At 39.9% G+C, this 72,089-nt stretch overlaps 1 protein-coding gene across 2 annotated transcripts; it reads right to left on the bottom strand.

The window, feature by feature from the left end:
- Positions 1-14,570: 14,570 nt before the first annotated feature.
- On the bottom strand, positions 14,571-62,667 carry RMDN2 (regulator of microtubule dynamics 2). Of its 2 annotated transcripts, XM_074579886.1 has the most exons (11): positions 62,535-62,667; positions 61,503-61,969; positions 53,793-53,988; positions 53,393-53,495; positions 51,290-51,350; positions 38,003-38,078; positions 36,231-36,308; positions 27,212-27,310; positions 25,434-25,487; positions 25,265-25,345; positions 14,571-14,774 (listed from the first exon to the last, which is right to left on the bottom strand). In XM_074579886.1, the coding sequence occupies exons 2-11, from the start codon at positions 61,955-61,957 to the stop codon at positions 14,721-14,723; spliced, it is 1,257 nt and encodes a 418-aa protein (XP_074435987.1). In that variant the 5' UTR covers positions 61,958-61,969; positions 62,535-62,667; the 3' UTR covers positions 14,571-14,720. The 2 variants fall into 2 exon arrangements, with proteins under 2 accessions (XP_074435987.1, XP_074435988.1); XM_074579887.1 differs by lacking the exon at positions 62,535-62,667 and having other exon boundaries at positions 61,503-62,097.
- Between the last annotated feature and the right edge of the window lie 9,422 nt (positions 62,668-72,089).

Raw genomic sequence — 72,089 nt, 5'->3', positions numbered from 1 at the left:
CAGACAAGCAAAAGGCCTTCCAGGAGGCAAAGAGAGTTTGATCTCTGTCTCCATGCCCCCGAGAATTATTATTGTTTTTAATGAAACACACTGAGGGTCCACATTGCAGTCAGCTGTCTGCAACTTGGTTTATTTTTAGCTTGTAATATAGTTAATAAAAAACAGGTACAACCCTCATCCTGCTTTAGAGGCACATCTTGGAAATTGAACAGCTCTGCTAAAGTCATCATAGAACAAGATTTTAAGATGCATCTAAAGAGCCACAAACCAAACTGTTCATAATGTGCCATAAAAGCATTGTTTATCCATGTGCACACATTGAAATATCTGATGTTGCACTTTCCCATTTATAGGGAAAGCTAAGCCTCTTCAGGGAGACCACACACTGTGTCACATTTAGCACCTGTTTCGGAAAGTTTCAGCATGATTTTAATTATTTCCAAGCTCAGTAAATCCCCTTCTGCCTCCTTGCTGGAAGGGTTTACACCAATTAAAATGCTGTATCATGTAAACTGCTTAAGGCCCTAGAAAGCTTCAATTTGCATCCTAGTTAACAAATGCCTCTCCTTTTCACTCCCCAGCTACAGCCTTGGTCATGACAGAATACAAAATATAGCTTCAGAGTAGCATAGTACCGAGAATTTAGTTCAAAATTCCCTATATTGCTGTCAATACCTATGATGAATTGCTTGCGCTACCTATAGAGCTATCCTGCACTGCCAGGGAAACCAAGTGCAGAACGGACAGGCCACTTGGCTTCAGTGACACCAGACTCCAGGCTCCTTTAGCCTTTGCATCTAAAGAGTAAGTGCCTGGAAAAGCTTGGAACGTGAACTTGGTATCTACATGTAAGGTTGCAAATCTGCTGGGAAACTTGCACATCCAGAACCAAAGAGCTTCATTCATCTCAGGTGCCATCTTCAGGAGCCAACATTATGTGGGATCTTGCCCACCTGAACGCCCAGGGAAGAGCGCAAACAAGGAGAGATGGGCGCAGAGACTACACGAGAGGGAGCACCGTTTTCTTTGGAAGCGATATGGGTATATCAGTGGCAAGAGAGGCCTCGCACCTCTGTCTTTGGCTCCGAATCCGCTCCACTTTGAGACACTGACACATCATACACTTGTTAATCAAGGACCAAGGCACAGCTGAAATATTTGGACTCATGTTGGACTACCCACAACATTAGAGCCTACGGGCTCTTTATTTCAGAGCAGAAATATGCAGCCAGGTGGAAAGGAATAACCCTGGAGTCATGCTTGGGCTTTCAGGGGTAAGAAGCCCAGCATTAGAGGTTTCCACACGCAGGCACCCCTGCAGAGGGAAAAATGGAGTCACAAACAGCAGAAGTAATTCTCCTGTTAAAAGCAAAGGTTGGAGTCCACCAATCTGCCCCTGGCACCTTGCTCAGCTATGCACAGGGGGCAGCAAAAGGCAGTTACAGTAATATATAAGAAATAGACCCTCTTGGTCCCCTTCAAAAGAGATCTCAGCATCTCCTGACAAAGGGCATTCTTCACCTGCAGCCAGGCTGTTCAATATGGTCAACAAGATGAAAGCTGAGAGCTTAACCCATGGTAAATTGAAGCACCAGTATGTGTTTTAGTTATTAATAAAAGCTTTCCAAGGAGCGGCAGAGTTTGTCCATATAAGCTGACTAGGAGAAAAACCTTAAAGAACATTCCTGCATGCCATCCTTAAACAACATTCCTGCATGCCATCCTTAAAGAACACTCCCGCATGTGGGCTAGGATGCCCACCTTTTACGACAGAGCTTGTTCTGCTGGCACAAGCTTTTTTCTAATTTATCAATGGAAAAACAATAAGAATAATAATGCCACTACTATTCTTTTTCTATATTTTTTCTTTTTCCTCAGCAGAAAAAAAAGACCAGATTTATGTTTTCTTTTATACTTCACTCCCATTTGGAAAAAGACGCACACGTCTTATTAAGCAGCCTGCTGCTGCAGGGGAACTGAACAGTGCTCTCCCAGAACAAGCCACTACACAAGTGGGTCACCTGAAGTTTCCTTAGTTCTGAATATTTGCAAATAAGCTTTCTGGGAGTAGAGAAAGGATATTTGTTAGCAAGGAAGTTCTACTGGTCCTTATATTAACTGAAGATGGATTACATTAGCAGGACAAAACCCCAGGATTATGCCCCAGCACAACAAATATCAGATGCTTCCAATATGTTTCTGCTCCAACTCGGGGTGGAGTTCTCAAGTTTTCAAGACCATATCCCCTGGAAGTCATTTAGGCACCTAACTCTCATGTAGTCAAAAATCTGGATGTAAGTAACTTCGCACTTCTTCATCACTTTTTAAGAAAAACATTAAACAACAAAGCCCAACAACCTGCCTATAATCTTTCTGTGAAAGTTTTCACGTAAAAAGATACAAGTACTTTAGCTGAATTTCATACTTTCACAGGAGGAGGAGGAAAGAATTTGGACATAGCCCTGGCAATAATCATTCAACAATGAGGAGTTATCCCAGAAAAACATTATATTGCCAAACATGTTCCACACAGATGCATGTTTGCATTGTTCCTCCCTTGCCTTTCAGACAACAGTAAATAATGCTGTGGCCAATTCCCAGACACAAGGTGATTTTAGTAGAAGAACTCGTTTGGGACCATCCCAGAGTCACTGACAGTTAAATACAATCCCTTAAAATATACATTACTGGTCATGTCCAACAAAACACAAACACATAAAACAAGTCAGGGTGGCACTCGTACACCTAAGCCAAGGGCAACGATGGGACTTTAGGGCAGACAAGTCTCTTCTTTCCCTAATGGTGGATATATCAGTTTCTCCCAGTAAATGGGCTGATTGCCAGGGTTAGTGCATGGACTGAGAAAACATCACAGGACGCAGACATACATGCTACCTTAGGCATTTTAACAGGGAAGGCTGAGGCCCCCTAAGAAAACGACACCTCACTGCTCCACTGTGAGGTATCTTAATTCTCCCTGCTCATTGCAGGGGCTGGGATCCCGAGCAGGCTCACGAATTTCACTCCCCAACCTAGAAACATCACCGCGGTCAAGCCCCTTGCCAAAGCTCTTGCTGGGGATTCCTGTTACCATGAAACCGATGTGCACATTTCGGGCCACAGCCCTCACAGCGAGCCCACCCCTTCCCTAGGAAAAGAGCCAGGTGTTAAGGAGGAGATCCTAGGAAAGTGCTTTGCTAATCCAACTTTCAGCTCCAGGAAAGTGCTCGTGTCCCGGGGCAATCTTTTCATCAAAACTGGGTCTGAATGCCAAAAATGAAGGAAATGAGAAATGAGTAAATAGCAAATTAAAATCCCATAGCACTTAATTGTGGAATCAACAAAACGTGGAGTTCCTGGAACGAACACTGTGCCCCAGGCACCTCAGCAACTGCTGCCCGGCACCGCTCAGACTCCTCTGCCTCCCTCTTCCCAGTCAAATGGCAGCTGGGAACTGCCAAGAGTCAAAGGAGGAATCATGGCACATGTCAGGGTTGCTTGTTTCTTTCTTTTTTAATGCTTGCGTGGCTGTCTCCAATATGACCAACGAGAACTCCAACAACTGGAACAACAGATGGGGCTTCCACAAAGCAGGACGTTGTCAGAGAGGGAACTGCAGCAGCAGCCCAGCATCACTGTTTCCCCCACATGTCCTCACAGGGTTATCTGCTAATTAGGAAAGACCTACAGGCTGCCACGTGGTCTCTGTTTATGGGAAGAATAGTGATGATGCATTTTTATATTTTTTTTTTTTTTTTTAAATTTAATTGATGGACTTGCCTCTTTGCATATTAATACTGGGGAAATGCTAAAGCTACTTTCATGAGAAAAAATAAAATTGAATTAATTAATAAGAAAAATACAGTTCGAAGTCAACATATTCAATCTGCTCTTAATATGATTTTTTAAAGTTCTTTACTGACTTGTCGCACTGATAACCTTGCAGTGGAAAGGTACTGTTTTCCTTCCTATACCACAAAACCTGTTGATTCCCCCCATCCCCTAAGTTTACAGTCAGTTTAGAAACTATGGCTTTTGTAACATGCAAACAGTGTTCTCTGAACACTTTCGCTGGCTAGCTTTAGCCTAGGGCATTAATCTGTTGTCACCTCACATCCTTTCAGGCATCGACAGAAACCCGGAAGATAATTACAGTTAATTTTATGGCACCCTACTCACTACCACACCTGGGAACACTCCACTTGAGAGCAGCAGGAAAATCCCTACTGAACTCCAGGGCACTTGGATGCCTCTGCAGATCAGAGTTAGAGACGGGGTTGAGGGCTTACGTTGTTTGGTTTTAAACCTAGAAGAATACGAAGGATGAGGAAAGCAGAGCAATTTGCAAGTGGCGAGTGTCAACTATAGGAGAAATGTCTTAAAATGCTTATGCAGTATTTCTCAAAATAAAACAGGTAAATACTGTGTGTAAACAGATGGTTTCAAAGGCGCACAGCACACAAACATTGCTGTAAAGTGCTTTACACAAGGCAATTCTCAGAGGGGTATCCTTTCACACCAGAATTTTTCTAAACTGTTCTGCAAAATTTAACAGAGAATTCCATCTGTGCTGAAAGACCACGCATCCCTCTGAGGCTGCTGTGATGCCTGCAATATCAAGAATTACTCAACCTGTCTCTGAATATGAGATAGATCCTTATGAAATCTGTCGATAACAACCAGAAAATCTATTATGTCACTGGAAAAAAGAAAATGTGGATTTGGGCAACTGGGCTGCTTCATACCCAAGTTTCCACATCAGCTGTATTTTATCATAATTATATTGAGTGAAATACTACCTGACTGGGAAGTTTCACAGGTTTCTAGTGCAACAAATATTTTTTTGTAACTTTTAGGAGACTTTCAAAAAAAAAAAAAAAAAAGGGTGCTCCACTTAGTTGCAAAAGCTTATGTTAGAGATGAGAAGAGACCCCATCTGGCAGAATAGGTAAGTAATTAGAAGTAGTTTGGTAGGATGATGATCGAGTAACTCAGTAAATATCGTGTTACCTCCCCTCAGTTGTACATACTGTATGCAATAAGCATTAAATATATTGGAGGCTGAACCTAGTAATGAAGACGCCAATGCAGAAAGCAAACGTTGAACTGAGGATCCAAACTTGTCTGTTTCTGACTGCCATGTGTCAGAAGAATCGGAATAAAAATCAAAGCCAACTCCAGAGAGAAGGACTCATACAAGAGTGACACTGAAAAACAGAGTTTGCCAAAACTTCAGTTTCTTGGAAACTGAAGTCCTGGAGACGTACACAGCTCTGCTGAGGACTTAATTTTTATGGACACCTTCCCTTCTGGCCATGGGGCCCTGATTGTCTCAGGTCAAACTTACTGACAGGCCCGTGGTTCCTGCTGACTGCCCCACCTGTCTGCTTGGTGGAAAAAGCACTTCACAGCCCCTGCAGTTCTGCCTCTAAAGCTCACTGGTTTAAGGTTACGTTTTGACTTCGCCTTACTTGGAGTACGACTGAAAATACCACTTGTTTTGGCAAGAAAACTGGAAGAGATTCAGTCTAACAGGGGTAAGCAGACCAGCTTTTAGCGTCTCAGCAGGAGCCGTTCAGGGATGTGCTTCAGTCTCCTCTTACTTAATACCTAAGAGCGCTTCAATCTTGCCTGAAATTTCTCTCCCCTTCCCACTCCCACAGGAGTTACTTTAATTTTCGGTAACCGAGTATTGTGTGCAGGAATCCAAAGTCAAACACACCACAGATGAGTGTTGAGCAAGCCTCCTTGGGCATGTCTCTGCAAACCATAATTCTTACTTACGAAAAAGCACCTTCAAAAGACAAACCCCCGTCTCCAGACACATAAAGCTCTCCCCCCTCATCTCTTCCCTTCAGCCACAAATTCCCTAGAAGCAGATATGATGGTTTGGGGATACCAATTACAGCCATCTCTCTTAGAAGAGACAGGGTTGATGGACTACGAGTTGATTCCTACTGACTCAGTAAACCTTTGGGAGTTCACAAGCTCACTGATAAGCCAAGGCAAAGAAAGCTAATACGTTAATTTACAGCATCTTTTACCTTTTTCTTTACCATCTGTCTGCCCCAAGTTGAAGATTTAAGGGGCTTCCAATAGGAATTGACAGCTCTATGTCAGGATGAGCCCGCACTCTCGAGCGGGGTTATCATCTAGCATTTCCTCTCCAGCATACAAGGTATCCAGCAATACCTTGTATTCAGCAGACATTTTTCCTATCTTTCCTCTCAGAGGGAGGCCCAATTAAATGCTGAGCTGTGGCAATTCCCTTTCACGAAGCAGTTTTAACTCTGCGCTTAGAAGTTAGGATATAAAAGGATGTGAAGGCAGAGTCTATCTCAGGTTTTCACTTCACACGTCGATAGGAATTTCAATAGGTTCACGAAGTAATTAAGTTGCTCATTGTAGCTACAAAATACAGCAATTCGTATCTATTTTAATTCTTCTATTAAACTTATGGATATATACACACCCATATATATTTCCACACAAATACTTTTGTATGTATATACACACGCAAACACAGAAACTGTGGTCCTCATACAATTTCTGCATGTGCAATTACAATTTGACATTCAAAATAAGACCAGATACACAGCATTCCTACCAGAGTAACTCCAGCACAAGGCAGAAATCAGGATGCTGCAGTGCAGGTGAAGCCAATCAGCCTGCTTGCCTTTACCTCATACCATTGTAGACATACTAAACATTTGCTTCTGTTCACCCTTTGATGTAAGAAAAGCTCCATCATTCAGGTTCCTTCTCTAGCCTAAATTTAAGGATTAAACCCCCCGCCCCGCCCAACAATTTAAGAAAAACACAACACGCCTTCGCTTTCCTTTAAGGCTACCCATTAACGAAGCAGATCTCAGCTGCTGGGACTCAGGGTTAAGCCCCCTTGCTGCTGATGGAGCCGAGCTCATTTGAGGCAGCTGCTGACTGCCCCACGCCCGCCACCCAGGGCCGACAGCGAGGATTTTAACTAAAAGCGCTGTAAGCAGTTATGGAGGAAACTGAATAAAATATTGGCAGTTAAAGCACATCCCACAAATCCAAGCTACAGCAATGTTTTCACACTAGTGTTCTGGCTTGGTTTTAGTGCTCATCTGCTTAACAGTAACAAGCTCTTCCCACAGGAAAATAGCAGTTCGTAGGTAATGCACGTGAAATGTCTTTTCTACCTTGTATTTTTCCATATAAATTTAAGTTAGTGAGGATGAACAAAAGTATTTTTTGAAGTAAGGGAAGAACAAAAAAAACACAACCTTTTAATTTCACTGTCACCAGCGACCTGCGCTGGTGCCCCAGAGGAGGATGTGGTGGTGACAGCGGATGGCTCTGGACTGTCCCTCCCAGGTGTCCTGTAGGCCCCGAGGGGAGTCAAAGCCCTGCCCTGAGGAGAGTCTTGCATGCAGGTAGTTACAGGCTCAAAACTTAATGCGTCTCCTCGTCAGGAGTTACCAATCCCAGTCTACCTTCGGTTAGATTTCCTAGGGACAGCTTCCAGATTTTCTCTAACTGTGAAACACCCACCAGTACCCATCACGTACGTCTCACGCTCTCTTTCCGATACAGCCACAGCAGCGAGAAGCTGGATACTCCGCAGAGCATGTACTCACCCCTCCTTCGACTCCAGGCCAGCAGCAGCCAGAGGCTCAGCCCGTCTTCCAGCAAACTCCTGCAGTAACACTGCTGCCGAGTGACCGGCACGTGTCCCCCAAAGATGGGAAGCAGCCAGATGTGTGAGCCCAACATCTTTTGTGAGCTGTCTGGGAAGCTTTAGTCCAACCATGTGCACCAAACCTCTCCACTACCAAGACCCTCCCGAACCCCAGCTCCAGGTGCCCTGGTCTGGTCTCCCCACTGCTCGGCCAGGTGTGCCCACCTCTCCCCCGGCCTCGCTAGGCCTGCTGGCCCTCAGCTGTGGGCAGACCGGCTCCAGCCCCCGCACTGCTCACCAGCTGGGGTGGCCACTCACAGCTGTGCTCGCAAACACGCTTCTGCAGCTGGCAGCACAGCCATTTAGCTATCGATGTATCTGCACAGGCTTTCCGCACCTTCCAAACCAGCATAAATGCTTCCCAAGGCTTCAGCTTCCCCAACAGGTCTTCAGGTGCTGATGGAAAGAGCAAAAGAGGCCAAAAAAGCGAAGCCGATTTTACTGCTTACTGCTGTGTGAATGCTTGGCCGAACCTTGGCTTGGCTCTACCAGTTCCAGAAAACCCACAGGACAGCCTTCCCATTTTGCAGTGCCAGCCTGGTAACGGTGGATTTGCTGCCAGCTTTGGTGGCAAAGCCGATGGTCCATTCAAACACTGCGATGGCCCCCACGATGGAGAACTGTGCCTCGCTGCCTGACATGCTTTTCTTCACATCATCCGCACGGGTGAAAGAAGCACTAACCGCCCCATTTTTTCAGATGGGGAAATAAGTCACGGGGGAAGGGTTGAGGTGGGGAATAAATATTATAATGTAAAGGCTAGAGAAAGATTCTGTGGTATGCAATGGGCTAGACTGATCATAAAACTCCACCTCTAGAGAATAAACTAATGCCCTTTACAGAATCATGTCTGGTGGACAACTAATTACAAGTATTGCTCAAATGACCATACAGATCCATGCCCCATTGTTTGGGGCTGGTTTTTTCCCCCAATCTATTCAGAATTTCTCCCATGACAGCTGAAAAGACCTGTCTTCTCATTTCCTGGATCAATGTTTGGTTACGTAGGAATAGCTGTAAAAGGGGCTGAAAGCAGCGTGCTGCTGGAATAAGCCAAACCAAGTACTAGGATGTACAGAAGCAAATGTGACGCAAGGTCAAGCAGGTACTGTTAAAAAATCTCATCCTGGCACAAAGCCTGGGTCTCACTGATGTCCAGAGGCTGTTTTGCCATGTTCTCAATGGCACCAAAATGTCATAGGTAGGTTTTATAGGGACAAATCAAGTGAAACTACTCTTCAGTAAGACAAACACTTCTAAAACAAAGACGATGTCAAATGACTATGAGGTCACACACTCAGTTATGGTCTTTTGTGCCAGCATGCACTGGTGATTCTTGCTCAGGGATTCATGATGAACGTGCCAAGAACACTGCTTTGTTTGAAACTGCCCATATCCATACACCGGTGGTATCAACACCAACACACGGTCCTGCATTGCTTTTGTATGAACCCTTTGCTGCACTTAAAAGTGTTGCTGTAGAAGCATTCTGCTCTTTTATTTTGAAAAATGTGAATTTTATTACTGCCTTAAGACTTCATATATGATTTTACAGGGCACTAGATAAGCTGGGCTGGCATTCCGAAAACCAGCAATCCTTAACCCAGAGCCACAGTCATGAGCTTTACAAATGACTTCATAAATTATCCTCTTCCAAGATTAGGAAAACACAAGTAAATCGCCGAATCCACTTTCCTGATTTGACACATTTCTCTGAACAACAAACAAGATCATTTCTCTCACCTGGGGGCTGAAATTTCATCAGCCATGTTGATTACCTTCATCCACAAATGAGAAACCTGAATGTGGTTTGGTAGGTTAAAAAGTACATCCCCATTCATGCCCGTATCCTAAAGACATGTCTAGGCCACAATATTCCCAGGCAATATTGTGTGGCTGGTTTTTTGGCTCATACAGGTAGGCAATTCAAACCAGCTCATAATTAATCTTAATAAACAAGACATATGAAGAGTGGATAGAAGGTGTTTGCCTGCGTGTAACAGGTACGTAGCTAAGTAGCTTACTCCACAGCCACATCTTGGGTCAGCAGCACCACCAAGCAGAGCTCAGATTGTTCATATTCAAGTTCACACTGGACATTGCTCGCACAGACACTTCTAGAATGACTGGTTGTTTATTTTAAAAAACACAAACGGAAGCATAGATGAAGCCAGAAAAGCTTATTTCTTTTTGTATTGTGAAGACGGCTTGATTTGTTTCTTCTCCAAGGAACTTTAGAGTCTGTACGAAGGAAAAGTGCTAGAAAGTAGGAATATAACCTTATGTACAGAAGAAAAAAAAAAAGGCAAACAACAACGTTGGCTTTTCAGTCAGAGTTACTCCTCCTTGAGTTTGCACTGGGTGAATGCTGCAATACAATTTTAATTGCCACATTACTGCAGGATTTTCTGATTTGGAGTAGGTGTGAGGCATCCATCATGACTATTGTGCCCACTGCAAGAAAACACCACAAGACTAACCTCCAGAATGCCGGGGAAAATTCCAGCAAACCCATGGACCACGCTATAGTTCTAGGATACTTCAGGTAGAAAGCGTTCAGGTAGTGATGGCTGAAGATAAGTAGATCCAGATAAGCTGGTATGTTTGGATTGAACATGGCTGGATCTCTGCTAGCCACTTCTTCATTGTTGGATATTTTTTGTTGTTGCTTTGTTTTTTTTTTTTTTTAGTTCAGGCTTTGACTACTATAATAGCAGGGTTTGTAGGCGTGGATTTCGGTTTTTGGTTTTGCTTTTTTTAATTATTTAACTGGACACTGGAATTGCCACTTTCCTTTATAAATTGTCAGCTACTCACCACTGTTGGACAGCTTCCTAATTCATTCCAGAAGTCGGTGTATTGATATTACTACATAAAAATGAGTAAATCACCCTAAGACTCTGCAAAAGGAAAGTCAGTAATTTAAACAAAGTAGTATGAGGGTGTATCACTGTAACCATTTCCACAATGTGGCAGTGGCCAATTGCTACAAAAAATATGTAACTTAGGTCGTGACTACCTGCTGTTGCAGGGGGACAATTGCAAAGGGATCAGGAACCCATGACAGAGTCCTCAGCTTCACTACAAAAAGCCCCCCAGAACGATCTCAATTATTCAGGAAGGCAGAACTAGTCATTTTAACTATAATGAAGCACAAGAATCCCACTACCAGGTCAAGGCCCCCTGAACTCACCTTTTGCAAACACGTAAAGAGACAAATTCCGATGGAAAATTTACATGAACAGAGACCAAACAAGAGATGGCGCAGTGGAAGAGCCGAGGGAGGTAGCGGGCAACATGGCCAAGGCACCATGGCTTCAGCCAGCCTGCAGCCCCATCTGCTTCATATGGCTTAAAGACCCGCAGGGGTTAATATGGTTAACTTCTAGCTCCTCCACAGAGACAAAACTACGGAAGTGAATGTCTGCTTGTGGATATTTTAAACAAAAAAGAAAACATATGGCTGTCTGGAACTATACTTGCTGTTTCTCCAGCTGATATGACACAGAGAACAGATAGCCTAGGCCTAGAACTAAATGCAAAAGCTTTATTCTAAGGACCAATTAGAGAACAATTCAGGGAACACGCTTCAATTTTAAAAGTTCTCAGATTAGCAAAGCAGAAAGTCAAAAAAAGTTGAGAATGTTCAAGTACACTAACTAGTAAAAAATTTTAAAAGCATGAAATATCTTAGCTGTAGAAAACAGCAATTTCTTACCCCAGTGAGGAATATTTCTGCGAACTAAGAAAGACAACTTAGACTGAATAATTAAAACCAGCCTTTTCTCTCCCAGATGTTATTTTGTGATTCTAACACATAGCCTAGTAATGACCAAAAACTAAACAGAAGAACAGGCTTAATTCAGAAGGCTGAAAAGAAAGATCAGTAATTTCATTTATAAAACCAGAAACTTCATTTAAAAATGTAATCATGTGGATTAAAACCACAGGTGTGATAAATAAATAGTCGAGGGCAGCCATGACGCGCATCTTTAAATTAGAGTCTTGAAGCACGCTGCTACGTGTTTCACAGTATAAATTCACTAGGTAGCCTGGGCCCAACGCAGAGCCAGTGTGTGCAGACACAATCCAGAAACCCAGCAGGAGCCTCCGTGGCTCGTAGGGGGCTGGAGTCGTGCACTCCCCAGGGACAGCAAGGCCAGGAAGGATCTTAAGAAGTCATCTAGTCCAACCTCTGCCAGAGGATGAACTGTGCCTTAAAACATTGCCAATGTTTAAAGTCTTGTTCAACTTTTATTTTAAAACTTGTGTAAATGATTTTATAATATTCTCAGGAAATGTATTGCAGGGCTTTGCAAAGTTACCATCAGGATTATTTTCTCCTAATGCCTAATCTAAAGGTAGGCGATTACTTCTTGTCCTGTGAACTGGGGATATGGAGAACAAGGGTTTGGGACGATTTTTTTTTTTTTTGCTGTCTTCTCGGCAATAGCTTTTTACAAATGTGAATAGTCCTTTAGTCATTGCTCCCGCAGACTAAACAAACCAAATTCTTTCAATTTTTACACACAAAATGATGTTGTCTAGCACGCTCATCTTTCTTGTCTCTCTCCACTGGACTTTTTCCAATTAGCCCCCAACCCCCACGAAGTGTGGTGCCTGAAACGGGATATAGTATTCCAGCTCAGACCTCATTAGATCTTACTGGGCCTAATTAGAGTAAAAAGGTTATTTCATGTGAATTTAATGGGGAATGTTTATTTATTCAGTCTAGTATGAAATTTGCTTTTTCACAAAACATGACATTATTGACCCATGATTAGCTTGCCACTCACTGGAATCTGCACGTCTGTTTCCACAGAATGACCACAGCTAAACAGGTCTCCTCCATCCTCTGTCTGTTACTTACTTCAATTCAATGCTTCCTATTTGCCATTAATGAAGGAAATCCTACTTAAGTCACCTCATTTCAACAATTAATTTAAATAACTTCTTGTTCTCATCTATTCCTCTGATACACTTTCAGCCTTTATTGGCAATAATTGCTTGTAAATGAAATATCTATTGCATAATCCAATCTACATTATAAAGTATATCAATTAGCATAAAATCGATCTAAGGAAAGGCTGCCTTATTACATCCTCCTAGGTGACAGTGAATTGCTAACAACAACTCTATGTACAAATCACTCTTGTATATCCATTTAAACTATGCTTCCTGCACTGGCTATGAAAATGTCAAAAGCAGTCTTTACCAAAAGCCTCTTAACAAAATCAAGATGTGTCACCCTTGCAGCTTCTCTGTTCACAAGTCAATTATTCTTTCACAGAAGCAGTTATTTGATAGGATTTATCTCATATGGTATTTCCCCTTTTCTCTGAAATTGTGTATGAAAAAAAAAAAGAGAACTCCAGAATTGAAAAAGGGAAATAGAAACTATTTTCCCCCAGAACAAACATTGAAAACAAAGAAAATGTATATTTCAATTTGTGAAGATCTTCAGAATAATGAAATCCATGAAGATAACAGTAAGAACTCAAATCAAATGCATATCTGACAACATATTTTTAAAGAAAGTGTTTGAAAAAATGGACAGCCCTACTTTATGAAAAGAAATCTCTGTACTTCATGAGAGTTGTGGAGTCAGGCTAAATTCAAATGTAACTCTACACATTGTCTTCTTTCAGTCTACTGCATCTATTGCCTTCTGTTGTTAGTAGTTAAAGCTCACTTCATATGTATTCACACTCCTTTGCATCTGCCCAATTTTTAAATCTTTGTTGTGGTGACTGTAGTTACTACTTGCTAATTTCACTGTTCCCCATCTGTCCAAAATTAAAGCCCCAAATGCTAGTTCAATATATTGGTGCCATATGAGTCCTCCTTGTGCATGTTACCTTACATATCAAATAGGTCAAGGGAATGTGCAGTTGTCCTTATCCAACCGCATTTCCTTTAACAGAAATGCTTACTTCTTCCAGTTACACTCCCCTGCATCTAGATTAAGATCCTGAATTAAAAGCCGATGAAAACCTGCCTTTATTTTTCTACAGTCTTTGGTGAATTCCGGATTGGTCCGTTGGTAAACAAAATTCCTTTCCTACCTGTTACATTTTATTGAAAACATTGCTGTCCTACACGCTCAGACAGAAGTAGTAGGTCTTTAATTAGTCTATTTTTATGTACACGTTAACCTTTTATATCATCTATATAACATAGTGATCGTCACATGCTAGACTAGGTTCTCCGAAGACACATTGATCCCACCATGCTAGGCAACTGTTCAAAGAGAAAGAGCCAGGATTCACAAACTTGATGGAGGTCCTGTAACAAATCCATTAAACATCACAGCTGTAATAGATTAATCTAAAACACTTACTTTCATTGGTCTGATTTTTAATATTGTACTTGATGTTACAAATAAAATATAACTTTAATATTTAATTTATAAAATTTTCACATTTCCATGTAAAACCAACAGTAGGTTTAAAGTAAAAAGAGCTTTGTGGAGGCAACAGCTTTTTCTTTAACTTCAACAAGATTCTAATTTTATAAGAGTAGAGAAATGCGTAAACATAAACATTCATGATTTTCTTTTGTACACATCTGTGTAAATTATTTGATATAAATATAATTTACTATAGAAATATTTTGTTTGTCTGTTTTTGCTACACACAGTGCTATGCTGGCATCACATACTAGTTGATTAATCTTTCAAAGAGTGAGATTTATACATTTTGCATTCTAACACTCAGTATGTCCATTGCCAGCAGTGGACTTCATGCTCAGAGAATCAGACTCACAGTGTCAGCAATCTAAAATTAAACCTCAGTACAAGATTATAAGTAGTCAAAAATGAATGCACCATTTTCATATCATAATTGCCAGATGCTTAAAGGCCATGATCCAAGCCAACCAAAATCAATGACAGTTTTCCCATTGACTTAGCTGGAATTTACCCGCAGTTCCCAGTCACTAGAGAGTCTCATTTAAGTTTTGAAATTCCATCACAGCGTGAAGAGTTAAAAAGTGCGTAGTATCACAGCCTCAGTGTGAGAAGTAAAGCCTCCAGCTCTTTCTGGGCCTCTTTGTCCTGAAAGAGAGAGACAATCATGCATCAACTTAGAGAGGATAAATCCCTTCGTTTGCCTAATACATGCCTATCCGCATTTCTTTACTAACAACAGACATAACACACAACTGCAACAGCCACAGAATGTACGAGACTGTGTAGTAAGTTAATTTATCAGTGATTGCAAAAATAAAGTTTGAAGTGAAAACAAGAGCCAGATGGCAGCCCTCCCTTTACAGCTCTGTTAAAGCACTTAACATGTTAGCCACAAATAGCCTTTCTCAGCAGACCAGTAAGCCTTTCAGCTTAGGCCACAACTTTTATTGGTGTACTCTGCATAAAGTACTGCCTTGCCTTACACTTTACATAAGCTTGCAATCCGACCGTGTGCAGTTTTTCTAAAGAGATTTCCATGATGTTTGCTAATGATTTATTACGCAATTAACAAGAAAACATGGGGAAATGTAATTAATGACATAGGTTAGATTGTGGTTTCAGTGCATACAGCCATACCTACCTGCAATAACCACCATGGACTGCCTACACCCTCAGGATCTTCCAGACTGGTGTTGATGGGCTCTGCCTACACTATTGGGCTCATAGCAGAGTGGAGCCAATGGGGGAGCAAGAGGCAAGTAATCTGCTATTCTCAGAGCCAACACTATATTCTACCTCCTAGGACAGAAGGGAAAGGCTCCTTTTAGACTGATATGTAAGTGCACAGTTTGCATGGGGCATTAAACCAAACCCAGCCCAGAGACTCTTTCACAGGTAAACAGTGACGTACCTTTTGGCCATTCCATGTATAATCTGTTTGTAAAGGGGTACATCCATACGAACATGTAACCACAGTACAAAAACTCCATTATTCTACTTATTTTTTAAATGTCTTCTAGATACAATCCACTTGCTTTACTTGCCATTGCAAAACGCGCCTTGATTTAAAACCACATTTCTAAAAAGTCAGCACCTCAAACCTGCACGCTGGTAAGGGCATAAACACCCAATACATGCAGCCACGTGTGCTTAGCAGTGCAAGCCAAAAGCACTTGCACATCACAAATTTTGCGCAAGTATTTCTAATGACAGAGGCCAGTATTTCTTTCCCACATAATGCCACAGGCAATCCTGAAAGAAAATACTGTAGACAGACAGTGAAGTAATCACTGAATTTCAGGATCACTTCATTATCCAATCAACCAAAGAGCTGGAACAAAATGCAGAACATTTTAAAATACATTTTATGGGTGAAGAAATTCCTGCTTCTCTTTATTTTGGTTAGTTGTCTATAATGTCACGGAGGAATAGAGAAGAATATTGAGATGATAGAAACCATATGCCAGACATGTCAAACTACGTTATATTATTGGTCTGGATTAAGGCATTAATACATTAGCTGGACAATTCTCTTGGAGTCACTGCCTTGCTCCCACTGGCAACAATAGGCTAAACTATCTGCCTAATCATTTATCAGAGGCCTTAAAAGGCACACACTGCAAAGCCAGGAAGCTCTTGCCAAAATACTCTAACAGAAGGAAATGTCAAACTGAATTCAGCACCCCTTAAACTCCATGTCACTACAGGCTGCCTGGAGCACTAGCCCATGGCTTGCAATAAAAATTGGAAAACTCAACATTTGTATCAAAATGTTGATTAGTTCAGGGAAAATACACTTTTCTGTACTGACTGTGGGCAACTTGTGAAAATGATTCTAAATCCCAGTAAACAAAACAGTAAAAAAACCAGATATTGTCCCGTGCTATGAAAATGAAAAAGGTTTCCTTCTATCCAGTCCTACTCTTTCCACACTTTTCTAGGCCAAAAATAACAAAGATGCAGGATTTCTCTTATCTGAATGGTGTTCACCTTTTCATGGGTTGATGAGATTCTTTACTCACTTTGCAGGGTATCACATTTTAAAAATATATCTCCAAACAACTTTGTGAAATTGTCTCTCTCCTTAGAAGCAAAGGATTATATTGGGTAATGAGCTTTAATGAGTTGAAAAGGTCCCAAAAATATTGGGCAACCTTTCCTGAATCTTCCTCTGGGCTGAGGAAAAAGAATGAAACAAACTCATGATTATTCTAAGAATTCACTGGAGAACAAACTGCAAACATGCAAAGCATCCTACCTTTGGGTTGCCAGTTCTAAACAAGACTACATCAGTAAAAGCAGGAATTATTACTGTTGCAAACTACTTAACCAGCTGCGTTCATTGAGCCAGCAGCTTCCAGTCAATAATAAGAACTCAGACGGCAAAAGCATTTAAAAAAATCCATAATGGCATTAAAAACAAAGCTGAGAATGGCCAGTGAAGGGAACTATTATGTCAACTTTGGATAGAGCTCTTCCAGAAAAAGAGGTGTGTCCCACTAAAAGGAGAGAGAAGCCACAACTCCGTTCAGTGTATCCGTCTCCAGATTTAAGGATGAAAACTTCATCGATGCCCAAAGTTTCACTGTTAATGGGAAGGGAAAGTCTTAAATCCTGTATTTGACCAATTCTCTTCCTCATCGATTTCTGGGTCTGTGGCTTTCTAAAAATGAACAATCAGGTTGGCTTTTTTTTTTTTTTTAAAGACATGCAGGCTCTGATCTCCCTTCAGAGTGTGGCAGGGAGAGGAAGAGGTGCAAGTCATAGAAGGAATGCAATAGATTTGCGTCAGTCCCATTTGTTCACCCTGAGGCTTATTTCAGTGCTGACTGAATGCACAGCCATTTTCAACCTTGACTTTCTACTGTCAAGGCTTACATTTATTAAACACTTCTCATATCATTTTCAGAGTTGAATATGAGTTCAAAATGTTCTGCAAACTGCTACACAAAAGGTATTAAAATTACAGGGTCAGTGACTGTATTTTCCCCTCTTCCGATTTAGTTGCTTTGCTTTTATGTTTCACCATCCACAGGGGATATGCACAGGAAAAAAAGACCTGGGGGGCTGGGGACTGAACAAGGGAAGAGAGAGAGTTGAAAACAAGAGCAAGAGCTGGTGGGAAAAAGGGAATGTTGGCTTAACTGGAGGCAGTCCCCATTTTGACAGTTAATTTCTGCTCAAAAAAATTTACTGATAAATATATGTCCACACAGACATACACATATAAATGGGCATGTAAAAATTAAATGGCAATTAAAGCAGAGACAGAAAGATAATGATTTTACCTTCCGTCTCTGCTAATTATTTCCTTATGCACTAAACACATTCGACCCAGGCACTGCACATGTGTGCACTTGACAAAGTCCCAACTGTCAACAGAAAATGATACAACCCCATGACCACAGCCAAAATGGTTACACCAGCCAACTATAACATAGTTGTGTGCAACCACTGCCAAATCCCAAGCTGACATGCATCCTGTAGGGTTTCATTGAAGTCAGCGGGGCTGCATGGCATAATAAATGAGCTGGGCTGCAAGGGTGGTCCGAAGCTGCACTCTGATACGCAGTAACAGCAATGAGGTGCTGAGAGCCACCCCGGCTTTCGGTTACAGCTGTATCGTTCCTTTGCAGCTCCGGGAGAAATCCTGGACTGTAACAGAAGAGACTCCCAAACATGCACAAGGATCGTTAATTAGACAGTAATAGCTCTTGTGCAAAACATAAATCACATCAAGCTATAATGCTGTCCGTTCTCAGTTTCATGATAGACTCTCACAGATGGTGTGACTGTAGTAGGCGTTAATTTCAATACAATTGTATAATACTGGTTTTCCCCTTAGATATTTCAATAAACCAATGCAATCATACGCTTGCAACCTTCTGTATGACTGCTGTATGTCACAAGTTAGGGCGTTTTATGTTCTTTCATGTTTTTAGTATCTTTCTCTGGGGATGAACCATGACTTCTCAAGGCTTTTAGGATCAAGGCAAGCACAGCTTTAAAAAATGTAGCTGACAATAATTCCATATTTTATGCTTATACTTCAAGTAGAGGGAAAAACACCCTTTCACACACAGAAGACTGTGAATGAGCAGTTCAGCCAGTTCGAGGACTGCTGTTGAAAAATTTCAAAATGGCAGAATTCAATTTAGAATAATTAATAGTTGTGCAAATCTGGTTTTCTTTTACTATTACACACAATGCAGAGCTTTTGGTGTTCAAATCTCTTCCTGTCCAGCTGCCGCCCCAGCACAGCGGGACCCACAGCCCTTCTTTCTGTGCAGTCATCACTGAAACAACTCAAACACGATCATGCCCAGTTACAGCCCCTTCAGAAAGATGCCTGTTGAGTTTCTCCTTCACCCTGTATATTGACTCTGAGACTATATATTTCAAACTACTGGAAGCCTGACTTCTCCCCAGTCACTCCACAAAAATAGGAAACCCGTTGTGAACCTCTTCATCCTGCAGTGCACCACCATCTCCGTGAATACTTCTCCCACTCACCTCCTCATCGTCAGCATGCCAGCAGAAGAGATACACTCCATCCATTGATCAGTCTTGCCACACTAAGCACTATGCTAAAACTGTGTTACCATTGACAGGATGTTGAAATGAATACTTTGTGATAGGCTAGTCAATTTAATCGTAAGTATAATAAGCTCAGTATTCATCAGGATAGACTTTATCCTTAAGTATGAAACTACTACACTATAAAAAATATCTTCATCATTTTTGGAATCCTTTTTGGAGGGGGAGAAAGAATAAGCAGACAATGCAAACAAACCTTTTGGCAAGAACTTCAAAAGCATGCAGACAGCAAATCAGTCTGATAACAAACATTGAGAAAAAAATAGACTGTATTCTCTGAAGTGCAAAATAATGTAAAATATAGGAGGTCTCAAATTCTTTTAGCAGCTCTTTTACAAATGTCTCATTTTTACAAGCATTTTACAGTTTGAAATCTGATCTCGTCATAATGAGTTTTTAAACAGCCCATTCCCTGAGCTTGAAGCACTCATATTCGATGTGAATAGAATCACTAATTAAGGAACAGATTTTTAAAGTATATTCAAAAGATACTTTAATTTTGGGTTTGTGGTAGCTATCAGGAAATTCTTGTTCAACTCCACAAACAGTATTAGCAGGAAAACATTAGCCTAGAATTCAAAATGAACACAAATCTGAATAATTCCATTATTTTGTAATTGAAACACCATGGACTTTTGCTTGGCATTTGGAGAACAAATGTACATAAGATCTAAAGGAAAGAATATCCTCTGAAAACAATGACATTTTTTATTAAGCTGATGATGTTGAGAAAACAAAGTATTCTGTTTGATGAGAAAACAAAAACATTTTTCATAAGGTTAATCCAAATTATTCACATAGTTTTGATGGGTAGTTTTTTCACAAACAAGTCATAATTTGTACCCTTCACTTTAAAAGCAAAAGTAAATTACTTTTTCTTCTTCAAAATCCTACTTAGGCCAAATTACCACAGCAGCTTCAAACGAGATCTCTTGGAAATATCACAGCAAGGTCTGCTACATATGACCAATCTATGGTGGCTGGAGGAGGCATTTAATGGAAAATCTGCTGAGGAAAATTCAAGATATACAAATGGTCTGTTGTAACAGAAACAACTGATGTGTGCTGAAGTTTATACTCTGTCCTCTCTTCCATCCCTCTGTAACTCCCACTCTTTTCCTTACAGACAATATTAAAAATGTAAATTAATGACCGGGGAGATCACTTACAGCGATGTAAAAAAAAATGTAAGAAAAATCTTACGGGTATGATTTCTCCTCAGCAGCTGCATTCTTGTGTAAACATTCAGCCATTGTTCCTGCCCATTATTACATTTACCTCCTCCTCCGCATGGGTTTTTCTAAAGTCTCAAGTGTCACTGAGGCCAAAGGCAGAGTCTTTAACAAGTCTCCGCTTCCTGCCATTCTACACCTGTAAGAAGTGAATGCCATAATAATCAATTTCTCTAATACCTAAGTCTCTCTCACTTGTTAATTTCAACTCCGAATTGCCTTCACTCGTAATTGCTGGGAAGGAAGGAATGTTTTGGAAATTAAATTAATTTTTAAAATAAGATTTTTTTTTTAAATACCAATAATTTTGTAAAATACATTCTCAGTTTCAGGGAAGTTTTTATCTGCATTTAAGTAAGACTTTCAGCAACTCTCAGTGCAAATAGGTTTGCTTTGCATTCTATGCGCTTTGCTATCTTTGGCTTTTCCAAGACTACATTTTTTGTAATACAACTGCTGCTTTTTAGATTCATTTTTAAAAAGCGAAATTTTAATCTCCTTCTCTCCTAGGCTGTTAAACCCTTTGCGATGAGCTTACTGGTCCTACAAGCACACAGTTCACTCTCACACCCATGCTCATCTCCAGATACAACAAAAAATAATTTCTTTCCTATTATACTTTATAATCCTAAATTGAGACTTCAATTTTCTACAAGTTCCAGCCTTGAAAATACCCAACAATCTTCATTATAAACAAGAAATCAGTCTTATTTCCCTTACACGCAAAGCGCTATGTGTTTAATTAAGCACACACCCTCACCCACTCATTTTGTCTTTCTATATGCAAAACAAATGCTCATGTTTTCACGTTTAAACTAGATTTTTCTCCCCAAATTAAAAAAAGTGATTTCTTTTTTTTCCTCCATCACAGTAGTCCACCACATCTGGTTTCAACAGCCCTTCATGTAGTCACACTCACCAAGGCTTTGAGCGCACTACAAAGTAATGAGTCTCAGTAAGGGTAATGCAACATCTCATAGATAAACAGAGCAGCTGTCACGCACTTTACAATAACTCACAGCAGCCCTGAACATCAGGATCTCTCTTTTACTGAAGGGGTGAATGTTTCCCAGGACCCTGAGGTTATCCACCTGGACAGCAACCAGAGAAAAGCAGGACAATTTAATGTCCCATGCACCTCCAGCAGTGAAGTACCACTCTACAGTATGACAGTATTTATGGCCAAGGAAGGACTGTGTGATTCATTGGAGGTTTTTGTTTAGAGTAGAGAGGATAAAGAGAAAAGTCTCTAAAGTAGTACTGTAACATCAGTTTCGTTTTCCAGATGTAACTTCCACCAAAACGCCTGTATTATTTTAAAATACAAAAATGCATAGACTGATAAGTTAAAAATGTGCCAAACCATTTTTAAAAACTGGTATTAGGACTTACAGGAGTCATTCAATCAGAACTTGTCTCTTCTTCTACTGTTCCTTTCATATCCTTTTTTAGGTTCGTAATAGGGTTGGAAACTGGCCATGTGTTCGGTTTTGGGTTTTTTTTGTTTGTTTGTTTGTTTTTGTTTTTTTGGTTTTTTGTTGATTTTTTTTTTCCTTAACAAGAATTACCTCTGTTTGCAAGCCCCTCTACCCCTTGAATTAAAAACATATTCTGTAAGTGGTAGAACAGATGCAGAGAAGGGATATTTGGATGTGATACAACGTTGAAGACAAAAATCATCTCACTTAACTTGAAATGTTACATGAAATTAATCCTAAACAAAGTGTAGAAGAAGTGCCCTGAGTTAGACCAGCTGAGAATTTGACCTAAGGATTAAAATGAGCTATGGGCTATTTTACTGACGCCGGGAACCTCTGGTTCCCACTGAAGTCACTGGAAACTATGGATGCTCAGAGGCAATAAAAAGTAAACCATTGTCTACTATTAGTTTTTATACTTATACTGCACAATGATTTGTATCATGAAATACTATACGTTTCCTCAATGTGGCACCTTTCCAGCAACTTTGTCTCTCAGTCTGCTCCCGATTTTATGCCTTTATACATATACATGTTTCTCAGTGGAAGCCAACGTTTAAAAACAATAAAGGAATTCCCTTGTCCGAAGAAACAGAAAAAACTCACATGAGAAACTATGATTACACTTGGGAATGATGAGTTTCACATGACTGTGACAACATACCATGCTGCTGTGACAACATACCATGCTGCTGACAACCTTGAGATCCTGTGCTGTGTGGCAAGCTGAAAGAAATCCTCCGACCGCTGCTGACCTGCGTTTTCTATTTCAGACCATGAACCCCGTCTTTTACAGTGCTAGAGTCAATTCAGGCACTTTATCAGCATTCGTTTATTACCGTCTCCCCAACGTCTCTTTAGTCTTATATTAAAGTCTCTTCCCTCCCCTAAACTAACCTGACTAAATGTTATTCCTATGTACAGCTCCAAGCCCTGAATCACTTCAGTTCCAACATGTTCCCCCCAAAAATCAGTAACAGTCTTTCTCTAACACAATAACCAAAACAACATGTAATATTCTAATTCAGATGGGACTTGAGGTAACAGCATCATCAGAGTTTGTGTTCCAGATCTCCATTTTATAGTAATTCTTTTCAGTGTGTACTTGGTTTTACCTTGTGCTGATTGCTTTTTTTTTTTAAATTGAATTACACATTAATGCCCCAATGCCATATTTTCCTGGACTTTTTTTCTAACCTTAACTCAAAACACATCACAAGTAAACAAGACAAAGCAGACAAATCTGTGATATCTATAGAATTAGTCAAACCAGAAGAGGACAAATCATCTTGTCCTTTTCAGATGGACAAAAGATTTTTGGGGCCCATTTGCCACTCTTCGTTCTGTTCACAAACCAGGATCATTCTTATCCTCATCACCACCCTTCTTGCCAGAATACACACACCCTACCTCACGGTCCCCCCTCCTTCTCAGGCCTGCCGGTACTTCAGAAATGTGGTGGGACATTCCTTTTACCAAGGACTAACCCCCTCCAGGTGGCCCAGGACATACTGAACTCCAGTTCACATTTAGACTCATGACACTGGACTTCAGAGGCAGGATTCACCTCTCATTAACGGCACAGTCTAGGAGCAAGGTGTCTCAGGTATACATCTTATGTGTATCTTCGCATCTAGTCTCTCTCTGCTATCAGGGGACAGAGAGAGGCAGGATGAGGCACCTGGATGCATCTATCTCTCTCCACCGAGTGTAGATGGAGCCTCAGAAACTACCTTTGGTCACCAAAATTTTGTCCAGCTATTATTATCAAACATGAATCCCAATCTATGCTATCTCTATACTTTTTCAAGGAGTCTTTACGAATATGTTGAATGACTTCCAGTTTACTAAACACCAATAGTCTTCTGCCCACCAGAAGTTTCTGTGATATATGTTTGTTTGCAATTTTACCACATAGCTTCAGAGTTCATTGCAAGATTACCTGGCCTGCAGTAAGTTGAAAACAGGAAAAACAAAAAATTCACCAGCATACTCAGTGCAGATATATAAAAAAACAGTCTGAGCTCAAGCAATTTCAGTTGTATGCTCTCTCCCTTACACCATTGGTCCTACCTTTTATGCAAAGATGTAAGGTACCAAATAACAGATCTTTTATAGCAGTCTTTCTTGTGTTCTGTAATAGGTAAGCTGAAGGTACATTTCAACAGTAAGTAAAGAATAAAGCAGCGTGAAGAGATTAATAATGTCATATCTATATCAATACATATTTAAAGAAACACTGAACTTAAGCAATGATTGCTTAATTTATGATTGGTACATACTATAGCTTGGGCCAAAAATAAAGGCCACCCAGGAGCAGCTGCTGGTGAGGCATGCAGTGGTCTTTCTTCCCAGCAGGAACACTTCACATAAACATGTTAGTGCTCCACACACAGCATTTATTGTCAATCAAGTTACAGAGTTATTTAATGGTCTTTTTCCTTAACTTCAAAGAATTAAATGGGATAGGGCCAATTCGTCTCTCGAATCACCTCTCTCTCTCACTACCACATCTGCTGTGCTCAAAGGGGGTCCCTTAGGCTGACAAAGCTCAGGTTTGAACTTGTCACGCTCTAGGATGGTAAGACATTTCCAGTCATAGGTCGGTAATTATGGAACTTGCTTCTACATGAGATCAGACAGAGTGAACCTTCTTGCCATGACTTGGTTTATATTTGAGAAATTAAATCACTTAAAATCTCTCAAATATCTGTAGAAATCTTGTGTCCACATACTAAAAATACTCTAAAGGGCCTAAAAAAGAATTTAATAATCTCTTAGAATAAACTATTCTCCAGCAGATGTAACCGGAAGAACTACGCCTCCTTAACTGCACTGTGGTTGAAGGCAAAGGCAATCTTGAATAACTCATCTACCTCTGCTATAGTTAACACACTGCCCTGGAAGCCTTGACGAGAGCACAAACCAGAGACATTCAAGAGCAGAGACAGAGACTGTGGGACAAAAATCCAGAATGCTTTCAACAGAGAAAAAGTAGGTCTGGGTCAAAATTTCAGCACAGCTAGAGCGACACACTGAACAGCTTATGCTTAAGATACTCTAATGAAATGGCTTGAATTACAAAGAGTGCAATTCAATTTCTGACAGCCTCTGACACAGACAAGTCCCTGACAGTTCCCCAAACAAAGATTTTTTTAAAGCTGTTCATACAGACAACTGTAATGAACCAATCTATAGCGGAGGAAAAAGGAAAGTTCTGTGTTCAGAGGAAAAAGTGATACATTATGTTATTAATGACAATGCAATAGCGGGTGCCAAAGACAAGACAGTGGTCACAAGAGAACAAATTATCACTTTCAATACCCACCTCATTAGTAACTGAGAGAACTGACAGTGCAGAATCACAGTACTTCAGTGCATTGTTTTTCTGGCCAAGATCTTTATAGCACTGAGAAGAAAAAACATTTTGTTTCCAATCAGACCAGTGTAAGGATACCAGAGTCTACAAATCATTATTTTTAGAAGACCTTGGTTACCTTTGCCAAATACACATAATTATATTTGGAATATCCTGGATGCATTTCTTCTGCCTAGATAAAAAACGGGAAAGAAAATAGACATAAAACTTGTGTGATGAGATTTACGTGGTCTGCATAACATTTTTAGTAATGCACTAAGCTTCCTCAAATATCAGACTGAATCATCCCTACTGTGTACACCACAATCTGTTTAGCACTTGAACAAAAACCCTCAAGAAAACAAGAAAACCCAAAACTGAAACACTAAACCAGGCACATGAGGTGCTGCTGATATTGAACACATAAAAGTGTTCTGTACTGCTTCCTCTCCTCTCTCCCTAAGTGCTTTGTAAAGGTATCAGATCATTCTATAAAATATCTATTGGATTCATTCACTTACATAATGCATTGGAAGACACTGCTCTCTTTAGATTATTAATATTTATTTCCTAATCCAAGAAATAAACAAGGAAACAACCATTCACACTTTGTGAAATGGGTAATGAACTGTATTCATCAACTTTATAATTACTTTTCTTTCATAGACCCATGTCTTCTAACTCTGAGTTCACCTTTCTTTTCTCATTACTATCTTCTGAAAAGTTCAGGTCATTAAAAAAGTTCAAGGTTGTCTTCCTTTTAAGAAAGCTTGAAAGATGAGTAAAAACCTTACCAATTATCTACTAACCAAAAAGCAGCTTTAAGCAACAAACAGCTTTTGGGAGAGAAAAACTACATTAGTGAGATTTATAGTAGCTGTATCCTTGGACCAAAACAATGCTGCTTTCACCACAACTATGTATTATCAAACAATTGAAAAAGAAACCCAAACAGTTGTCTTTTAGTCAGTAATTTAATTTTTGTTGCAGAAGATGACTTAAAACCACAGTTACGCTGCAGCACACCATGAAATGACCTGAAGCTAAAGTGAGCATTTAAAATTATTTCTACCACCTTTGGAGTTTGACCTTATAGATAAAATACCTTAAACTGGGAAGATGGTCATGTATTGTATTGTCCAAAACCCAGGATATCATTCCATCTTTAAATAGACTAAGAACACAGAAAACGAGCACTTTTGATAGTGAAAAAAATATGTTTGTCCAATTCCTTTGAGAAACTGTCTGAAAGTAATTGTAATGATGCACGTTTATGCTTTGAATTCAGTCAAGTGAAAAACTTGCATTTTTCAGCTCCAGAAGTAGAAACGATTCACAAAAGAGACACTGAAAGACAGGTTTATTTTATTCATGTGGTGTTTTCTCATAACTGTGCATTCAAGTAGAATGCCCAGGAACACAGACCTATATGACAGAGCTTTTTTCTACTTCACTACAAAGGTAATTTCATCTCCACAAACAAGAAAGGCTTCTACTGAAATTCAATGAAAAGACCTGCAGATTAGAAAAAGACAACTGCCACAGTGTCAGAGTTTTCCTTGCCTATGTTAACCATCTTGCAGAAACAGACAAATGATCAGTTATCGCTATGGCTAATTTGTTTCAATGGCATATATATCCATCTCACATTAAATCCAATAACCATTAACCATGGCAAGTCATTGAAGAATCCCCTAAAACTAAAGAAAAAGAAGGAAGATGCTAGCAACTCATCTCCAAACTCATTTTAAAATAGAAAAGAAAAAAATATTTTAGTAGAGAGCTCTGTGGAATTTAGGAAAGCCCTGGATTTGTAGCTACTGGACATAATCCGTTGAGCAGACACCTTGACAACAGTCACATATAGCAGCAGCACATATAAACAGTCACACAGAAAAATTCTTGGCTATGACTTACCTTAAGGAAATTCTGCAATGCTTCTTCTACTGTTGAAGTTGGTGGAGTCCCAAAGAGAGCAGCAGCTACTTTCTTTTCGATCCAAGACAACTGAGCTACCTATAATAATAAAATAAATAAATAAGTCTTCAGGGTTGCTTCTCAGTTTTGAAGTACATACTGTCCTGTGCCGCTGTACTACTTATACAACCTATTTTGCAAAAGAACAGGTAAAGGAATGTTTTATACTGTTGTTTTGCCAGCTCAAGTCTTTTGGATTTTAGATTCTGTTAACAGGAAGACATACACATTAAGAAATATATAATAGAACACCAACTTTACTGATATGAGATTATTCCAACGTACAAAGCTTAAAGTACATAAGACCTTGCCATTTTTCAAAAGCTAATGCTAAAAACAGTGCTTTAAACCTGATAAGGTTTTCATGAGACAGCTTAGCGTGATAGTTCATGTACTTGACTATTTTTCAGTATTATGAAAAGCTGTTGCTACAGTCAAAATGTGAGTGCTTTTGGTGCTTGTAAAACAAGTTCATTTATTACACACAAGCTGGTAACAGCCACTGTTAAGAAATAGGCTTAATTTTTTCCTCTTCAAATCTGACAAATAACACTTGCCAAAGACCTTCTCATTTCAGGAAGATGGCCTGCTACAAAGGACTTCAGGGAACTGTTATATTGCCAAACAATGTGCATAAATTCTTCCCTTATGTATACTGACACCTGACAGAAACTGCTGTGGTTACTGCCATAAGGTATGTGGCTCCATTACATAACCTGGCAAAATACACCTAACATCTCTAAAGAAGGATAGAGTCGCTAAGAAATGCAATGCGAGACTGGAGCCTGTTTAAATGGAGAAGTGAAGCCACCCTCCTTTGGAAATTTCTACTACATCTGTGAAGAAGGGACTTTATTCCTTCTCATCAGTATTTGAACTACAGCACTGATGGCTCCTGTCACAGAGTACAGCTGAGTTTAAAAATCATAAAAAACAAGGTTCTGTGTTTTCCTAGCAATTTCTGGCCTGATCTATGCAGAGGCAACACAGAGGAGAGATACACACAGGCAAAGAAAGACAGCCTCTCATTGGAGACCTGGAGGTGGCATATGAGTCACATAGGGACATCTCTTTTTCAGAGGGACCTGCAATTCAAATAAGAGTTGAGCCTTGAACTCAAGTCTGTCCTAATGCTGTAAAAATTGAAATGCTTTGGGTAGTTCTAGATTATTCCCACCTCATTCCCTGGTTTCCCAATCTCTTCAGGGCTATTGCTGCTCTCCCCACCTTCTCCAGCTAAATCCAGCAACTATCCAGCAGATGTCAGTTAACTACGGTAAAATATAATAATCCATCCACACATAACTATCCACAACCATCAACCACAATGCTTCTCTTTTGAACAGACATCAGGCTCCATGTATTTCTTACTGCAAACTGCCCTAAAAATATCATTGCAAAGAGTAAATACAGGCCTGCACGCAACAGGAAAACGCATAGGACCATGTTTTCCCATCTGGCCCCAATGACTCTCGCTACATAAGAGAAACATTGTTTGGAGACAGAAGGCATCCTGGTCAAGTCTTGCTGGTTGTTCATCAGCATCCAATGCCTTACTTGTTAAATGCCATCAGTAAGTCTTTCACTAAACCCAGTAAAAATTATATTCCAGAGAAAAAAAAAATAAGGAAATAAAGCTTTTTTTTCATTCTCTCTCTCTCTCTCACACACACATCCCCCCCCACTCTTGAAGACTCTTGTAAAGAAATAAAGTGGGTTTTTTTACAAAAGCTCTCCAGGAATCCCAGTTCTTACTCATTTAAGCAACAAGATGTTTTCTCTCTCTACACTGCAGTGCTTTCATACTGTGTCACAAACTGCAGCATGCTGGTTAAAACTTCAAATTGTAGGTATGTATATAATTCCTTCACACGCTTCATTTCTCTATCTGCTCTCTAGTTTCTGAGATATATAAAGAGGGATATTAAAAGGATTTTTGCAAAAGTATTGTTTTCTTCACACCAGTCTACTGCTGCAGTGTTCCATATTCTTTTGGAAGGGGAGGTGTCAGTGTGTCTATATTTCTAGGTCCATCACATCAAGATAGAGGTAGCTCACAGCGGAAGAAGAGAGGGGAAAAAAAATAAAGGGAATGTATACACTGACACTGTTCTCCGCAAGACCACAACACACCTTGGAGATATACATACACTGCACGGATACAATTACCACACACAGGTGCCTGCTGTTATGCAACACTGAGGAAACAAAATAGCAGTTTTTCCATGTGGAGTTATAATTACCTTTTGAAAACACAAGTTCTTCCTGGCAGTTGTTTTATTTTCTTAAAAGATTTAATCAGAACTGATTCACTGAGGTTTTAGTCCTTATTTTGTCTGGCTTGGGTGCTGCTCTGCACTATTCCAAGTTAAAAAAGCACAAACATATACACACTTGGCCATTTTTATATTACAAATCCCACTAACCCCACTAATCCCACAATGTTTAAAAGTTAAATGTGTTTATGCACAATAGTGAGTTTTCTTTAATGTGCACTGGATGCAGCATTGTACTTTGTGACTATTACACAGATAGTCTGAGAGTTCTGTAGCATTTTGAGCAGTCAGACTTACATACAACTGGCTTGACAAATTCATTGCAGCTAACTCTAGCCATCCATAACTTAAATGCCTGGTTTATGCGAGTTGCCCAGGTTCCTTGCATAGTCAATAGAGGGAGGCATTTCCATTAGGCAATTCCTCTTCACCTACGTTAGCCTGGGACAAACACTCCTCTCTTTCTCACCTTTCCTTCCTTCAACTGAAAAAGGAGCACAGACAATTATACCTTGTGGATGGCTAAAGGCAGGTGAGGTGAATCCCATCACAACAGCTTAACCATGCCTCACCTCAGCCAGCCTGCACCCCCCCTATGACTGAGGTGGGACAAATGGAAAAGATCTCTTTTATGCAAGACACAAAATTGTGTGCTGGAGCAATAGTGATGAACAGGAAATTATACCCTTCCCATAAACGGGCACAAGCACAGTCTTTAATTTGAAATAACTGTATTAGAGTAAATCTTATGCCATGTTCAGTGAAAAGGAAACATCATTCCTACTATACCAACTTACTTTATTAAACATTCTCTGTGTGTGAGCAAGCACAGGCAACAGAAATCCTGAGGTAGCATGATCTGGTGTAGTGCAAATTTGACATCTACAGTCAAGATTATTCTAAATAGTGCAAAGCATATATGGAGGTCCATAAAAAATCAAGTACAAAGAGACTGTAACTGTCATCAGCTTCAGCGGAACCATGATTTCACTTAATACATGTTCCAAGAAAGGTATAGGAAGGCAGAAAGTAATAAGAAAAACAGCTCTGCAGCAAGTAATAGCAACAACAACAACAAAGTCAGAAAAACAACAAAAAAATTGAAGAATTAATATTGCCCTTGCCCTACAGATGATTTCCAAACCTTAAATAAGTTTTGGTTTTTTAGGTCTCCCAAGCCCTGATGTCAGTCCCCCCAGCAACCTGAAAATTCACAAGCGCAGTGCAAGGAACACTGTGTTTACACAGAATATCAGTTTTTAATGTATTAGGTCACTCAAGGAACACCACTCCCCAGCTGCCATACATGAGCAGAGCTAGTTCCATTCGCTCAGGAGCAAAAACCAAGGGCCTGAGGGACCATCAGCCAGCTCCTGAACTTTCCTAGGGCTGGAGGGGAGTGGGTCACCATGACTGCCTGGCCTCTGCCACAGAGAGGAAGCCACTCTTCAGTATCCCAAAGCAAACAGAGATGCTCATCTCAAACAATCTCTCCTACAGATTTGTCAAACAGCAAGCTCTCATCCATTTATTCTACCCAAATCTCTACCAACACCAGAGATGGAAGAATGCCACCCTAGAGTTAAACTGCAGCTGACTGTAAAGTTCGTACCCAGCATGCTCCTATCAGGCCTCCTGTTCCTCTAAAGACCAAGGCAGAAAATGTGGTTCTCCCCAAAATACTGGGGAAAGGGATTTCCTCACATCCCTTTCTCTTCCTTAGCCTAGGATAAGCAAAAATCACACGTGAACTAACACACTGGCTGGAGTTTGGTTTTTTGTTTTTGTTTTTGTCTTCTGTTTGTTTTTGATGAGATGCAAACCCTGCCCATTGACAGCTCTTTTCAAATTCCAGAATGTTGGTACCAAGGAAACTAACCCACTTGGATTGAAAATTCAGCCAGGATTGACTGGCAGCCCTGAGGGATTTCCTCCTCCAATGTTTCCTTGCTAATAGCTCCCTGAAGACAGATCACACAATTGTCTTCCATAAAGGAAAATCATTCCATTGATCCACCTTCAGTAAAATATTAATGGCACCTACATAAATATCCCCAGAGAGTTTCTTTTTCTTTTTTATTACAATATATTAATGTAAAATTGTATTAAAAATTTTTTGCAATGTTTTGACTTCTGGAAAAGATTAAGTAACTGGACAGCAGTTTTAAAATACTGGCTTCCAGCACAAATATTCTCTTTCTTGCCAGCTGAGGAACCAGGACACTCTGCACAGGCATTTAGGCATTTATCCAACTTGAATTCCCTGGGCTTTTCACTTTCCAGTAAGGGAAGCAGACTTAAAGAGCACACAGACAAAGGAACTGGGTCAATTTGTTCCCTGATGTAACCCAAACAGATATTGGGGTACACCAGAGATGAATCCAACACATGGCATGTAACCTGCAAAAAGAAAATCCCGAGAGATCTAATTTTTAACACCCCACTGGTATTTACCAGAGGCTTTGATCCAGTTTCACAAGTATATGTTAACTGTTCTGTGTCAGTCCTGTAGTGGCAAGTAGCCATATGTCTTAACTAGATATTTTAAAAGCTATATTTTTAAAAGCTATTCATTTTAAAAGCTATTATATACACTAAAGCAACCCACAAACACAACAATTCCCTGCTCATTGCATGGGTGTTGGACGAGATGACCTTTAAAGATCCCTTCCAACACAAACCATTGTATGATTGTATGATTACAAAGGATTATCAGATAATGCGTCCAAAACTGTAAGAAAGGAAAACTATTTCCTATACACCATGCACCACAGATCAATTCACTTCCAATAAATATTCCTTGCTGAGCAAAGTAGTTTTCACTTTCCCTTAACAAAAACAAAGCTGAAACTTGAAAGGCTCTGAACACTGTACTTATTTTAAATCATATGAACCAACCCAAGCACATATTTACAACATTAAACCTTCCCTAAAAGATACCTACTTAACAAAGCCTGCTTTTGTCACAGAAGGCTGAGGAGAAGAAGTTTCATCTACCACCAAAGAAATCTGAAATGAAAGTTATTTCACTGCGGCTGTTTTTCTTTGGAATAGTAACATCTCTTTTACATACTAAACACTGGTTTACTTTGCTTACTAGATATTTTAAAGTATCTTCATTACAATTATATGGTAATCATATTTTCCTAACATTATCACTAAAGCTACCCTGGAAAAAATTACCACTACGTAGAAGTTCATATCAGCTCTCGAAAAAGGAATATTAAAATAACATTTGGTAGGGTTCTGCAGTTATCCATTACTAATGGTGTTCAACTATGTTTGCTCAATGCATAAATAAATCGTTTGGGTTTTTTTTCCCCTCATCACCTCTACAAAACAAAACAAAAAGCATTAGAGCTATACATGACTTCTTGTATATACAGCAGGTCTCACAGGGAAAATTTTGACCATCATGACATCTATGAAATGATTATTGAAAATCTTGCCTAACTGATTGTGATACCAGAAGTAATTTTCTAACAAAGCTGAGATGATACACACATCAGAACAGAATCTACCTCTTTTGTATAGCTCTACTGGCTTTATAATGGTAAGAGAAATAAGAAACAGCAAAAATTGATTTTTAAACAGGGTGGCACACAATCGTCACTGGCTCTGCATCAGAAACAAACCCCCACTGCTGTGAGGCAGTGAAAATCCAGCTCATCCTTCCTGCTGGAAGGTGCTGCGACACTTTGCATCAGCATCAGATCTGGCCCAGCAAGAATAACTGCTGAATAAGAAACTTGGCACTGCCGTACCATTGCTCTTTGCAAAGGACTGTGTTACGCTGAGGAAGGTGAGAAATGGCAGTTTGAGCCAAGTTCTGGCAAAACTCCACAAATCAAATAGCTTTACCACTACAGCATGCAGTCTCTGGATATAGATTTCAGCCTTCAATAAATCTTCACCATTTGCCTCCACTACACTTTTTATCTAAAAGTCTGTTCAACTGACTTGCCATTTGTGAAAATGAACTGGAGACCAGATTTACAACACTCGAAGCACCCCCTTTTACAGTCTCTTATTTTTCCAGTTTGTCAGCTCAAAAAACAGCGCTAGAAGATAGTAATAAGATCCCCCAACATTAAATAGGGAGTTAATAGGAAATGTTTGACTATACTAGGAAGACTTAAGTACATCAGGTTTCCCAAAACTGTTACTAGTGTCTAGAAAGTATCAACACTAGTTAGATTTTTTAAACTAGTAAAAGACTACGTGACTAAAACCAGACAATAAAACCCCTGGAAGCAACACTTATGGACAAATATTGTGGCCAATCCTAACTTGACACCAAAGTCAGCTAGGCTAAATGTGAAAACTAACCTTCTTTCCTCTGTCATCCCTTTTCTTCTTTAATTTCCTCACATTGGATAACACAGCCTTCCCAGCCTCAACCGCAGCTAGACTAAACAGAAAAAACAGAGGGTCTAAGAGGGGCGTTATCACTCCATCTACAGGTAGCAGCACAGAGGAAGAGTGACAAATGTGGTTTTTGAGCACCGTATCACAACCTCTACCCTGAAGAAGTATTTGGAACCAATGCCAGAGCCAACAGTCCACTTTTGGGGTAATTAGCAGAGCATGAAACACCACAGTCTGCAGAATAGGACCAAGTAATTTGCCCCATCTTCCACAAGCTCCTGTGACTATCTACACCACATGCATGGCCAAAACCTGTGTTAGTGCATCAGCACAGAAACCTACTCATACAGTCTGCTAAAACTAATGAGGATATCACCAATTTCACTGGGCTACGATTAAGACCTTGCTTCCATAGGACAGACTCAAAACTAATGTTCCCAAATGATAGCCTCATCCTGCTACTGAAAGTGTGCAAATGCCAGAAAGTTTTCAAGAGCTGACAGCCCCAGCAGTTAACACAAAATGTTATTCAACCCTATACTTGCATTTACTTGTACTACGAAAATAGCCTACCATAGGATATTTGTACTACAAAAACTAAGTGTTTCATGTTATTATTTTGTCGTGGCAGTTACCGAAGACAAGAATTATTTAAAAAAAAATAAAAAAGAGAAATCAATCCTTAAGTATTTCAGTGGCTACATCTGTTTAGGTGGATTGTTTCATTTAATAAAATGCAGATCAGGTCATACTAATGCTAATTTGTGGCTTTAATGTTCAATAAGGAAGTTCTTCATAGATGCTGCAAGTGTGGAACATGAGTTTGTAATGACATAATGCAACACACCATATGTATTACTCAGTCAGAAAGTGGTGATTGTCACTAAAATGAAACGAGTAAGAAAAACAGTGCAATAGGAACAAAGTGAGGTATACTGAGATTACGTGTAAAGTTTCCAAAAGCGATAGCTCAAGTAAGAAATAAGCCATGAAAAACATCTCTGAGTGTTTGACATAAATGGAAGCTGCAGTGAGCTGTTGGACACAGCACAGTGTAAAAGTGCTTAAGGAATCACTGGTCAGAGAGATGCTCTTCAAAGGCAGGACAGCAAGCATACTATAAGACAATCTTCAACAACTCAGTTTTGCATAGCTAATGCTGATATTCAAGAATACAGTGTGATGAAAAGCAAAATTAAAAGCTCTTTGAAAAAGTTGGTGTCATTCCTTATTCAAATCAACTGAGAAAAGGAGTTGCTGAAAGCTCTTTGAAAGTTACATATATGATCTGAAAAAACTACTGAAAGATTGCTTTGCATTAAATCTTATTGCAGATAAAGACAAAAGTCAAAGGCTGCAGCGTATCACAGCGACTTCTCCTTTCCAGTTTGCAGGCACTTTGTAGTGACTGGCATTGGTAGTAGCTGGAGGAAAAAGGCAGGGCTGGAATTCACTGCACATTAGCAGTTATTATTCTGAGAAATGTCCCAGTGATCTTTTATAGCATAGGCTATGCAAGAACATTTTCTTCTGCTGAAAGATTCCACACAGCACTGAAGATGAAGTGATAAGGGTAGCCACCTGAGCCATCAAAGATGAGAGCTTAAGAATAAGACAACTCTCATATTACAAACACAAGCACCATATTTCTAAAAATAAAATAAACTTAATCAACAGCTAAACTTGTAAACCAATTATTTTAATTTTCATATATGAGTATTTATCACTATGTCATTAACACAATATTTAAAAGCACCTCTTGTGTTGGCATAACACAAACTGTATCTCTTGCAAAACTTTTTGGTGAATTATAGACCTTTATGCCTGCATCTTTGTTGTAACATTCTCCTGGAATTTACCAAAACGGTATGGTAGCCTTGCTGCCACAGACATAATCCCATAGCATGTTAAGCGCCTTTAACCTTGGTTACGGATGGAGAATAAAATTAACAAAACGCTAAGGTATCAGCCCAAGGTCACCCAGAAAGTTTGTGGCAGAACAAAGAACTGACACCAACAGGTCACCCCTTCTCCCTTCCAGTATCAGTTACTTTTCATTCGTACATTCAGGTAAGAAACCTGAACACAACAATGAGGGAGATACAAGCACAGCTTACTTAATGTACATGACAGGAATGTTCAACAGTTAACATCACACATGCGGAAGTTAATTCAGGAAATGTAAATGTACCACTTCATTTAGCTCAAAACATCTGCTTCGATAAACACCTACTTTAAGTCCCACTACTTAATTTCAAATACACTATCATTTTTCAGTATACTCAATTCATATATTAGATAAAAAACCAACTTACTGAATAGCACCATCTTCCATTTAGGTAATATAAAAAAGGATCTTGAGGCTTAAGTTCAATTGCTTTGTCTAGGTGTTCCTATTAGAAAGAAAATCAGCGTCACTTTAGATGTCTGCTTGGCAAGTGTGTTTACATTCTAAGTTTGCTGCAAATCGTAAACAAATTCAAAAATTCTCTTCTGCTGCTGTTCTTTTCTAACAACCTAAAAATATTTTAACTAACAAACCCCTTCCTCATGGAGGGAAACCACAAACAAAATTATTTAGCAACTTTGCATACAATGCAAGAAGGCATGCTGTATTTAGAACATGACTAAGCAGCTCTTAAGTTCAATCAAAGACTTCAAGAACTTTCGTCTTAAAAAGACAACAACTTCAATTAAATTAATTTTATTTACAGTTAGTATTAGGAAACTGTCACACACCAGATCAGTGAGAAAGCAACCACTCTCTTTGATAGATCTTACATGCCAGCACCCATCACTGAAGCATAGTCTCTTCCACCTTGGAATGTGACTGCCCCAGTGAAATGGTACGTGACACAACAAATTGTTATTATAACGTGAAATTCAGAAAATAAAATGTTTCTGTTTATAGTGAAACCATAAAACCCAGAAAGTATCTAATGAGGTGCTTCTTCCAAAACCATTTTCATTACAGGTCATGACTATCTTTTCTTCCTCTCTTTAATTTACTAAAGAAAGCTCTAATTGCTCAACCTGAGTTTGGGAAAAAAAAAAAAAGTTATTTCACTCCTAACGACCATTTGCATCTCAAAATAAATTTCACTTCTAAGGTTTCATTTTTTCCCCGCCAGATATCTTTGGTTTTCTAATTAAGCCAGTCACCAAAATATCTGAATTATACAGATCTAAGAGCTTATTATTCTATCATTTTGTCCACAAACTATTCAGATCAGAGCTATGTTTCCATGCTATTCTTTTCTCAAATCCTTAACATTTGCAAATGATTCACATGGATTTCAATAATTACTTGTGAAGAGGAAAACCTCGCTGAAAAGGCTAACACTGCTAACACTGTGGGCTCTTTTAAACTCCATCCTTAAACAACTGCAGCACTTGTGTTATTTGTCATTTTCCCTTCGTTCCCAGCTTGTCCCAGCGCTCGGGGCTTAGCTCACTTGGCACAGCTCAGATGTAATTAATGCTCTCTCATAGGAAAGCTCTGCGACGCTCCAAGCCCTAACACGGACGTGATGTGAGAGGAACCCGTCCCGGGCATGCCCCACGAAGCGAAGTGGAACACGTCTGCTGCCTCTCACTGACAACCAGAAAGCGGGGATGCCGGCTCGGAGGGCAAGGGATGGAAAACGCCTAAGCAATGCCGAGGACAAGCAGGGGGAGAGTAGCACATGTAACACAAACTGGTAACTCTAAAAAAACATAATTATCTTTGAAAAGACAATGTTAAAACAAGTATTACTTCTTAAGGGTGGCATGAATGATGATTGCTAACTGTGTTAGTTCATCACTTAATATTTCATGTGTTTTTATTTTCTAAATGGAATTATTACTCCCTTTTCCTCCCCTCCTTTGACTACAAAATAAACCAAAAATTTTAATGCTGTTCCCAGAATCCTACTTCAATTCTTATATTTTCTAAACATATAATCAACTTTTTCACATTAACATTGGCACCAAAATAGACCTGTGAGGCTGAATTACTGTGCTGGAAAAATTGGTCTTTGACACTACATAAGGAAATAATTTAAAGGAATAGCTTAAGAAAACCCAAAACCCTACAAAAACATACCTTAAAGAGATAACCATTCCTGATTTTGTTTTGTACACTTTCAAACTGAGACATATAGCCACACATAATTGCAAACCTGAGAGGGGAGAAGAAAAACACACACACATACTTTTCATGATTTAAATAAATCTTTGAATCAAATTACAAAATATTTCAATACCTAATTCACAGATTAACACCTGATTTTTTTCCATCTTGGTGGCTGGATAGAAGTTTGGCATGAGCTGTACATATTCAGGAGCAGACAAAAAAAAACAAAACAAAACAATAATGGAAACATGAAGAAGTTTAAGTGACACTGTTTGGGCTGTCAGTGAAGTGAAAAAACAGGGATTTCTCCTTCAAAATTTCTACCATTTAGTTCAGATTGTGACATTTCCAGAGTGGCTCCAGCATTGACAGCAGTTTAACTGGACACATTGTGCTCTGCGTTGCAATGCACTGGGAATGTGAACACCGTCAGCCGCAGTACCGCACCCGGGAAGGCAAATCCTTGGGGTGCGCTTCGCAGGAAGCTGTGCAGACCTTAAAAATCCTTCAGGGCCATTTTCTACCCTTCTCAAGCACCCTGGTGTACTCCTGCACTTCTAGCATCCTTTTAATATCTTTAAAATTATTTCAAAACATACACACACATTCTGCTCTAACAGGATCACTACTGCTATCACTAACTGCCTATTGCTAAGATTATTATTACTATTATTATCATAAACTGGGGACACTGACAGTGACAAAAGAAATGTGAGATCTATTAAAAATTTGTATTGTTAAGCAGGTATAACTGAAAATATTTTCAGAGGTCCCTACCAATAAAGGTTCAGGTTTCCTAAGCAACACTATTGTCTTATTGACACTCCACCTAAACTTCTATTGCTTTTTCTTTATTACTTCAACAGCTATAGAACCTACTATGCATAAGGAATTTTTTGCGCATATGTCAGTTGTACTTTCCTTGGATCTATTTTCATTGGTATTAAGACAACTTTGCATTTCTGTATGAAACTAACAGCACCACCAAAGATATATTTAAGCAGCATAAACTAATACAGATGATTTCTCTATATTTTTCCGAATTTTACTTTTGTATTAAACATTTTACAATGCAATATCAAATTAAAACAAAAATTAATCCTAAAAGAGGGAAATCAAGTCCAAGTCCAGAGGAAACCATAAGAGTTATGCAAGAAACTTATCGACTTAATTATGGTAACAGACCCACAATCTGTACAGCACACATAGTTTTTAAGCATTACTAAACCTCAGCTTTCTTGAATTTCTTTATATAATGTAATTATTCAAGCTCCAGTGAACGCTCATTAAATTGTCACTGCTAATATACCTAAGTAAATTACTACGTTGCTTATAGTTATACCTAATGGTTTTAGGTTAGAAATACTCATGCTGCAGGTTAATGCATTTTTAGTCAGTACGTGTTCCCAGGTAAGGCATGCGAGTCAGCATAAAAACAGTAGTTGAATTTAGTAAGAGCTCCAGACAGACTGTCAAACACTGTTGAGCAGGATGTTTGTTGTGACCAATGTGCACTGAACAAAATCCGGCTAATGGCACCACTACTTCTGACAGTTAAAGCTGCAGGGGGAACGCATTTCATATGGGAACCAGCTCAAAGAGAGGGAAAATGCAAGGGGCGGGGGTCAGGAAAGTTCAGGTATTTAGAAAGAGGGGGAAGGTACTGAAAACTTTATTAGGCTTAAGTAACTCAGGCAACATTTCCCCTATTCCCTTCACTCATTAAGTGCTAATCAGATAAACTCAGCATACCATAGCTAAACGGATTGCTGCTACAAAAGAAAACAATGAAAAGCGAACAAGCTAATCCAGCATCTTGCAGTGTTTCCCTGTCTGTGCGTGACAAGAAAGAGGGCCTTAGTTTAAACCAGTTCAAAGAAAAACTTCTACTTACAGCTAAAATCTCTGGGGAGGAAAATCCCAGTAAAATTTAAAAAAAAAAAAAAAAGAAAAATAAGCTAACCTACTAACTTTAAATACATGTTATTTTTTTCAAGGAAAAAATAACAGTGTCTTTCATGTATTAGCAGGGTGTTTTTTCTTTCTATTTTATACTTTAGAATTGGGCTAGGCAGGCAATTGGTATAAATCAACTATTTAATTTTTGGAGTTCTATGGCATTTCAGATACAAATTTCGTTTCTAAAAAAAAAAAAAAAAAAAGGTAAAAAAGGTTGGTTTTTTCCCTGAAAATAATTTTTAGGTGTTTTGATGAATTTTCAAAAACCTTAAAAAACACAGCAAGCTTTATTTTCACGGATGCAAAGGGTAACATGAAGAAAATGCTCAGAGAAAACGTGGAAGGGACTAACTAGGAACACTCCCAGCTGGTTCTTGTCGTTCAACCCCGAAACCATCATTGCAGCTTTGGGTCCCAGCTCTGAGCGAAGCCGGCAGCCCGGGGCAGGAGCGGGGCGGGAGAAGCCGGGCTGCCCGCGGGCCCTCGGGCTCGGCTCCCCTCCGCCTTGTCGCCTGCCCCATCTCGCGGTGACAGCCGGGCACAGCAGGCAGCCGCCGGGACTTGGGCCTCGCACTGTTTTGTTTTGTTGTTCCCCCCGCCCCCCCCCCCCTTTTTTTTTTTTTTTTTACATTGTCACCTTGTGAGCTGTTAATAAAAACTATGGAGGGGAAAGAAATAAAAAAAAAACAAACAAAAAAACCATACCACACAACATTGTGCAAATATCCTGTGAAATGGGCGGAACGTACTTATCTTTCGTTAGAGCGAGTGACACCAGTTTTTCTCACAACCGCTGCCCACCTTATGCCTTGTGAATATTAAGATTAAAATACCACTTACAGTACCTTCACAGAGAAAAAAAGAAGAGAAAATTGTACCAACTAAGTGCGGTAAAGAAGCGACCTAACTGCTGAGCTAACGCTACTCCTGGATAATGTAAAAAACCAGCCACAGACATGTTCATCTAAATAAACATAACGATCCTAGCCTCATTGGGACAGAAACGGTACTTCTGTTAACGTGAAAAAAATCGTATTTCCAGGTGGAAAAAAAGTTACTGAGAACAGGGTAGAAGCATACAGGTGTATCATTCACAATTATACTCCTTTTCTAAGCACAAACACAAGCAAACTAACTCAGTAACAAGTGAGCACCACGTCCCTTTGCTACAAACAATGTCACTGAAACTCAAACTCCCAAGAAACGATAGTTGTCAGAGATGGATGCCAAGTGCTTTCATGGCCCTCATGTAGCGGGATCCAGATCAAGGTGAATTAATGCTTTCCCTTCTGGTGTCACAGAATTTCTATACATACTCCGACAAGATAAAACTGTAAGGTGCGTACTTTACCTGCTGCAAAAGGAAGAACAGCAGGTTGATCCAGCCAGTTTTATCAAGTATGTTTGCAAGCAACTTGAATTTGCATACAAAAAAAATACAGAGAGATGCTACCAACACTTAGACTCTGGCTTGTCCCATATGAGACGGATTTACAGAAAAGATTTAAAGTCTCAAATCAAGATTAAGCCACATTAGGTCACTCACATACAGCAAGTTTTACCTTTTCCCTGACAAATTTCACAGCGCCAAAACCAGAAATAACATTCATCTTGTTTCTTGCCCTTCTATAAGTCCTTCCATGTATCCCAACTCCAAAAACCCTCTTATTTCATGCAGACTTCGGAAACATGTGGGTACAGAGCTCACATCTAGCAGCCTAGGTCTCCCTTTTAGCAGTCTAGTGTTAACAGGAAAGTTTTTCTTAACTGTAATTGGTATGACTTTGTGAACAGAAGGAGAGTTTGTGATATTTACTAATACCAAAGAACTTAATTTATATGTGTCACACGTATTTGTCACTCCCTTCTCTTCACCCAAGACACATTTGATGTGTAAGGTAGTAAGAGAACAGACTAATGTGTGGGTAACGCAAGAGGCCCGGTGAAAAAAAAGTTAATTTCCATTCCAGTTCTAAATGCGTTCTTGTGTCCCCAACTCTGCACAGCACCAAGTCCTGTGCATCCCATCTTATTTCTTTGCCATGGACTCCCTCACTCCCCAGTTTCATGCGCTTACATATTCTGACAGTCTCTGCAATGCAGCCAGACCCTCAAGCTCACTTTTTAATCTGACTTCAATGAGGTATCAATTCCTATGTAGGGAGATTTTACAACTTATGTTACTGTTTATGACTCCTGTTGCATTACTCTTGCAGAGATCAGTTTTGCATGCTTAAAATTGTATCCGTTTTCTACCATGATTATGTCTATATGTCAATACGTCTATACATATATGTCCTACCATTATATGTCTCTAAAAATGCATCTGATTAAGTTTCCATGGAAATGTAAAGTATCAGTTTGATATCACCTTCCTCATGGTGGTGAGGGTATGGAAACCATAGCTAAGAACGTGAAAGACGGCAAATCTACAAAGTAAAATGCACCAAGGTGCAAAGTGGAGTGTTTAGGTAGGAATTTTGTTCTTGTTTTGTTCTGTTTGTTTTTGTTTGGTTGGTTGTTTTCTGGGGTTTTTTTTCTTCTTGGAATACAACTTAGACTACATTGTAGAAATTGGCAGAAATACAGTTTTTATATTAAAAATTCACCAGAGTACTGAAGCTGAGCTCCAGGGAAACATCAGATGTAGCACACACTTTTGTAGGTGAAGCTCGCAAAAGCATGGAAAACAAACCCACATTTTAGTTAAAAAAAAAGAAAAAAGCACAAAAGTAAGGACATGTAAGAATTCTGTCTTAATAAATTATTGCAATACACACAATATACTAAAATAAGGAAAAATACTGATGTTAATGCATATTCACAGAAGCTGACCAGTAAAACATGTGGATGCCATGTTCTGCATTTCTGAGGCTGTGGGACCCGCAACTGTGTTAAAATTTGTGTTACAGAAATTTAACTTTTATAACGGACGTTTTCAGTCATTATAGCTGCAAACGCAACCTTGAAGAAATTACCAGGATATAGTCTTCACAAACGTGGAAACAGACTGAAACAGCTTTCAGAGACAGTAACACAATAACTCTCCTCAACAGAAACATAATAGGGATCACCAGGTTGCCAGTGTTCTTTTCTCTGTGACCGTTCTGACAAAAAGCTTGCAATGAATAGACCTTTTTGCATTCCAAACCTACCTCCTTTGCACTTGCATGAGGATGCTGCAGTGTTTCACCAATGCACCGCTATTTCAAGAACCTTTTCCCTGGGGATGCATCATACTCCTCCTCACAGGCTGGACTACAGACCTGAGCTCAGTCCCTTGCGAAGGGCTACTGTCATGCGGGTGCCACCGTCTGCTACCTCCCTTCAATGGGGAGGGAAATGTGCACCGAGAAGAAAGATCAACAGATGGAGGACGTGCAGAAGGGACCACAAACGCCCTGAGGCATTGCAACAACATTTCTGAACTGAAATACTCCACTGACCTGCCCTGTAGAAAAAAACAAACAAACAAAAAAAACCCCACACCAAACCCAACCCCGCACTAGATTGTGATTATTTTTTTTTTGGCACAGAAAGTGATTTTTGTCATATCTAATCACTAACCCCAGCAACGACACAGTCCTAATGCATGACTTTCCACCATTCTCTCATTTAAATGCTCTTTAATCAGAAATACACAAGAAGCTACACATCCCTCTGATCCACTTACTACAGAACAAGTTACAGCTTCTCAGAAATGGCTTTGGAATTTGCCTTTCTGTATTCGAAATTTTAAATTATTTTTGCCAAAATAATAAGTAACTTAAAGATAATTCACCAGGATTAAGCATAATTAACAACAAAGATTGATATAAAACTTTTAAAGTCATCCTGTGAGTCAAATACAGGGCAAATAACTACTAACCTGAAACCGTTATACCAAGTTTTGACTGAAAGCAGTATTTCTGGACAAGGTATCAACTCCTAAAAAATAAGACTGTATGATAGAAACAGATGCTTGTAGCATGTAAGGTATCTGTCTCTTCTAAGTCTAAAGAAGGGATAATTAAGGGCAGAAGGTTAAAAAAATTTACTTAGAAAGATGGTATGAATTCAGTTTTAGAAGTTTCCAGTAGTATGCTAATATCCTACAACATATTCTATAATTTTGAAGAGTTTTGTTTCACTAGAGAAATATTGTTATGCCATCACACCCTACAAACGTGACAAATTATAATTCTGCTACTGAGAGTACACGCCATTCACTTTTTTTGTGGGAAGTTTGTGTAAAATCCTTTTGCATGTACATGCCACTTAACATAAAAGTTCTTCTTCCATAAGAACGATGTTTTTCCTGCTTCTGCACAGCTTCCCACATTTCTGCAAAATAACCAAGTTGTATGGGTTTAAGAACTTGACTTTATCATGCTGGGTTGTAATATCACTTAATCTTAAAAAATAATCCCAGAGAAACTTACATCCCGATTGGGTCAAAATAGTAATTGACTTAGGAACCATCTTCTGAGCAGTTCTTTATCCTATTGTGAGTGCTCACAAGATGCAAGAGTTAAAAGTTTGTACATTTCTGAGTACTTTCTTTGTGTAGAAACACAACTTTCCACATTTCTGAATACTTTGTACCTCTCAAGTTATGCAAAACACCTTCTGGCTAGATACTCCACTATTACGTACAAACCTCCCTCTCAGTATCTTTGCAATCTCTACACTTTCTCACTGAAATATGTTCTACCTGGGGCTATCACTTTCAGCTTTTTGTATACCAAATGCAGCAAGTCCACTGAGAAGTGCAAGTCATACTAGCACACCAAAGAATCCCTAAGCATTAGTTCTAGCCCAGGCACAAGCTCAACACAAAATTATATGTGAACATAAGGGTCAACATGACATATTTTGAATTAGTCCTGGAAGTGAATAACAAATCTCTACAACTACCAACAGCTAATACAATTTCTATTATTATAACCTTCTTCATTCTCTGGCTTACTAATACAGGTCAGCCAAAACACCAAGTAAGTGGTAATTACTCGTGTCCTGAATGAAGCTAATCCATTCTCTTCCATAGTGTTCCCTCACAGTGAGACACTGTCAGCTCTGGAACAAGCTTCCATGGACAACCCTGGCGTTGTGAAACTTGTTTCTGTGCTCCTGAGTAACTCCAATATACACGACAGAAAAGTCTCGAGGCAGCTGTGGTTCAGGGGTAGTCTTCACTTAAAATTACTAGGTTTTCACTTGATAACTTCAATCTAAGTAAGGCACGTGCTATATGACTCCTATTAGCGGGTAAGTTCTATAGAGTAACCAAAACTTACCAGCAGCACTAAGTTTGTTTGTGGTGAACAAACCAAAGTTCAATGCAAAGAATGATCTTTCTAAGTAAATATCATTAATACTGGCCACATCTAGTAACCTTTCAGTTGTTTGCAAAGCCTGTAACAAATCCTCCTCAACAAAAAAAGGAGGTGCAGGGTTCTGGGCAACAGCAGAGAAGCCTTCTAGACCTCTTCCAAACGCTTGAAGAAAAAAAGAGCAACAAAACACCTCCAAACATAAAAACTCACTCATTTTGCAAAATAACTTAGAAGTGATTGTTTAACTTTAAATAAAAGCTCTATTAACACTCCTCTACATTTTGCGTTTTCTGTTATTGTAAAGTTTTAAAGCAGTGTCATCCAAAGCAGCTCTCATAGCACTTCCTATTAAAACGTGGATGCCCCATGGTCCAAGAGGAGATGTGAGGATTCACAGCTATCATTTGGGAATCACTTACACACAAAAGGATTTTGTTTGGGGCTTGGTAAAGACAAGAAGATCTGCAACTAGCTGATGCCAACTTTTGCATGCGAGTTCCTTCCTTGAATAATTGACACCAGCTGAACAAAGCAACAAGTCATTTAGAATATTTACTCTGCCTCTCTTTAGGGTGGTCACACAAATAATAAAAGGTTACAGCTATGTTTTTCCTTTTCAGCATTTCCATTTACTTTAGTTTTTTAGAGGTCACCATTCAAAAAAAATTGAAAGTTTTTTGATCTCACTGGCAACTACAGTATTAAGTATGATCACATGTTTTCAAAAATCTGGATTCAGATATGAAAATTATTTGCAGCTGTGGAAGTTCATTAGCAAAACAAACTGACTACTTCAAGATATTTTGCTGTGTTCTTTCTGCATATATTTTATCAAATTTAATTTGAGGATGAATATTGTTTACTTGTTAGTATTCTGATCGGTAAGTTGGCCAGTTTTATTGCTGATATATTTTATGACATGGTTTTATTAAACAATATGGGTGACCTACTAAGAAGATACATGGCATATTTTTTTTGTTCTTAAATGAAGTAGATATGAAAAGTAAGGCAACGCAGCTGAACCCTGGGCCTACATTAGCAAGAGTTTGCTCACGAGACCATTTCACTAAATTCTCCTGGTGGAGACAAAAGAGACATTCTATTTCCCAGACAGCTTATAACAGTTCCACAAAACAGAAAAAAAACCTGCTCTGAAAAAAGGGATGTTATTGCCAGTATGATTCGGCCTACACTAGGGCTTTACTGGAACAGTTATGTCAGTCAGGGTGTGACAAAAGCACATGTATGCAGTAAACGGCTTTCAAGCAATAGGGATAAGCTTGCAAAAGAAACTTTCAGAGAGGCCTACTACCTGTTTGACATGGTGTACATTTCTAATGAAGAAAACGAAACCATAAAAAAGTGCCATGTTATAAAAAGTTCTAGAGAAGAATTATTAAGAGACAATATTCAAAAGCACAGCAGCAAATAACCTTTGTGATGCAGAGGAAAGGCAGGAAATAGTTTTAAAGACTAATCCAGCTCCAGTGAGGTGTTCTCTATTGACTTAAAAATCCAAAAGTAACTGACCCCAAAAGCAAAAAAAAGAGCACACAGCTAAGCTAGGGATATTGGATAGGTATTAAGGATATGGATAGATGGACGGATGGATAGATGGATCTTAGAACTGGATGGCATATTCAAAGAGATATATATAAGAAATGCTAAATACACCCTGAATTGCAACTCACAGGAGACATACAAGGCAATAAGAAGAGGTTCTATAAATACAGCAGAAGGAAAAGGAACATAAATGAAAGTACCAAACAATTAAGCAATGAGGAAAAGATGACAAAAGATGAAACCAACAAGGCCGAATTCGATTTCTTCTTTACTTATATTTCCCCTACCCACCAAGGGTTAACTGTAAGTAGAGAGCAAGGAACAGGACCAGAAAAAGAAAAGGCCTATCATTTAATCCTCACTCACTTAGTAAGCCATAGTATATTAAACAGTTTAACAGAACATTACAAATAACGCATGAGTTGACAATATAGATACCAGCTATATCAAATGTGAGTTAAAACCTTAGTTGTGCTGATAGGAAATATCAAAACCCCTCAGAAATAAGAAAGTACAGATTAGTAAGAAATCAACCAAAACTTGCCTTAGGCAAGGTCAGAAAGCCAGCTTCCTCATCAATAGCTAACACAGAACAAGATAACTTTTCATGAGAAAGGAGAAAACTGCCTAATGATCAGGTGGGTTTATCTTACGCAGGCTAAGATTAGTTACCTTACATAGCTTAAGAAAATTTTATGTTGGCAGTGAGATTAAGAGGAAGGATTTTGGTCTGAGACAGCATTGCTTTCACACTGAGCTTGCATTCATGCTGAGTTTCTCGTCTGTGTATCTAATCTCCTATTACAGTCAATGCAGACCCTGTTCAATTCACAGGATCCCTGCCTGGGCACAGGTGCCTACCACCACTGGAGATGCCCTAGGGTTTCCAACCGCTTCCAGCTGCTGGCCCAGAAAGGTACAGACCCCCAAAGGTCCTGTGCAATATCTACCATGCCATGCAAATATCCTGGCACATGAAATGGCACATGTTGCCTATTAAACATTAACTCTTCATTTCCTGTAAGTGAAGGATAAGTCCCTTGCTCACATGTAAATATACAGTGGAGAAAGTACATTTAGGTGTCAATCTGGACTTGGGTACTGCCCTTCATCTCTGACCTTAGGTAGAACTGGTATGCCATTCTTCTTTAAGTGACCACCTGCTAGTGATCCTAGTATTTTTGTCTAAATATTTGTTCTATTTTTTCTTTTAAGTTTTGTTTTCACTCTTATTATCCCTTTTAACTATGGATTTCATATTACTTTCACATATTATTTCTTCATACCTTAATTGTATTGCACTGTTTTCTGTTGACACACAGTCCTATCTATTTATGATTTTAGGCAAAATTCTGTTTGCATACAACTTTGAGAGCACAGTTTCTACAGGGAAGATTCCCTGAAGTCTTATTTCCTGTTCATGCAGATTAACATGTAAAATATGTTTAGATAAAGTGGATAAAATTTGCATCAGCCAGACTCAAACAATCCAGATCTGACATAGAGCTGACTACTAAAATCTCCTGGGCAATATGGAAAGTCCAGCAGTAAGGGAAAAAGCAAACACAGCTGCTATAGGGAAAAGGGAGAGGGAGAGGACAGAGGTTATGGACAAACCAGCCTAACCCAAAAGCATTCCAGGATTCTCTAAGTGCAGAAGCATACAAAAAGTTAATGCAAGTTTGTCATGAACAAACAGTATCAAACAAAAATATTTTTATTTTCTAACAAGATAAACAAGCTTGGAATATTAGAGGAATGCAACAAATGGGATATAGCTGACCTTAATGTGGCCTTAATTTGTCCTACCTGATGTTCCTCAAAATCTAACCATGGAAATATCATTTAGATTAAGTCACCAGTAGATAGTTGTAGAACAAGGTTCATGTGAACCTGAGCATCATTGTAGGTGCTCCACAAAGTTGTGTGCTGGGTCTATTATCTTTCAGTAATTTCATTAATGAAGTAAACAATTTAAAATCCCCACAAAACAACAAAACACTTTTAAAATAAAATTGTAATCTGGGAAGGGATGCAAGCATTTACAAACCCAAATGGCCACAACAAACCTGAGAAATGGTCTAAAATCAACATGAAATCAATGAAATGTGTATAAAGTACTCTACCAAGGAAGTAAAAAGAAATGTGCAGTTACAAAACAAGTCCATCTGGTTAAGCAGCAGCACAGCAGAAAAGGATCTACGGGAACTACAGACTGAACAACAGTTGTCAGTCTAGAAGAAAACATAAAAATGTCTCTGGAGTATGGAAGTCCATTCTGCCCAGTGTCCAGAGCCTCAGTTAGGGGCGCATACCCAGCATGGAGCATCACACTTTAGAAGTTATGCATCAAGTCAGAAAGACATCAGAAAAGAGAGGCAAGCAGATAAAATATTCAGAAAAATATGATACCAGTCTATTGAAATCTGTGGTGTCCATCTACATCACTAGAAAGCTACCAGTTCAACAACAACTGATAAAACCCTCACATTTATTTGCAACCCAGGTACAAAAAGCATGAAAACTGTAAACCATACAGAAATCCACTGCCTGTTACAAGAAGCAGTAGCTTACAAAACATAAGATTTTCCTCTTAAACCTCTCAAATAGGCATTTTGAGCTAAGCTCTGGAACACGTCTCCTTGCACTCATAATTCTTCCCTTGCTAGATGTGCCTGCCAGTACAGGATCTCACATCTGAAGTCCAGCAGACCACCTACATCTCCCTGAACAACATGTAAGCTTTTATCAGCCTATGTTCTGCCAGTGAAGTTGTATTTATACTAGGAGATTTTGTGAGTCTCATGGGCTGGGGAGGAAGAGAGTGGGGGAGGAAGGGGCAGGAATTGTGCTTGCATGTGATTTTGTGGTTGTTCATACACATAGCTCTAGCTGAGAGGGGTACACCAGCATTACCCTGAAGAAGTGACCGTGGCCGTGGTCAGGCAAACAGCAGAAATGGCTGTGAATTTCTTTCAGCAGGTGTTCAAGCTATATGGGCTTCAAGTCACCATGCACTGAGGAGTGATGCTCAGATGATCCTCTTCTGTTAGTTTTGCTGCCACAGTGGCAACTTCCAGCTGATAGGAATTAACAAGCAGCTGAGTAAGGCCAAAAGCAAAGACTCCTGTCTTAAATTGCCACATTACAGCCACCTGGGGCCTAGGCTTCACTTCCAGGCAGGCATCATCATTACTTCCAAGATAAGGAAGGAAATGCAAATATGTCTGTGATGGTGAAGCTTAGTCAAGATTCCTGCAGCACATAATTGTAGCACTGTTACAAAGCGGGTGTTTGGCACTAGTTGTTATAAATAGAAGGAAAAAAAGAATCATAGAAATATGGCAATGCTCACAGGAACACAGCATGGAACAATAACATTGCCATCTTTGAAGTTTAGGGGAGAGAGAGAGAGACCAAGCCAGAGAGTCACCTACCTAAATGAAAACATCTGTGTCTAATCAAGTATCTAAACCTGAGCTAGCTGACATGTGCTCCCTTTATTGGCAATGCAGATATTGTCAACTGGAGAAATTCTTCTCACCCTAATGCAAATGGACAAAATGGACTCAAATGAACTGCACTCCTGAAGTGACTGCTTCATTTTAGATTGTGAAGGGAGCCTGGGATAAAAGGATTTGGTTTAGATATGTAAAAGTGAAATCTCACTCTACATGTGTAATGACAGTATTAATGAAGAACATAGAAATCAAAATAGAAAAGCTAACAGTATTAGAAAAGAAATCAGGAGTTCAGTAAAATTGATTAATAAAATAGTAAGGTGAGAAACTACCAGCTAGAAACTCAGCAGAATTATCTTTTACCTGATAATGTTGATTTGAAAAAAAATATTTACATTTGCAAAGAGTTTTTTAGTCCTGGCAAGGTCTACAGAATTAATCCGAGGGCCAAGCTTTGATATGATAAAACAAAAATTGAGAAGTTAATTGAAACTTCCATAGTCCTCTCATTGTCTATTTTTAATTATTAGAATTTAGATTATTACAAGTAAAAGAAAGGGCAAAATACGAGGTCAAATTACATTATTTTGCCAAGTGTTGAAAGAGAAGGTAAACGGAAAACTATGGCTTCTCTGAGCAATAATATACTGGTTTAAGCAAATACTCCCTTCTACATTTCATGGTATGTACTGAAGTACAGTTATTGAGTTGTTTCACATGCTACAGTAAATGCTTCACAGCATACTTTAATGTAGCTTTTAGCTGCAACTGATGATACTGGAGTTCCATAAAACTATGAAAAGATATTAATGAATAATTATTGAAATTTATGTCAGACTGCAGCATGATAAATGTAACTTGCTGTGGGCACTATGTAAAGCCAAAGACAGTTGGGGTTTTTTTGCTGGATTTGATAAATACATATAACTTCGCAAAAATGCACAGTTTCTCAAACTTACCACTGATGGCTTTCAGCACTCCTGGCATCCAGCTGAACAGCTTTTTCAGCTTTAATCTTTCCTGTAAACGGAATACAATATATTAAAGGATTTATTGTACCCTTTCACGTTTTAGGCAACTCCCAAGAACGAAGCAACCTGATATATCTTAGCTGCAAAGAAAAAATTGCTTCCTGCTCTTGTAAACATCCTCATACGTATATATATAAATATGTCCATATATATATATGGGTGCAATTTTAGTATTTTCTCTTAAAATCCAATTCAGATGCAGCTAAAACAGGGAAGGATTGGACTGGACAGACAAAGGAGGCCGTGTTGTCTGTAAGACTGAAGACCCTTCTGACAGGTTAGAGAAGCACCTGTCAGAAGAACCAGCAAAGCTGTTTCCTGTCTTGGGTATGGGAATAAACTAGTTGAATTTCCTTTCCAGCACAGACTTCTACAAAGTTCCACTTTTAACCGAATAAAGATGACAGTAGGTGATTTGATCAAACCCATGCTCCCAGTAAGGAGCTCAGATGAGATGCTTGCTGCTTGCAAAGTCTCAGCTGCAATCAATTAAGCCACACTGACATTTCTGTATTGCGAGTTAACTTCATAAAAACAAAGAACAGCATACACAGTCCTCCAACCCAGTGGAATGAAAAAACCCATGAAACTACTGCCAGCTCTCCCGCAGTTTCAATCCCTCTGCACCACTTCCAAAAACTGAGATGAAAAAGGCTGCCGCCACCCACCGTTTCATGAGAATGAGCCAAACTAGGCTGGTTACTCAACACCTAAGACGCAATTTCATTCCATCATTCTTTATCTCGCCTTGTCTTTTGCTATGCTATTATCTTTCATCAGCTGAAGCTACATGTAAATACTGGTAAAAGCAATGGATCCAACAACAGAGTTTACTGTTGTAATTTAGTTTGTGTCATGATCCTCACTGCACTGGGTGATCTCCATACAAAGAAGCCAAGTTGCTACTAAAGCAAAGACCATATCGATTAAGTAGCTAAGACAGTGCAAGTCTTCATGAGTATTTAGATGACAAAAGGACCTTGGACAAGCTGAGATTGGCTATGGAACATGTAATGACAGCACAAAGGCATCTTTAAAGATGACAAAGGGCAGCCGAAACTGATTTGTCAGTGATGTTGTCACTGCTGACAGAACAAAAAGTAGAAAATGGGAAAATAGTCACAAAAGACAACATAAACTCAGCTTGGAATCCACTTAGAAAACTTGAATTTGGCGCAGCAAAAAAGGGAGAGGCAATGGAGAAAGAAAGGAGAGAGAGAAGTATTCCCAGATACGGGCAAAAAGGATTATTGTAAGAACAGTGTGCTGGCTGGAGGAGAGTGACACAGGTAGAAAAGATGTAGGTTTTATTGTAATAAAGAGAAGGTGGCCCAAAACAAAGAAGGGAATGTGAACTGTACCTCCAGCCAATATGCACTCAGACAGTGAAAGAAAGGGCAATGCTTTTAAAAGCAAGAAAGAGCGCTGGGAAGAGGAAAATCAGAACCCTGTTGCGGTTAAGCTGTCAAACAGGACACATGGGGAGAGATGCCTGGAAACAACATCTATTGTCACACACGACTTCTGTTTCTGGTCAACAGTTTTTCCAGATTCACTAAGTTTCACCACCACCATCATCACAAAAGAGGCTGCTGATATGCAGGAGCGCTCCTTTGCCACAGGAAAGCAGAAAAACAAACCTTGACTTTGCCTTGACATTTATTTATTCCTCTCACTCTCCCAAAGATATAATTAAGAAACTGCACTGACAGCATCTGTCTTTTTTCACATTCTGTATCCATCTGATTCTCAACAAAATACAGGATTTTAAGGCACCATCCAGAGTCAACAGCCTTCAACTGTGACCCACAATACTTATTCTTCACGAATTTTGTATCTCTCCAGTGAGGAAAGAATGGACTGAAGTTGTATACTGTGGCAGTTTATTGTGCAAAACATTATTATTACAGTACAAACGCTCCCATTTATTGGATTGTAAATTGCTTGGATCAGAAAACTTAACCATTAAGTTCTAAGTATGTTTCACTACATTCAGATGGCATTTTACAGAAAAAATTTTCCTCTGCTTACCATCAGTAACGTATTTCCTCTTCTCCTCAGCATCAGTAGTCAGCTCAAATAGATCTCCATAAGCACGTGCAACTCTCCAAAGAAAGTCCACACAGTTTTCATACTGAAAGTAGAGGACAGCAGGGTGATTAAACTGATCAGAATGTAATTTAAACAGTTTCCTTTCATAATGCTTAAAGCTGGTTATCGGAACACAGCATAAATAATAAAACTTCTATGTTCACCCAACCTCAATATTGACACCACCGTGAAGTATTTCTTTTTCACTGTATTTTAAAAATACACATGAAATTTCATCTTCCATTCCTGTGCGTGTTTTAATGATTGTGTTAAAGAAGTTCTTAAAAGTAATGCAAATCATAAGTTAATGGCAACATAATATGAAGTTTACCATTAATACCTCATCATCTTTCTCAAGCAGCAGTCTGAAGCCCTCCCTTTTATCATCCTCTGAACCCTTGTGCAAATTGTCCACCTTCTGTAAAAGATTAAATAACTCTTCTTCTTCTGCTGATTTCACAATGGTATCGGGTGATTTCATACATCCCTTTTCTTCCTCAGAGTCTCCTTCAGAATCAGTATGAGCTGTAAGATAACTAAAACCACAGAAAATAATCACAATCTTTTCTAAAAATATTGGTAAAGCATTGTTAAATTCAAATGCAAAAGTCTCGGAGCACAATTTCTTCCAGTTGTCCAACCTTAAAGGAGTTTTTATTTGTGGTATCAAGCTTATTATTACAAAACCTTTATCTTCAAAGGGACAGCACAATTGTATTCCAAACATAACAGGCGAGTAATATCCTGCTGCCTAATACCACATTAAAAAATGTGGATACATATTAGAAACACATGTATCCTTCTGTTTCAAATGCAGAACGCTTTAAATCATTTATGTGTATTAAGACATGCTCTGTAATCTTGAATAGGTCTCTTCAACTCTTTACCTCTATTTTTTGAAACTGGAATGAGCTTGCTAATCAAAACGTAAGTGCTATAAGAATCACTTGTACCATGTTTTGTTAAACACTTTTAAGATCTAACTATAAGCAGTAACATCACCTTTATCAATTCTTTTACTTATTTCTTTTGAACATTCTGAAGGTCAGAGTATCTGAAACTGGGAAAGAGCTTATATTAACTCATTATCCTTAGTGCACAAGTACCCAGCACAAGGCAATCAAGGACAAAGAAATATTTACAAAAGCCTAAATACCGTGCAGAGATAAGCAGGTGGCCTTACTGTCCAAAGTGCTGAGCATAAATTAGGGTCCTCCAATTTCATATAGGAGCAGATAAATGGCATTATTTTTAAAAAGTAGCTTTTTGCTTATGTACTAAAAATGGACAGAAAAGCCTAAACTTCTGCATTTCCACTTTTCTGATGAAAAATAATAATGTAAAAGTATTAGCTGCCAGGTTCAGAGATTTTTAAAATGGTAACTAGGAGCAGAAAAAGCACACGATGTACTATACACGTTAAGGAAGTGAATAATTGAAGTAGGCCATGACGGTCACAATATATAAAATCTATTTTTTTTCCAGAAATATAAGCACTACAGAATGTTAGCAATCTAAATGGAGGTTAATAATCATGCTTTTAAATATTCTGTTTTCAATACATTGTTTTCAGAAGCAGCCAGAACTAAAACACGAGCAGATACACTTACAGCCTGTAAATGAACAAGTACAACTGCTTATCAAGCTACAGAAGTGGTAGATGTGGCATCACAGTTTCACTGCAAAATCAACCTGGTAATATGGGAAAGATGAGTCAAAAATTTGGATAAAACAATACGTACATAAAGCATGTGCATGTGTTCAAACTGAAAAACAACATGTAGCAGAGCAAAGCAGAGCAACTTCATAGATTCCTACAGATTTGTTTTACATAATCTTGATACTGAAGTTGATGACACATCCTATGATGTATCCTGCAGAGTCTTTATTTGTAAGTCACCGACCATTTATTTTGGGTTTCTGAAGCATCTTTAAAAACATAGCATCTTGTTCTTCCATAGTTATTTTGAAGTGGGTACAGAGCTACATCATATATAGGCTGCATTTGTAAGAGCACTAACTTGGCCAAAAGCGCAAGGGATTAGGTGGGAGGGAGGCATCTTTTTGCTGCATACATAACCTAAATGCACAGATGGTTTGTGCAATTACTGACCTAAAATAAGGGCACTAGATAATATAAAGTGCAACAACCAAGCAGTAAAGGCAATTTCAAATTCCCATAAAATACTGCAACCATAACACTCCTTAGTTACAGGAATTTGGGCACTGCATCAAATGCTGCCTAAGCAAGTATATATGAAAGTAAGGAATCAGTGTTTGGAAGTCAGTGTTGATGTTTTCATTTTTATCTTCGCTGCATGAACATCTGCTAAAATTTCTATGATCGCTGCTGTTCCAATGTTAGCAAACAGACAAAAGTGATTATTAGAAAATGTTACAATCCTAGCAAAAATATAAAGGCCAAGGCTGGGCTGACAGCCAAGCCCTGTCACTCCAAACAAGCCCAGCAGAGATTTCCAGCAGCAATGTATCAAACTGTCACGGCCAAACATCAAATTCATCTGACATCAGGTAAGTCACATGAGAATATTCACTGAGAGATTCAAATGGAAAAAGTGTGAAGTAGGTCACTATCTAACAAATGATATGAACCCATACAGAGCTAATTATAAGATATCATGGAAGAATAATCTTTTTAGATCAGATCGTACTGCAGCAATTCTTTCCTCTTCCCACCTCTCCTACAGAAACATGGTCTCCGGGCCACATTTGTGCTGAGAAACAGCAGAAAGGACAGGTCATTTCTTTCCCACTCCCTCTCACCTCCACCATCCTGGAAAATTTTCTCCTACCTCCTCTATTTCTCTGCTTTATGAATCCTCAGAGAATTAAAATGTGGAGCAGACCATCTTAAGCCTTGACAAGAATGACATAAATTTCAATTTACTTGTTGACTGCATGCTTTAAAGAAGGCAAAACAATACCTATAACACAACCTGTGGGAAGTGAAAAATACCAGTAAGCAACTTTTTTCAGTGTAAGGCAATGCCAGTAATTCCTAGGGACTGTAACAAACCATACAACCCTGTGCCTGCTGACATAGATGAGAAGACACCGACCTACACTAAGGGACAGGAGTTTCTGCACAACCACCAGAGAAGAATGCCATTCTCAAACAAAAGAAACAAAATGCTTAAAATCTCCTCCAGGTTTGGTTTGAAGTGAATAGTGTTTTTCATGGAAAGGACAGAAATTAATGTCCTGATACCAAAGTGTCCAAGGGAGTGCAAACAATTGCTAGTGCTTAAGATTGGGCATGCCAGTTATCCCCAAGATGTATCAACATTCCTCTAAATTTTTCTTTTCTTGCCTCAGAAAAGTAATTTCATAGTGCCTTCAGAGTTCTCTCTTCCTTGTCTCTTCTTGTTTGGCTCCAGAGCTGACATTGCTGCCTCCCGGTATTTTCCACAGAAAAAGCACCAAGGTGACAGCCAAGGGCTTCATGACTTATTTGTGATGAGTTTCCACCTCACTAGTCACACACCCCAGGCAAACTCCTACATTGCTCAGGAGTCACAGGGGTAAAATGACACCAAGATAATTCAATCAAGTATAAAACACTAAATATCACTTCAAACACTGTTGCAAACTAGGCATAAAGAATATTTTTCTGTTTTGTTTCTGATGACATTCATTTTCTTAATAGCTCTCTAAATTTGATCCTTATCATAACCAAAATGTTTTAAGCATGAAAACATAACATGTTAAGAAGGCAATACAGACTTTTAAAAAATAAACAGATAGGGTTTTTCCTAACAACTTGGGTAAGCTGTACTTCACCAATTTTAACTGAAGCCAGTTTTATTACAAGATAGGAAGTCCTTCCAGCTACTTAGGGACATAATAAGAATGTAACAGATATTATTAATATAAAACTACGGTAAGAAGAGCCTGATAACTGACTTCAACAACGCAGCTAACAGGCTTATACATCTACTCATTCTAGAAAAGCATGTTATGAAGAGCAATGCTATAAAAAAGCCCTTCAGTACTAACACCAACGGAAGTGGAGATTCTTTCTAACACAGTTTAAAAACTCCAAAGAGTCTACAGGCTGATGACATTATTCCAAAAGGGAAATTTACAAAAAATGAGGAAGAGTCATTATGGTTTGTTTTAGAAAGATTTCATATAATAACACTGACACCTGCAATTTTACCTGGTATTTTCCTGCAGGAGGTTTTATCAGATGATAAATAGAAAAGAGAGTGTTTATATGTGATAAACACATTGACCGATATTTGAGAAAATGGAAGTACTTTAAAAATGTCTACAGTCAGTGCCAACTTTTTTTCACCTTTACTACAAATAGATTTTATTTAAAAGATAAAAACATGAGAATGTGAGAAGCAATGACCAAACAACAGGAGCCGGTTGGATCACAAAGGACTGTTCAAAGTTCAAAGAACAAATGGAAACTGCGCTGGAGATTCATCACACCGTGCTTAAGCTGTTCAGTAAATCCAGGCACCTAGTACTGCATTAAGAAAAAACTGAGCTACATGGTATAAAACAACACTGTGGTATAAATTCACTTTGCTGGTTCAAAAACTGTGTTGGATTGCCTGTAAATTGGCAGACAGTGGGCCTAACCAGGTGTCATCTGTTCACAACACTTTAGCTTTTAGACAGATCAAATATCATCTGTTGTCTCCCTGCCAACTTAAAAAAAAATCACAAGCTGACACAAACACCATCTCATCCACACCAGCTAATTCAATAGAAAAGTGATTATATGTCACAGACTGATCTGGATCAAATTTGCACTATATGACCCAGCAGAATGCAAGCCCATCAGTAATGATAAGCAGCCCTCAAGGAAAAGTTTGGCAAACCAGATTCTTCGGTCAATTGAGGGTTCCATTGAAAACAAATGGGCAGCAAAAATAAATGACGAAACGATAAGTGAAGTGACACTCAGAAGCAGGCAGGGAAAACGCTTCTTCTTGATGAATATTTAAACTATTTCAAGGAAAAATTATAAATAAAACATCTGTAGGAAAAGGATTTACTGCAGTGAATCTTTCTTGTAACTGATGCCAAATGTAACTTGGAAAGCTTGGATGCCAGGCCAGCTGAAGACTGATGCCAAACATGACACTAATGTCAATGGTTCACCACTGCTGTATCAGGGAGGAAACAGCTTTAAAATCACAAAGAGGAGAATGAGGGGGCACTCTCCATCCCAGGTGATCATCAAGACACAACTTATTGTATTTGTAAATGAATGAGTACTTGTTACACATTCTCAAATGTTAAAGATTGAGGTTTTCACTAGTAAATGGTGGAAACTGAAACAAACTATTAAGAACAGAATACAGAAAAGCACAGACTAGAAACCTTGGCTCTTTACCATTCAATCAATGTCCCGTCCATTCAGTGTATCTTCCATTCAGCCTATCTGTTATTATGTAAAAATGTATCTCGTTTATTGAAAAAGCATGTGATACTTTTCCACTTACAGAAATACATAATTTTGAAAGGCAAAATAGGAAGCTTCTCTTCCCAAGGTGTTGAATAGCAACAGTGACATTGAGAATATGACCAGAGCGGATCAAAGCAGTGAGGACCACATAAGAGACTGCCAGCTTCAAATACTTTATGGAAAAAACAAAGTAGTATAAAAAGCTATTCTGGAAGAAGTTTACAATTCTGAAACCATTGTAGTCATCCAGCACAAGTTCATAAAAATCTTAAGATTACTTTATCTGTCAATTTCCAGCATCTACCCATTTGTGAGTTAAAACCAGAAGAGCTTAACGTAAGCAAAATCCTATCTTCTAGATCATGAAAATACTGCTAAGGCAGTGAAACACGTTGCATGTACTTTAGACAGGATACAGAAAGTGAAAAAATGTTTAATCTGTAACAAAACTATTTCTATACTGCACAAACTAGCAAATGAATGCATTATTGTGTGTGGAATTCACCTCAAGAGTATAAAACAATGCACATTGTATTATACCTAGAGCACATGAAGTGTCGATGCTCATTAACAGAGAAAAAAAAAAGTGGTGGTGTTGTCTCTCATAGCAAACTCTCACAGAATATGTACCACTGTCATTAAAGTTACACAAAACCTCATAAAAAGCTATATACACTGCAATCGTATACACACATTAGGATTAACAATCTATTTCAATTTGCAAGGGGAAGAAAAACAAATACAGAAAAAAAAAATACTTCAATGAACTAAAATTATCTTAAGTTTAGAGAAGGTATGCAAAACAAGCACCTCAAGTACATGGTGTCAGTAGGAAAAAACCCACCTCTTTTCAAAAGGGATTAAAAATAGCATTGGAAATGCATATACCCAAATGACTAACACTATCTATAACCTTGAATTATCTTCCTTCCTTCTGACTGTATACAAATACTTGTCAGAGAAGGCCTCTCTTAAGGACACAGTCAAAGCTCTTGCACACTATAATCACTTGTATTGAATCATCTCATCAGCTTCTTCGTCACACAGAAGAACACGAACAGACAAGTTTCCTTGGTTAGTTCTCAAACAGCAACACAGCTCTCCTAACCAGAAAATGGGATCTTCTCAGATGCCAGGTATGGAATAACGCCTATATTGTGTCTGTGAACCTGATGATTCATAAACCGGTCCTTTAGCCTTATCTACATCTCCAAATATTTTATGCATAACGTAAAGGCCAACTAAGGCACATAATAATAAAGGCAAACCAACTAATGGATAAAACAATCAAACTAATAGAACTGAAATGTTTCTACACCATATGAAGGGGGAATGTCTCTGAACACCCCTGCCAATACTGAATACTTCAAGAAAAAAATAAAGAACTAGTTCATAATAGAATGGACAGGTCTCAAAATATGGTATCAAAATTTAAGACTTGTGAAGCATTTTGCTGGGATGTAACACAACAAGAAATTCTGCCCACAGAAACTGAAAATAAATGTGGAAAAACTCCTCAAAAATATAGTTTCATTAATTGTTATATGCAGCATGTTGCTGTGTTCAGAATATTACAGTTAATTAATATATCTTTAAAGAAAAATTGTGACTTAAGATAGGCAATTTACAGCCTACACTAGTAGGCTGTAATTTACTGCCTACACTACTACGTATAACATACTGAGGAGATGGTTCAAAAAACTTACTTGCTATAAACATACCCTTATTGAATTGCATATAAGTACCTAATCTGATTATATCAAAACAAAGTTGCAATTACAGGAGAGTAATGTCATCACCATTTTCACATTACTACTGGAGGGTATATTAGGTAACATATGAAAAGACAAAAAAAAGAGTCCTTCTCCTGGACTCCCGGTACATCTGATCCTTCAGCAAGTTCCTCAACTCGTGCGTATAAATGACCCCATTAACCACAGTGGGACTACAAAACGTGATCAGAACTAGGAACTTTCTACCTTACTGAGCCTGTACCCTAAATCTCTCATGATTACTTTTTAAGCCACCAGACAGCGTATACAACAGCAAATACACATAAACATACTGCTATTTGTACAGGCTGCATTTGGACGTAGCTTTCATAGCATATGAACACCTTTATGCAGAACACTGTAATAACTCATCTTTAAGGCCCATAGAAGACAACTATCCTGAAAAGCACAAGAGCATTCATACAGTTTGAACAAACTCTGTCAGAGACATGAGACTACTTTCTTACTAGAAGCACTTTTAAAATCACGCCATTATTGTGAACTTTGCCTCTCATTGCATAGCTATGTAGCAATACTGCATCAGTTTGTTACCAAATGCACTTTTAAAAAAATCTGTATTACGCTTGGCATTAAGCCAAGTTCAGCCACAGTGCAAATTCAGGGATGGTCACACAGAGTTTTGTCTGACAGAAAGTACTACTATGAATTTTTGGTTTGGTTTTGTTGTTTTTTCCCCCTGAATATAGAGAAATATAAAATATACATAAAACTTTTAAAGGGCTCCTGTTTACAATACAAAGTTTCACATAGGTAATGACGCAATTTCCACTGTATGTGTACTGTAGTATATAAAAAAATATCGTTGACTTACCCTCCTTCACTTTCGGCCTCCTCAGAGCTGGTAGTTTCTGTTGCACCAGAAGCTGTCTCAGCTTTTCTCCGCTTCGTTGCTCTGTGTGATGGGCTAATTCTCTGAACATCTCCCTTCCCTTGAAGCTCATTTCGAACAAGCTCTTCAAGCTTTGGAATAGCTTCTTTCAGAAATTTCACCTCTCTCTTCAGTTCGTCCACACTTAGTAGCAAGCCATTCAATTTTTCTAGTATCTGCAGTTGCCTTCCATGCAAAACCATTACTGCTCCTTGCTCATTAGGAGCTTCATTTTGCAAGCCCACAGAATTAAGCCTGTTACCTACATCTATGAATGCAGGTATACGCACAGCTGCACCGGGTTTTCGGATCTTACGGTACCAAATCAGCATCAGGCTTATTCCAGCAGTCCCTGCCATTATGCCCAGTATCAGTCCTTTATTTTCGAAGGGTGACATTTCTGCGCTCTCCTAAAATTGTGAGACAACAATAACAGAGTTAAAGATGTTTTTCCCAGTCTACCCAAAGGACTTTGCTTTTAAGTCACAAAAGTGTAGGCTAGAATAATTGGCACATGCTGCATATACAAAGTTACAATACAACTCTAGCAGATTCTGCAATGAAAAGCTATGTGCTATGACAGCAAAGACAAGACGGTTCTGGGTTTGGGGCGGAGGAAACGGGGGGTGAGGGGCACACACTTATGCATTGATACGCGTGTACGACCGCAGCCTTCACTTTTAACCTTCCCCGCATCTTGGGATTTTTTTTTTTTTTTAAATGCGAGAAACCCACATAATCTTAATTTTCCGCCGCCGCAGAGCGGCGGGAACCCAGGCGTCAGGGCCGCATCGCGGCCCGCGCCGCCCGCAGGGGTGTCTCGCCGCCGCCCCAGCCCCACCGCCCCAGGAGCTGCCGGAGCTCCCCCCGTCAACCTCCCCAGGGGGGGACCGCCCGTCCCGCAGCCCGCCCCGGCAGGGGGGTGCCGCCGGCGGCAGCGCCAGCCCCGGGCCCGGCGCCGCCCCCGTTACGTACCGGCGGGCCGGTCCGGGAGCGTGGAGCGCGTTCGGGCCAGGCGCGGCGCCGCGCGGCCCCTCAGCTCTCCCGCCGCGGCACAGGGGGCGGCGATACCCGGATCGAGGGGGACGGGCCTCCGCCGCAGACGCCAGCCGGGCCGCCCGGGTAACAGGCCGCTAGCCTGTGGACGAGGGCGGTAGGCCGGGCCGGGCCCGCCCTGTAGCCCTGTTAGCCCCAGGGCGGACGGGGGGGCGGACCTCCGGCCTGGCCGGGACCGGAGCCTCCGGGTGTGAGGCCGGGTGGGCCGCAGCTGTGGGAATCCCGCTGGGCGGTGGGGGCTGGGGGGGGCGTCGCCTGCTGCACCTGCTTCAGACGTTGCTCGAGTGCGCTGTGCAAGCGCAAATTTACCTGTGTTATGTGTCTCTCTTCAGTCTGTTGGGTGCTTGTTTTCACTGACTTAACCTTTGCTACTTCTAGGCCCTAGAGAAAGAGGATTTCCGCTGCTCTAGTGGAGACCTGAAGCTGCAAAATCAGGGAGAACCCTCCACCCAGTCACCAGGACGAGGAGTGGTCCTGGCACAAAAGCTTCATTGCCATTTTAGCCATCTAAGGGCCCAAAGCTGGTTTCACCAAAGTCCATTATGGATTGCCCAAAATCACAGAGCAACTTGGGTTTAAGAGGGTGTGGGAGATATTGTTCCTGCGTCCCATCTGAGACATCACTTTTACCGGTGACACTCATAAGACCCTTCTTTCTCCTTTAATGACAGTATTTCTTTCTGGAGCTGCCTCCTATTTCTGGCCTTGAATGGAACAAGGATCATCACAAACAACCTGCTGTGCCCATTCATCTTCCTGAAGGCTTCTGGAGGGTGGTTAGAACTTAAAAGCATAACTTAACTTAAAACCCGCCAGAACTTAAAAGCGTAAACCTCGCATTCTGTGTGAGGGCTCAAGGAAACCACTGTACCTGTGCAATGAAATAAACTGCTCCTCAACAGCTGGAATTTTCCTCAGCCATATCACTCAGAAACAAAGCAGCACAATGTAGTTCTTAAAAAACATAGTAACTACCTTTAAAAAGTGAACAAAGTGCTGTTAAAAAAAAAATACCTTAAACAGGTACCAAGAACGCAAGAATTTTCAGTCTTACTGCAAATTAGCAAATGTAAATCAGTCTAATGTCTATCTTCAAACAAAGACTTCCTTTAAAATAACTACAGCTGCTAACTAATTCTCCACTGAGAACCTGAGGATGAAACTAGCCTTATGCGAGACCAAACTACAGTCTGAGAGAAAGGTAGAAATTTGCTAAGATGGAAAAACTAATACTATTTCAGTTTCAGTATTCTACAGTTTTCCTAGTTACAAAAAAACAAAAAGTATAATCTGTTCATATGTTTGTGATTTGAGTTTTTTAAACTGGTGATGGAAATCTCTCCAATTTTATAGAAAATTTACTAAAATAAAATTATTTTAAAGAATAAATTTTGCTGTAAGTAATTGTTTTAAGTTACATTAATCCATCAGCGTTTTAAAATGGGACAGGACTATGTGAATGGACTACTATCCATGCTGATAGTATTTCAAATTTTCAGGAATAGTAATAAAATTTTTTTGGAGAACCTTTGTTTTTATTCCCACTTTTCAACACCATCTGCCAAAAATCTTTCTATAAGCCAATTAAAACAGGAAAGGATTTTTAAAAGAGAATTAATCGGAGGGCAAACACAGCACAGAGCTGAACCAAAAGACTATGGATCCAAAGACCAAAGTGAGTTTTCTGAAGTGGCTCTCTCAGGCTGCAGACCTTAGACAAGGGACCTGTTTTCAAAAATAAAGGCCCAGGAGAACTGCTGTCTGCAAGCGCCTGGATGCATAGCAACCATGAAAATCAGGTCACCTGTCTGGTCCCAGACTCCTTATTTGCTTTTCACCTGTGGCCATATTACCAAGGCAGAGCAATGCGGAAGCACAGAAGTTACTGCATGCATGTAGAAACCTGACAGAACACAACAGCTTTCCAAGCTGGGGAACTAAACACGAATTTACCTAGATTTGACACAATTAAATTGGCCTAAATCTGACCTATGTTCTACAAAACGGAAAGGAACTGTTTTTAGAAAACTGCTGTTCTTCTGCATGTGTTTTTTTTCTCCTAGTTCAAAAGAAACTTTGTACCTGAAGTCCTAAAAAACATGCAAGTCCAGACCACCATCTGTTATAAAATGGTTAGCCCCGTGTATTTTTAGTATTTTTGGTGTACTTGTAGCCTTACTTCCTAAGGAGACAAAGTTTATGTCCCCAGCTTGTCTGTGTGCTGTCCTCCTGTCAGGCAATACCATGACCCTTTCTCCACCCAGTCGTAGCTCCTGAACCCATAGCTTAATTTCAGCCAATTTTGACAGAAGAAAGATGTCAAGATACCAAAGTTCCAACAAGTTTAATGAAGGTCAGCAGCTTTAGGGCACAGTAAGACCCTGTGAACATCCTTCCTCCCTCCACCCCTGGCCCCAGGCAGATGTTTGGAGATGAGCTCAGCACACCAGAGCTGCAACGCTGACACACCTGCACAGGGCACCAGCCTCCTTACAGCACTACTTGAGTAAGACCAGGCTGTGTAATTTAACTGGTCTTTTGGGAAATTTTGAACTTGGACAGTATTTTTGTGTTATCTTATTATTGAGCAATTGTGTTCAATAGTTGAGAGAACCATTACATTGTAATGGATACATGCTATCTCCAGCCAAGATGTCACCTGATTTACCAATGGTTTCATTTCTGTATGGAAGGCATTCATATTTTACAATTGACATAAAATTATTTAGCTGCTATTATTGTGTAAATTTTCTTTCACGGTATGCTCTTCTTTCTGAAATGTCCCACGCCCCCAACTAGAGATAAATCTACTGCTTGTAACAAATACAGAAACTTTTAATGTGTTAGTAACACTTCATACATATTACTTCAGCAGTTGTCTTGTAAGCGTATAATCAAACCTTGTTAATAAATCACCAAATATTGTGAAAGCTTAAGTACCTTTGACCACACTTGCAACCAGCCTGCCAGAAATCCTACTGTTCTCTCAAGTCATATCAAATTCTGCAGGATCTTTTGCTATAAAAATAAACAAAATTATATCTTACCTAAAAGGGAAGGGAAGCAGTCACTGTCAGACTTGTCAATATTCTCTGCTGCTCTTGCCCAGAACAATTGTTTGGTGCCCTTAATGAAAAATTAATAAATTGCAGTTAAAAGGAGACAGGTAATAGCACACTGATCTTTTCTGTTTTGTTCAAATAAAGATATACTGCTTAGCATAGTTCCCAGAGGAGACAAGTTATTGTAACTGTGCTCTCTTTATGTCTGTGTGTGTGCAAGTGTAACTGTAGCTCTGCATCCTCTCCAGTATTTTTGAATCTTTGTCCAATCTCAGTCAAATTCAACAGAGGAATTAACTTCTGACGAGATTCTTTGAATTAGTTGATCTTTTAAAGGAGAAAGCCCTGAATTAGTGCCCCCGCTACAGAGAAGATTGCTCACGCCTTCTTAAACAACTGAGAATCCACAAAGGAGAAAAGCATTTTGCAAGGACAGGAAAAGCTAAAGCAGAGCTTACATTTTATTAGATGTGAGTGAGCTGAACTGCAAGATATAAACTGATAGGAAACCTGGCTTCATTAGCTCAACTGCACACACAACCATCTGTTTATTTATTTAGTGTGTTGATAGGATCTAGTGCTGCAATTTCAGCTAAGTACAAATGGTCACTGATATCATGGCATTTAAAAAAAAAAAAAAAAGCTGAAAAGATGTACACGCTGTTTCTGCTTCTTTGCATTTGTCTTCGTCTCACCAGGGAGTTCAAGGCCATTATCAAATATATTTATGCAAGCTACGTTAATTTTTTAGGCTAAGGTACATGATTCAATTTCCTTGATGTAAGAGAAGAAAGCTGGCAGCCCAAAGGAGTTTGTGTATGTTGGGATGACAACAATAGGGATAAATCCTCAAGGCTGCGTTAGACGTAATTCCACAGCACTGCCTGATGCCTTCACAAAGAGAAATGGTCCTGGGAGTGCCTGGGTATACTCCAAAGAGTAAAAATATATGAATATTCATAAAAAACACAAGAGTATGTGTGAATAAACATATATTTTACATATATATGTATATATTCCTTAGGAGTCAAAACTCAAAAAGAGTCAAAGTCTTTGTAAATATGTGTGTGTGTGCGCATATGCATTCCATGTCATCCAAAGTATTTTCTTCTATTTAATGAGAATTGGGGTTTTTTTTTAGCTTACCTATTAATATGCAATTTCAGACCATATTAAAGTATTTTAAAGAGTTTTACTGTTTCCACCTCCAAATGTCAGAGTGCCCTCTCCTGAACTCCACAGATCAGTCCCTCTAGCAAATATCGCCTAATACATGGCCCTAGGATGTCTGCAATTTCACATTAAAAAAAACCCAAAACCTTCATCCAGCTGATTTGGTGTGGTTTTCCATCGTTTCTGCCCCTGTTCTGTACTAGCACTTGTGAGCTTATCAAAATTTTCCCTTCTGGTTTTAACTAAGGCTATGCGTACATTAGCCAGCAGTGGGGACCGACAGGCGTGTGTCTGTAGGCAGAACAGTGGGTGCTGAGGCCATGACACTCATGCTGTGCCCCGGGTTAACTACTGATGAGCTCCAGTCGGATGGCAGGGGCTGCCCGCCCAGTTGTGGCTGCTGTGCCTTGGGTGCGCTTCTGCAATGGATCTTCCCAAAGTGGAACTCGTGTGCCCTGAGCAAAGCTTGCCAAGCTGGGGAGATTGGTAGATTTGCCTCAGAAGTGCACACCTAACCCAACCCAACCCATTACTCTATACACACACATTTACACTAAGAGCTCGTGGTGTGGGTTACACAATTATTAAGTAAGAAAGAGTGAATGCCGGGCAGGAGGTCACCTCCCCCCAGCAGTTACTATGTGCTGGCAAAGGTGTTCCTCCTTCATTGTAGGATTATTTTTGGACAACGACAAGTGATAAACGCAGCAAAAAGCATAAGGAAAAGTGGTGAAACCACAGGAGAGCTAAGGGGAAGCAGATAGAAAAGCCAAATCAGTTACAAGATTTTTGCTATATACAATAAGACAGGATGTCTACTGTATTCAATGCACACACACATATACACTCACACAAATATATTTATATACACAGCATTCTAGTTTTGCAGATCGTTTCAAGTCTCCTGATGTGTGTTTTCAGCACCAGACGGGTCTGTTAAAGTGAAATGTAAATGTAGGCTTTATTATTTTAATTGCTGTTTGCACCCAGTCCTGGGCTTTAAGGAGCTTTTCCTCTGGTTCTGAGCTGCAGATTCCTGCAGACTAAAAGGTAAATAAACCGGGCAACCTTTATAAATTTTGATGAGGTGGGCTCACAAGCCTCTTGCTCATTGAGAGTTCTAGTGCTGCTACCTTGTGGGGAAAAAAGGCTGCAGCAACTTCGACACCAAGTTAGCCCTCTTGTAAAAGAGGGTATTAAGATCAATTATAAGAACGGTTATGATGGCCTTTTAAATGTTGGCATGTTTTTGCTGAGTGTTTTGTGTTGTGGTTTTTTTTTTGTAATTTAGAAATATTTCACTCAGCCTGTGTTAGTGTGATTAAACCAGTAGGTTAAAGGGGGAATCATTATTCAGTGTGGTTCAGATCGCGATTTGGGCTCTTTGGCTGCCTAGAATTTCGTACTGTATTTTAGCAGAAGTAACAAAATCCCTCCCAGTACATCCTGGAGTATAAGTAATACGGCTGTCTGTGAAAGCAGTGAGAATCTTTCTTCTATTGCTACTTCTTATAGATGCTATTTAAAGCTACTGCATGGTTACTCAATATGTAGTTTCGAAAATGCAAACCTAATGAACAGCTAGAAAAGCATCTCAGGCAACATTACACTATTTTTCTTAAACAGGCAGATTTTTAGTCAGAGTAGTTGTTTTAGAAGCATTTTCATTGGCACATGCTTTTATGTGCGGACGGAAATATCAGTTATTTCTGAGAACAACTGAGTAAGATTCCAGCCCTAAGAAGAAATTGTGCCAACAATTGAAACATGTTTTTCTGTTTCTTGTTTTGTTTTCCAATTTTCAAATGCACATGCAAATACAGATTAGTAGGTCAACAGGCACATTAAATACTTGACACACTTCTGTTGCATACTGATATAATCCACTTTAGCAAGTTCCTAAGCAGTTTTTCAAGATCATCCTTGTTCATAAAGGAGGTACTTTGTGTTTTACTCAATAGCCTTGGATTGGGAAAGTGGGACTTAATCAAGCAGAACACATAGAGAAGTCAAAGACAGAAATGGAAGAGTTTGCCCCAGAGACACCAAAATTAAAAATAATGTCAAAGCAATTTGTTTTAATTTCAATGACGGGCAGATTATGTCTGTCACTTTTTAAATAGAATGAAGATGCAAAGGTTGGTTTGGTCTTACAGTTATTTTAAAGGCAAGAAAACATTTTCCAGAAGTATAATACTCCCATTATAATAATGGGAAAATATGGGATATCTTCCAGATGCAAAACAATCCTTTTTGACCCTTCTATTTTTTTTTAAATGAATTTAAAATGTTTTTAAAGTTTTAAAGGAGTCTATAGATCTATATTTCTCACACAACTGAAAGCCCTATTGTGCAAGAACTTTGAAGTAAGGATAAAATCTAGCACTACACTCTGAACAAGTCTGATACAGATCAAGAGTTAGTCTGAAAAGACAATAGGGCGTGAGGCAGTAAGTGATGTAGATAAAGTATCGATTTCACTATTTTGCATCAGATCCTGATTGTAAAATGCAGAAAGAATGCTAAAAATGTGCTTATTTTTTAACTTACTGCAGTGTTCTCCTAAATGAGGGTGCAAATGGTATTTGTAAATATGCAGAATAGGAAATCTGTTTGATCTTAAGGTACTCTCTACTCATTTGTGTTAGGCTGCAAACTAATGTTGGGCAATAACATTTGAATCTTCCTTGATATTTTTATCAAAAACAGCATCATGCCAGTATTAAGTGTCATGATGCAATTATGCCCTTGGGCCATCATGTTTGGAACTGCTGATGAGAGCCTGCAAGTGGGAGTTTGGTGGGCAAGGTGCGACTGCGCAGCAATGAGCAGCACCAGGCTAGGAAGGTCAGGGCGCAACTCAGGTACTGGTCGGCTCCAAGGCGATGTATGAATCAAATGCCTCCCCATAACCTGCTGTGGCTCCCTCCGTCCCTGACAGAGAGCCTTTTGCAGGGGTAGTTTGAGGCACATGGTGGCCCACATGATTACCCCGAGGACCCACCATCCTGAGGACGACACCTACCTCACGACCACACCGCACCCTGCCATTTGGCACTGTTTCTTCGCCTGAAACGTCTGCCAGCACCAAAATGGGCAATGGCCAGCTCCTGCCCCGGGGTGCTGGTACCAGGGACCCGGGCCTAGCTGGTGAGCCAAGCGCAGGCGGCAGGGGGGAGGCAGGGGTACCTGTGCTAAAGCAGATGCCTGGCACAGAAGCAAACCGGAGCACGCTAGCCATGGGCCTGCAAACCACAACTATCAGAGGAGCTGGGTTACAAAACAGCCTTGCAATGAAGTGCTGCCTGGTCTTCAGAGGGGATGCGACCCGTGTGAGAACAGAGGCACGAAAGGTGTCTCCCTGAGACAGCAGGGGACTGGAACCCATGGCCCTCGGGTCCCTTTCTGGTTCTACACCATGTACGGTGCCACACATGCTGTACGTGCTTCCCGGGCAGGAGGCGCACGGAGCCCCCCGTGGTTTCCCCAGCTGCCCCAGCCTCTCCCCACACGCACCAGGCTCTGGGAAACGCCCTGAGGCCGAGCAGGGACTCACCCTCCTCGGACGGACGCGGCCGCAAGGCTGCCTCCAAGCGACACGGTGTATTGTCACCTGAGAGAAATCCCCCTCCCGCCTCCCCTCGGGGGGGAGAGGGGGAGGGGTGCCCTGAGGACGCGGCCGCGGCGCAACGGCCCCACTGGGTGGCGCGCGAGCCCCGTCGCCCAACGGCCGTCGGGAGGGGGCAGAGCGGCGGGAGCGGCCGCCCTCCCCCACGGAGCCCGGCGGGGCCCCGGGGCCGCCCGCGGGGGCCGGGGAAGCGGGCAGGCGGTGACCCGCGGCCTAGGGGCCGCCCCGCGGCGTGGGCGTTTTCCTGGGGGTTCCCCCACGGCTCCCGCCGAGGCCGGCGCCCGAGCAGCCCCGCCGTGCGGCGCCGTCTTAATCAAACTGCGCCGGTGCGCGGCGGGCGCCGCAGCGGGGGTGGGCTCCCTTCGAGAAGGGCCGGTGATGGCCCTGGAAACGAGCGCGTTTATACTGAAGGAAAAGCACACGGACACACACCCACCCCTTTTCCCCGGTGTTCCTCGCTTGTCCGGGTGCTTCGCGGTGCATTTCAGGGGGGGCAAATGGTGGCAGCGGCGGCGTGCCTCGCGTTCCTGCTGCCCCGGCGATAGGTAGGAGGCCTCACGCCAGAGTCGTGAGACCCCTGGTCAGTCCCGACAGAATGGGGCTGAGGTACTCATTATTTGTTGTGTTCTGTGGCTGGCTGTAGGTCCGGCTGTGGAATCCCCTGTGACGGCTGGGGCAGGCTGGGGGCCCAGTGGTACCCGCTGATCCCTTAGCTTGGGTCAAGCCTGGAGCCTGGCCTGTAAAGTTTTGGCATCAGGAGATGGAAATATGAACAAACAGGCAGGTTAGGCTTTGGTTTTCACTAGTTCTGTCTAAGAAGAGGTGAGGAAAGTGAGATCTGAGGTCTGGAAAAAGGAAAACGAAATGAGGGAGGACAGAAGAACGGTCAGTGGAAAACGAAGGAGCTCGAACAACAGCTTGCTGCCACCCAAAGCAGGTGTCCTATTCTTCCCTGTGCTTTTACACCCTCCCTTGCACCAAATCCAGTGTTCACTGGGTCGCTCAGCTCACTGACTTGGCTGAAAACCACTTTTTGGTTGAGTTAATTTTCTGCCAGATTGGTGGGTTGAATCAGCTCAGGGCAGAGCCCAGTGTGAGAAAAGAGGCAGGACCACATGGCCAAGAGCTGGAGGAAAAAGATGACTGACTTGACTCATCTCATGGAAGTGTGTCTTGAGAGTGCACCACGAAATGGGACTGTAATAGTAGAAAGGGTACTGGATACAAATGGAGAAAGGAAAGACAGCACTTAACTGCTTGTATCCTGTACCTGTACTACAGGGAGAGTAACATATCTCAGGACTAGTCAAGAGAGCAGCAGAGATTTTTGTGATGTTTATTCTTGTTTCTAGTGCAGACCCAAACAAGAGTAATTCTCATGGTGTGGCTCTGTTTAAGTTGACCCTTAATGAGAAAAATTCAGCTCAAAGTGTTGTTATCCTTTGAGTCTTAGGGAAAAAAAAAAATCAAAGAGAAGTGGAAGCAGCAGAAGAGATGCTCAGAAGTGGAATAATCACAAGTGAAAACTAGAGGTAAAAGCAAAGAAGCAAGAAATAAAGGAAGGTGGAGAAAGCGTAAAATTTTACATGCCAAGAGAGCTTGTCTCTGCAA

This window comes from Larus michahellis, chromosome 3 (genome assembly GCF_964199755.1).
Source record: "Larus michahellis chromosome 3, bLarMic1.1, whole genome shotgun sequence".
Classification (NCBI taxonomy): domain Eukaryota; kingdom Metazoa; phylum Chordata; class Aves; order Charadriiformes; family Laridae; genus Larus; species Larus michahellis.
The sequence above is the reverse complement of the archived record's forward strand: the minus strand, read 5'-3'. Positions and strand labels throughout refer to the sequence as shown.

What these genes read in the sequence shown, in the direction of transcription:
- RMDN2 (XM_074579886.1), bottom strand. Translation starts at nt 61,957, where the DNA reads ATGTCACCCTTCGAAAATAAAGGACTGATACTGGGCATAATGGCAGGG. An exon ending in GAGGCCGAAAGTGAAGGAGG is followed by an intron (nt 53,989 to 61,502) that starts GTAAGTCAACGA and finishes CTGTGGTTTTAG; the next exon opens with TTATCTTACAGCTCATACTG. An exon ending in TTCTCTCAGTTACTAATGAG is followed by an intron (nt 14,775 to 25,264) that starts GTGGGTATTGAA and finishes TCTCTCTTTCAG; the next exon opens with GACAAAGAGGCCCAGAAAGA.